At 36.2% G+C, this 52,805-nt stretch overlaps 2 protein-coding genes and 1 long non-coding RNA gene across 6 annotated transcripts; 2 read left to right on the top strand and 1 right to left on the bottom strand.

Moving 5' to 3' along the window:
• Positions 1 to 10,521: 10,521 nt before the first annotated feature.
• LOC100368468 (mitochondrial enolase superfamily member 1-like) lies at positions 10,522 to 31,185 on the top strand. Its single transcript, XM_002733516.4, has 14 exons — positions 10,522 to 10,619; positions 12,015 to 12,123; positions 14,187 to 14,302; positions 15,896 to 15,982; positions 16,722 to 16,748; positions 17,017 to 17,057; positions 18,291 to 18,361; positions 18,860 to 18,942; positions 19,684 to 19,806; positions 20,876 to 21,010; positions 24,724 to 24,895; positions 25,474 to 25,573; positions 25,891 to 25,972; positions 30,612 to 31,185. The coding sequence occupies exons 1-14, from the start codon at positions 10,530 to 10,532 to the stop codon at positions 30,720 to 30,722; spliced, it is 1,347 nt and encodes a 448-aa protein (XP_002733562.2). The 5' UTR covers positions 10,522 to 10,529; the 3' UTR covers positions 30,723 to 31,185.
• Positions 31,186 to 32,926: 1,741 nt separating this feature from the next.
• Positions 32,927 to 48,473, top strand: LOC100368623 (uncharacterized). 2 transcript variants are annotated; one of them, XM_002733517.3, is made up of 4 exons: positions 32,927 to 33,118; positions 45,011 to 45,243; positions 46,017 to 46,245; positions 46,800 to 48,473. In XM_002733517.3, exons 2-4 carry the CDS (start codon positions 45,105 to 45,107, stop codon positions 47,509 to 47,511), a joined length of 1,080 nt encoding a protein of 359 aa, XP_002733563.2. In that variant the 5' UTR covers positions 32,927 to 33,118; positions 45,011 to 45,104; the 3' UTR covers positions 47,512 to 48,473. The 2 variants fall into 2 exon arrangements, with proteins under 2 accessions (XP_002733563.2, XP_077864323.2); XM_078008197.2 differs by lacking the exon at positions 32,927 to 33,118 and adding an exon at positions 39,623 to 39,823.
• Positions 34,121 to 51,532, bottom strand: LOC144349684 (uncharacterized). Of its 3 annotated transcripts, XR_014926962.1 has the most exons (3): positions 51,285 to 51,532; positions 35,207 to 35,264; positions 34,121 to 34,356 (listed from the first exon to the last, which is right to left on the bottom strand). It is a non-coding gene; the product is annotated as an uncharacterized LOC144349684 (long non-coding RNA). The 3 variants fall into 3 exon arrangements; XR_013420049.2 differs by lacking the exons at positions 35,207 to 35,264; positions 51,285 to 51,532 and adding an exon at positions 34,976 to 35,089; XR_013420050.2 differs by lacking the exons at positions 35,207 to 35,264; positions 51,285 to 51,532 and adding an exon at positions 34,856 to 34,914.
• Positions 51,533 to 52,805: the final 1,273 nt, after the last annotated feature.

The raw sequence follows: 52,805 nt of genomic DNA, 5'->3' as shown, positions 1-52,805 counted from the left end.
TGCTTGAAATATTAGAGACATGCATAATTAATGAGATCTATGACCATATATGGTCAACGGATATGTTTGCCAATTCTCTTTTCTATTTCCTTCAATATAGTGTTTGTTCCATGTTTGTACATGGAATAGCGCTTGAGATATTCGAGACATGCATATTTAATGAGTTCTATGACCATATATGGTCAACGGATATGTTGGCCAATTTTCTTGTCCATTGCCTTCAATATATCATTGGTACCATGTTTATACTTGCAATGGTGCTTGAGACACTGGAGACATGCATATTTAATGAGTTCTATGACCATATATGGTCAACGAATATGTTGGTCAATTTTCTTGTCCATTGCCTTCGGTATACTGTTAGTTCCATGTTTGTACATGCAATAGTGCTTGAGATATTGGAGACATGCATATTTAATGAGTTATATGACCATATATGGTCATGAAACACGTTGACAATTTCTCTTGTCCAAAGCCTTCAATATAGCAATGGTTCCATGTCTGTATGTGCAATAGTGCCTGAGATATTATAGGTATGCATATTTAATGAGGTATATGACCTTATATGGTCAACGAATATGTTGGCTCATTCTCGTGACCATTTCCTTCAATATAGCGTCAGTTTCACGTTTGTACATGCAATAGTGCTTGAGATATAAGAGACATGCATATTTAATGAGTTCTATGACCATATATGGTCAACGAATATTTTGGCCAATTCTCTTGTCCGTTGCCTTTAATATACCGTTAGTTCCATGTTGGTACATGCAATAGTTTTTGAGATACAAAAGACATGCATATTTAATGAGTTCCAAGATGGCGGCCGAACCACGTGACTAATCGAAAATCGGTTTCAGTCACTTTTAATGGCATGACATGTAGAAGGTATATACAAAGTTTCAGGCAAAATGGTGCAGCCGTTTCAGAGAAGAAGTCGTTTGAAGTTGGCGGAATAATAATAATAATAAATATAGCTGCAGAGCAGCTATTAACGGCTTTCAAGAAAAGGGACCATGACACTATTAAATTTGGAAAAAAAAGTTTGAAGATTTGATTTGTGCAATGTATATACGTGTAGGTTACATGACGTTCTGGCCCAATGCCTTCATTATAGCGCTATTTCTATGTCTCTAACTTCAATAGTGCTCGAGATATTGTTTATATGCATATTGAATGAGTTCTATGACCATATATGGTCAACGGATATGTTGGCCAATTCTCTTTCCATTGCCTTCAACATAGCGTTGGTATCCTGTCTGTACATGCAATACTGCTTGAAATATTAGAGACATGCATATTTAATGAGATCTATGACCATATATGGTCAACGGATATGTTTGCCAATTCTCTTTTCTATTTCCTTCAATATAGTGTTTGTTCCATGTTTGTACATGGAATAGCGCTTGATATATTCGAGACATGCATATTTAATGAGTTCTATGACCATATATGGTCAACGGATATGTTTGCCAATTTTCTTGTCCATTGCCTTCAATATATCATTGGTACCATGTTTATACTTGCAATGGTGCTTGAGACACTGGAGACATGCATATTTAATGAGTTCTATGACCATATATGGTCAACAAATATGTTGGTCAATTTTCTTGTCCATTGCCTTCGGTATACTGTTAGTTCCATGTTTGTACATGCAATAGTGCTTGAGATATTGGAGACATGCATATTTAATGAGTTATATGACCATATATGGTCATGAAACACGTTGACAATTTCTCTTGTCCAAAGCCTTCAATATAGCAATGGTTCCATGTCTGTATGTGCAATAGTGCCTGAGATATTATAGGTATGCATATTTAATGAGGTATATGACCTTATATGGTCAACGAATATGTTGGCTCATTCTCATGACCATTTCCTTCAATATAGCGTCAGTTTCACGTTTGTACATGCAATAGCGCTTGAGATATAAGAGACATGCATATTTAATGAGTTCTATGACCATATATGGTCAACGAATATTTTGGCCAATTCTCTTGTCCGTTGCCTTCAATATACCGTTAGTTCCATGTTTGTACATGCAATAGTTTTTGAGATACAAGAGACATGCATATTTAATGAGTTTCAAGATGGCGGCCGAACCACGTGACTAATCGAAAATCTGTTTCAGTCACTTTTAATGGCATGACATGTAGAAGGTATATACAAATTTTCAGGCAAAACGGTCCAGCCGTTTCAGAGAAGAAGTCGTTTGAAGTTGGCGGAATAATAATAATAATAATAATAATAATAATAATAATAAACTTAACAAAAACAATAGGCTTTCAAGCCTGAAGGGACTTGAAAGCCTAATAATAATAATAAATATAGCTGCAGAGCAGCTATTAACGGCTTTCAAGAAAGAAGGGCCATAACACCATTAAATTTGAAAAAAAAAGTTTGAAGATTTGATTTGTGCAATGTATATACGTGTAGGTTACACGACGTTCTGGCCCAATGCCATCATTATAGCGCTATTTCCATGTATCTAACTTCAATAGAGCTCGAGATATTATATATATGCATATTTAATGAGTTCTATGACCATATATGGTCAACGGATATGTTGGCCAATTTTCTTTCCCAGTGCCTTCAATATAGCATTGGTACCGTGTCTATACTTGCAATAGTGCTTGAGATATTGAAGACATGCATATTTAATGAGTTCTATGACCATACATGGTCAACGAATATATTGGTCAATTTTCTTGTCCATTGCCTTCAGTATACCGTTAGTTCCATGTTTGTACATGTTATAGTGCTTGAGATATTGGAGACATGCATATTTAATGAGTTATATGACCGTATATGGTCATTGAAGATGTTGACAATTTCTCTTGTCCAAAGCCTTCAATATAGCAATGGTTCCATGTCTGTATGTGCAAGAGTGCCTGAGATATTATAGATATGCATATTTAATGAGTTCTATGACTATATATGGTCAACAGATATGTTGGCCAATTCTCTTTTCCATTGCCTTCAATATAGCGTTGGTACCCTGTCTGTACATGCAATACTGCTTGAAATATTAGAGACATGCATATTTAATGAGTTCTATGACCATATATGGTCAACGGATATGTTGGCCAATTCTCTTTTCTATTGCCTTCAATATAGTGTTTGTTCCATGTTTGTACATGGAATAGCGCTTGAGATATTAGAGACATGCATATTAAGTGAGTTCTATGACCATATATGGTCAACAGATATGTTGGCCAATTTTCTTGTCCATTGCCTTCAATATATCATTGGTACCATGTTTATACTTGCAATGGTGCTTGAGATATTGGATACATGCATATTTAATGAGTTCTATGACCATATATGGTCAACGAATATGTTGGTCAATTTTCTTGTCCATTGCCTTCGGTATACCGTTAGTTCCATGTTTGTACATGCAATAGTGCTTGAGATATTGGAGACATGCATATTTAATGAGTTATATGACCATATATGGTCATTGAAGATGTTGACAATTTCTCTTGTCCAAAGCCTTCAATATAGCAATGGTTCCATGTCTGTATGTGCAATAGTGCCTGAGATATTATAGGTATGCATATTTAATGAGGTATATGACCTTATATGGTCAACGAATATGTTGGCTCATTCTCTTGACCATTTCCTTCAATATTGCGTCAATTTCACGTTTGTACATGCAATAGTGCTTGAGATATATGAGACATGCATATTTAATGAGTTCTATGACCATATATGGTCAACGAATATTTTGGCCAATTCTCTTGTCCGTTGCCTTCAATATACCGTTAGTTCCATGTTTGTACATGCAATAGTTTTTGAGATACAAGAGACATGCATATTTAATGAGTTCCAAGATGGCGGCCGAACCACGTGACTAATCGAAAATCTGTTTCAGTCACTTTTAATGGCATGACATGTAGACGGTATATACAAATTTTCAGGCAAAACGGTCCAGCCGTTTCAGAGAAGAAGTCGTTTGAAGTTGGCGGAATAATAATAATAATAATAAATATAGCTGCAGAGCAGCTATTAACGGCTTTCAAGAAAGAAGGGCCATAACACCATTAAATTTGAAAAAAAAAGTTTGAAGATTTGATTTGTGCAATGTATATACGTGTAGGTTACACGACGTTCTGGCCCAATGCCATCATTATAGCGCTATTTCCATGTATCTAACTTCAATAGAGCTCGAGATATTATATATATGCATATTTAATGAGTTCTATGACCATATATGGTCAACGGATATGTTGGCCAATTTTCTTTCCCAGTGCCTTCAATATAGCATTGGTACCGTGTCTATACTTGCAATAGTGCTTGAGATATTGAAGACATGCATATTTAATGAGTTCTATGACCATACATGGTCAACGAATATATTGGTCAATTTTCTTGTCCATTGCCTTCAGTATACCGTTAGTTCCATGTTTGTACATGTTATAGTGCTTGAGATATTGGAGACATGCATATTTAATGAGTTATATGACCGTATATGGTCATTGAAGATGTTGACAATTTCTCTTGTCCAAAGCCTTCAATATAGCAATGGTTCCATGTCTGTATGTGCAAGAGTGCCTGAGATATTATAGATATGCATATTTAATGAGTTCTATGACTATATATGGTCAACAGATATGTTGGCCAATTCTCTTTTCCATTGCCTTCAATATAGCGTTGGTACCCTGTCTGTACATGCAATACTGCTTGAAATATTAGAGACATGCATATTTAATGAGTTCTATGACCATATATGGTCAACGGATATGTTGGCCAATTCTCTTTTCTATTGCCTTCAATATAGTGTTTGTTCCATGTTTGTACATGGAATAGCGCTTGAGATATTAGAGACATGCATATTAAGTGAGTTCTATGACCATATATGGTCAACAGATATGTTGGCCAATTTTCTTGTCCATTGCCTTCAATATATCATTGGTACCATGTTTATACTTGCAATGGTGCTTGAGATATTGGATACATGCATATTTAATGAGTTCTATGACCATATATGGTCAACGAATATGTTGGTCAATTTTCTTGTCCATTGCCTTCGGTATACCGTTAGTTCCATGTTTGTACATGCAATAGTGCTTGAGATATTGGAGACATGCATATTTAATGAGTTATATGACCATATATGGTCATTGAAGATGTTGACAATTTCTCTTGTCCAAAGCCTTCAATATAGCAATGGTTCCATGTCTGTATGTGCAATAGTGCCTGAGATATTATAGGTATGCATATTTAATGAGGTATATGACCTTATATGGTCAACGAATATGTTGGCTCATTCTCTTGACCATTTCCTTCAATATTGCGTCAATTTCACGTTTGTACATGCAATAGTGCTTGAGATATATGAGACATGCATATTTAATGAGTTCTATGACCATATATGGTCAACGAATATTTTGGCCAATTCTCTTGTCCGTTGCCTTCAATATACCGTTAGTTCCATGTTTGTACATGCAATAGTTTTTGAGATACAAGAGACATGCATATTTAATGAGTTCCAAGATGGCGGCCGAACCACGTGACTAATCGAAAATCTGTTTCAGTCACTTTTAATGGCATGACATGTAGACGGTATATACAAATTTTCAGGCAAAACGGTCCAGCCGTTTCAGAGAAGAAGTCGTTTGAAGTTGGCGGAATAATAATAATAATAATAATAATAATAAATATAGCTGCGTTGCAGCAATGTCGGGTTTCGAGCCCACTGACTTATTAGCAGCGTTCCAAAATCAGCATCATTGACAAGAATATATTAAAGGATTTGCATGACCTTCATACTAAACATGTTACATGTTCCTGTCTGTAACAGTGCTTAAGGTATTACAATCTTGCATATTTAATGATGTCACATGACCATATATGGTCATCGGATACGTTAGTCACAAATCTTATCACATAGCTTCGATATTGCACAGGTTGCATGTCCCTATCCGTAGCAGTGTTTGAGATATCACAATTATGCATATTTGATGAGGTCACATAACCATATATAGTCATCGGATACGTTAGTCACATGTCTTATCCCATAGCTTCGATATTGCACTGGTTGCATGTTGCTATCTGTAACAGAGCTTGAGTTATTACATTTATGCATATTTGATTAGGTCACATGACCATATATGGTCATCCGATGTGTGAGTCACCTCTCTTGTCCTATACTTTCAATATTGCACTGGGTGCATGTTCCTGTCTGTAACAGTGCTTGAGTTATTGCATTTATGCATATGTGATGAGGTCACATGACCATATATGGTCATCGGATATTTTAGTCACCTCTGTTGTGCAATAACTTCAATATTGCACTGGTTGCGTGTTCCTATCTGTAACAGTGCTTGAGTTATTGCATTTATGCATATTTGATAAGGTCACATGACCATATATGGTCATCACATTAGTTAGTCACATCTCTTGTCTCATAGCTTCGATATTGCACAGGTTGCATGTTCCCGTCTGTAACAGTGCTTGATATATTACATTTATGCATATTTAATGACGTCACATGACCATATATGGTCATCTTGTTTGTTAGTAAAATTTCTTGTACCATCACTTCAGTATTGCATTGGCTGCATGTTCCCGTCTGTAACAGTGCTTGAGTTATTACATTTATGCATATTTGATGAAGTCACATGACCATATATATTTTCATCACATTAGTTAGTCACATCTCGTGTCTCATAACTTCGATATTGCACAGGTTGCATGTCCCTATCTGTAACAGTGCTTGTGTTATTACATTAATGCATATTTAATGATGTCACATGATCATACATGGTCATCGGATATGTTAGTCACCTTTCTGGTGCAATACCTTCAATACTGCACTAGTTGCATGTTCCTGTCTGCAACAGTGCTTGAGTTATTACATTTATGCATATTTGATGAGGTCACATGACCATATATGGTCATCGGATATGTTCGTCACCTCTGTTGTGCAACAACTTCAATATTGGACTGGTTGCATGTTCCTATATGTAACAGTGCTAGAGATACAACATTTATGCATATTTGATGAAGTCACATGACCATATATGGTCATCACATTAGTTAGTCACATCTCGTGTCTTATAGCTTCGATATTGCACAGGTTGCATGTCCCTATCTGTAACAGTGCTTGATATATTACATTTATGCATATTTAATGAGATCACATGACCATATATGGTCATCTTTTTGTTAGTAGAATTTCATGTACCATCACTTCAATATTGCACTGGTTGCATGTTCCTATCTGTAACAGTGCTTGAGATATTGCAATTATGTCTATAAAATGAGGTCACGTGACCATATAAAAGAACAAAAAAATATGAAAAAACATTCTAAAATCTTCTTATAAAAAACGGCTTATCGCCTGGACTCAATATTTTGGAATTAAATACTATGTCATATGATCTTTCAAAGTTATTCAGGGTTAGTTAATTTGTCGAAAATTATGCAAATGAGATGTAAAACAAAATTTAAAAAAATTCTAAAAAAAAAAGTCACGTGACCGCTAAAGTTTTTTTTTATGAAATTTGTAGCCCTTGTCACACTGCTGCTATCATAAAAAAATTGGAGCACTCAGACCCTCAGAAAGGTGCGCAATTCGGCATTGAAAATTTCGCCTTTAATCCAAGATGGCGGCCTGGTCATGTGACCTATGTGTCTGAACTTAGGATATGCACCAGATCTCATATAGCTTTACCATTGTGGCAAGTATTGAATTGATCGGTCCAACGGCGTTGACATAAAGCGTGACCAAAAATTTAGGCGGAAGAATAATAATAATAATAATAATAATAATAATAATAAACGGAACAATTACAAAAGGGTTTCGACCAAATGGGCTCGAAACCCTAAATATAGCTGCATAGCAGCAATGACCGGTTTTCAAGACCATGGCTCATGGCCAAGTCATATGCAATGCATGACCATGTATAACTGTTTGCAATAGCCCTGAAAATTAACGTTGGTTTCATGTTTGTATATGTGATAGTGTCCGAGATATTATAGCCATGCATATTTAATGAGTTCCATGACCATATATAGTCATCAGGTATGTTTGTCAATTCTCTTGTTCAATGTCTTCAATGTAGCACTGGTTCCATGTTCCTACTTGCAACAGTGCCTAAGATATCAGAGACATGCATATTTAATACCATATATGGTCATCTACTATGTTGCTCAATTCTCTTGTCCAATGTCTTCAATATAGTGTTGGTTGCATATCTATACTTGCAATAGTGTCCGAGATTTTAGGGACAAGCATATTTAATGAGTTCTATGACCATATAAGGTCATTGATTGTGTTGGTCAATTCTCTTGTTCAATATCTACAATATAGTGTTGGTATTATGTTTGTACTTGCAATAGTGCATGAGATATTAGGACTTGCATATTTAATGAGTTCTATGACCATATATGGTCATTTTATATGTTGGTCAATTTTTTTGTCCAATGCCTTCAATATAGGTTTGGGTACATGTTTATATCTTTAAAAGTGATCTAGATATTATGGATATGCATATTTAATGAGTTCTATGACCATATATGGTTATCGAATATTTTGGTCAATTCTCTCGTCCTATGTCTTCAATATAGCGTTGGTTCCATGTTTGTACTTGCAATAATGCCTGAGATATTAGAGACACGCATATTAAATGAGTTCTATAACCATATATGGTCATCAACTATGTTGATCAATTCTTTTGTTCAATGTCTTCAATATAGCATTGGTTCCATGTTTGTACTTGCAATAGTGCCTGAGATATGAAAGACATGTATATTTAATGAGTTATATGACCATATATGGTCATCCAATGTTTTGGTACATTTTCTTGTCCAATGTCTTCAATACAACGTTAGTTCCATGTTTGTACTTGCAATAGTGCCTGAGATATTAGAGACATGCATATTTAATGAGTTGCATGACCATATATGGTCATCCAATATTTTGGTCAATTCTCTTGTCCAATGTCTTCAATATAGCGTTAGTTCCAAGTTTGTATATACAATAGTTCTCAATATATGTCAATTAAATGTGTATCATATATAGGCCCTCCCCCCTTTCCCATAATGCAACATTGCTTACTATTTTATATAAAATGTGAAAAATATTCATAAATCAACTGCTCCAAAACTACTGGTCGCACTTTCATGATTCTTTGATTAATCAGTAGTATGTATGATGTTCTTCAAAATTATGGCGTGGAATTTTGATACGATCAAAATTATGCAAATGAGATGCAAAACAATATTTCAGAAAATTCTAGAAAAAAAAGTCACATGACCGTTCAACTTTTTTTTCATGAAATACGTAGCTCTAGGGTCAATGCTTCTTTTAAGCGAAAGTTTGAGACTCCTAGACCCTCAGAAAGGTGTTTAAATGAGCATGCCATTTTTCGCCTTAAATTCAAAATGGCCGCCGTACCACGTGACCAATATGCGTCATCTTAGGATATGCACTAGATCTCATCAGACTTTACAAACATGTGCAAACATTTTCAAGATATGTGCAACGGTGTTCGAATGGCGCTTAGCGAAAAATCTGGCGGAATAATAATAATAAAAAACATAACAATTACAAAAGGTTTCCAAGACATGTGTCTTGAAAACCTAATAATAATAAACTTAACAAAAACAATAGGCTTTCAAGCCTGAAGGGACTTGAAAGCCTAATAATAATAATAATAATAAACTTAACAAAAACAATAGGCTTTCAAGCCTGAAGGGACTTGAAAGCCTAATAATAATAAACATAACAAAAACAATAGGCTTTCAAGCCTGAAGGGACTTGAAAGCCTAATAATAATAATAAACTTAACAAAAACAATAGGCTTTCAAGCCTGAAGGGACTTGAAAGCCTAATAAACATAGCAATTACAAAAGGGTTTCGCCCCATAGGGCTCGAAACCCTAATAATAATAAGAATAATAAACATAGCAATTACAAAAGGGTTTCGCCCCATAGGGCTCGAAACCCTAATAATAAACATAGCAATTACAAAAGGGTTTCGCCCCATAGGGCTCGAAACCCTAATAAACATAGCAATTACAAAAGGGTTTCGCCCCATAGGGCTCGAAACCCTAATTATAATTTCAGCCTCTAGTTGAGCACCTCGTCTTTATGTCAACTTGCAGTTATTCGTTGCCTACATCAGTGACTTCAAAATATATGTTTCAATCCCAGGAATTTCACTCGCTGTTAATTGCATGGGAGTGCCAGTTTTTAATGAATTTCTATTGTCATGTCAATTTCTTGCGATTACTCGAACATTAAGCTGTAACCACATACCGCCTAGGTGCTGTAACTAAATCCTGGTGTAAGCACCGGTTAGGCAGGCTTGAACTATGCATGTGAAGCCAGCTGTGGGGTATATTCAATCCTATAGATTTCTCATTGTTTGGTAACTATTTTCTGCAAATGCAACAAAAATCAATATAAAAAAATATTACCCACACAGCATTCTACAGGTTACTTGTTATACCATAGATCTCTTTCTGGGGTCTATGATTATACTAGTCTATTGTTTTACCCAAAATGCAATGCAACAAACAAAGATGGCGACCTCCGAAGCGGTGATCACGCGAATGGATGTGAAAGATGTACGTTTCCCAACATCCCTAGAAGCTCATGGCTCAGACGCAATGGTAAATAGTCCGTTGAAATTGGGTTGCGTTTTTATATAGCAGAGTACCTTCGACTTGCCAAGGTCAATTAAGTTACAATGCACTCTATTGCCGCGGGACTTCATGCCTGTACGTAGCCCTGCGCACTGTACGCAGGGTTAGCCTGTACGTTGAATATAGGGGGCGTGTCAACGATGGACCATGCTACAAAGTTGCTATACAATACAGTAATTTAAATGTAGCAGCTAAATTGAGTTCGTCTTCGTTTTAAGGGACGACGTCAAAAGATCGATGTCGGATAAAAAACTTATTTCCTTTAGTTTGGGGGTGGGGGGTTTTGACCTCAAAAAGTTTCCATCCTACAAAAACGATTTTTTTTTTTAATGAAGTCAAAAAAATCTTGGAGTAGTTCTATCCAATCATGGACAGAAATAACCGAAAAGGAAAAAAAACAGAAAAATGGTTTGGTTCGAGTGTAAATCTGTGCGTCAAATGAGGTGCATTTGTAAACTCTTTTTACACCCACCCGACAACCAACTGCTATGCAATACTACTGTCCGATTATCAATTTGTATTTAATGGTGAATGTAGTCTGACGCCATGACCAATATTTATCAATTAAGTTTCAGTGGGGGGGGTAGGGGGGTTTGGAAAAAAAATAAAGGAATTAAGTTTTTTATCCGACATCGATCTTTTGACGTCGTCCCTAACCACATTTTATAATAATTTATATCTATAATTCATACAATCGTACTAAATAAACAAAATAGAATAGTCTAATAAAATAAAAAAATAGAATAACCTTATGAAAGTCATAGTCTATAGATTGTTTATTACAGCCACTCCTCTATTTCGTCTACGACAGCTTTTGTTATCTATGACAAAAATGGGGTACTATTAATCTATGAGGTAACAACAACAACAACAACAACACCCCCCCCCCCCCCCCCCCCCCCCCGTAAAAAAAAATCAGGACCGCTTGTCAATAATACCCATTTCCCAGTCCGGCTGTACACCGATCATGTGTATATAATTGACAGACGAAGCAAAATAGCTTTCCGGACTAAAAACATCGCCGCATGTAAAATTTATTGTTTACATGAAATTCGAGGACGCGCTGCACGACTACCTTTAATTATCGATTAGCCAAAATTGTCGACAAATGACAGTAATATTCTACAAAAGCTATACAATTGTCTGTGACTCAGTCTGAAACTAAAGGACTGCAGTGAATGGTTGAAATGCTCAAAAAGTCACTATAACCTAGTCTCAATTAACACAGTGCCACATTCAAATGCTACAAATCTCTCTATTCCCCTTCTCACAAATATAACAAAATTTTATTTATTTGAAGCGGTTGACAATTTAAGCCAGGCAGCTTTTTTGTTTGTTTACATGATGATATAATGTTTTCAGCACACAGATCCTGACTATTCCTGTGCATATGTAATTATTCACACCGATGCTAATGACTCTTTAGCAGGGCACGGATTGACTTTCACCATAGGACGAGGCACTGAAATTGGTAATGAAATAAATGTGAATAAATACCGTATTTGCTTTATTAGACAAGCATCTCAAAAAACAATGCATTTATTTTATACTGGATCTTTAAAATTGGATTAATTGTATAAATGCACCTCTGTCATTTATTTTATTACATATGTGTTACTAATAGAGTAAATATGGTAATCTGTATAAATGTTATTGTATCCTACATAACACTGCTTACCATATTGTACGCCCCAATAATATATTAATTGTATACATATTCTGTACAAAAAGTATACTTGAAATTGCGTACATTATGTGTATACAAAATTCATACATACAAGAAAACAGCAGTACATTATTTGTATACACACTTTATACAAATTCCTTAATGTATATTTGTTGTATACTAGAAATGTACAGATTTTTTGCATAGGATTCAATGCCTAAATATTGTATAATTTACATATACATAAAATGTACAATATCATGACTAAGAAATAAAGAGTAACCACAACAATATATGTTAGAATCATGTCAGAATGAAGTATAATTTATGTATACATTAATTGTACAAATTATTGACTTGGATCTTGACAAATATTAGTACTATTTATGTATACATAGAATGTACAAAAATTGGACTTCGAATCTGAATAAACTTAACTACGCTCAATAATACAATATATGTATACATAAACTGTACGAAAATATGGAATTTAATATTCAATTAAATTCATAAGAGAGTAGAAAAACATTTTTAATAGATTAATTACAGGAATACTAAACTATATTTTTGGATATCAGTAAAATTATATTTTGTACACAAAAAGTACACAAAGGTAAGTACACAAAGGTAAGGGTGAGATTGGTGACTGTACAATATAGTGCCATGACTTACATCAGAGGAAGCCCTCCGTAACCATGGTATATTGTGGTGGAATAGGCATACTAGAAATAGAATATAATTTTTAACGAGCATGAAGACAGTGTACGATTTGATTCATGTACAATTTGCACATGATTCATGTGCAATTGATACTCCCATTGAAATAATTCACGCAAATGTTGTTATATAGGAATTTCAGCCACTATAACAATATTTTTGTGTGGAAAAAATAGGGATCAATTCAGTATTTTCTGTGGGAATCAAGGTTATAAATACTTTCATAGTGCGCATGTTCCTTGACGCGTCTGCGAATGCATGAAAAAAGGTCAAAGAGCAATATAAATAAAAACATCGCCAACGTCTTTGTTTCAAAGATTTGATTTGGTTTTTTTAGCTCTGAGTGGTGATAATTAGAGAGTATATATTTTTTACATATGATTCATGTTTTTTTAAACATATTTATGCGTTTCTCGTGTTTCTATAGCTATATTCACAGAGACTGGCTGTGAGCTATTTTATACTTGTTTGAACACACTTGACTTCCAATGTGTGCGAGACTTTTAGACCATTTATAACCTTGATTCTCTCTCTCCAAAAGAAATAGATTGTTTCCTATTTTTCCTACACAAAAAAAGGCTATATATAAACACTTGTGTATATTATAGGTATTCCAATCGTACGTGAATCAAACCGTACACTGTCTGTCTTTTTAGATTGTATGGCCATAAAACTGATTATATACCCATATTATATGTTCGGCCTTTGTTTTCACCGTGATGGTTGCCAGGCATTGAAAATGCCCGGATGTCCACCCATAAAGATACACTCATGATACACCGTGAATGTCACTTAATTTAACTTTGGCTCTTGCTCAGATTGACACAAACTTTGGGAGTGTAACAGCCGGTGGCTGGTGATATCAGTAAGAAAAAAGGTTGAGATGTATGTTATATTCTGTAGAATACTTTATTTTAGCTGGAATTAATTTTCGCTGAAAAGACATTTTGAATGTTTTGCATGGAATATATTTTCACTGATTTTTGACGAGTTGAATGTAAAATATAGGAAAAAAGGTATATTTGCTAGATTATATTTTCACTGAATCATTCCTCCAGCGAAAATTAGTTGCAAACGAAAATAAAGTATTTTACAGTAGATTACATTTCCAAAAAGTTGACATTTTCAAAATATAAACCTGTTCAATACAGTTGTTCTTGCCTGTAAAACACTATCCCGATTGGTTATTGGTCAGAAGTTGTCAGATATTTACAGTGATTTTGGTGGATATTGGAGAAAATTAACAAGTGAATCACAGCTTCGTTGGGTGAGTGCATGATGAGCAAAATTATTGAAGGTATAGTATTTAAATGCTTATTTAAATTTTCACCACCAGACTTTCTCGCACAACTTTTTCTGCCATTTTTTTCTAATATTCTTCAATATTTCTAGAAATGAACCCTAATTTTGTAGCAAACAGTCAAAATTTGAGTCAATTTTCAGTTTTTTATGAAAAAAAAATTGGCTATTTTTGTCGCAATCTTCTGAAGGAAATTGCAAACTATAAACAGGTCTATTTTGTAAATTTATAATGAAAAGAGGGAACTGGTGGTGAAAAGGTTAATGTATAATATATACATTCTTTAAAAGCACCACCCTATCATTGCTATGTGTTGTGTCACTGTCGTTGCAAGACCTTGCATTCAAAATAGAACTTTTGTGACATCGAACCCATGTGAAAGTTGCACTATGAAAGTATTCATTGAGCATTAAGTTTCTTATGTGAATAATTTGAAATTGTGGGAAAAACAACAAGAATTCATCAGGATTCTTCCTTGTTTCAAATTCTGCTTCTCTCAGTTAATCAGAACAGATGCAATTTTTGTTGAATCCACACACATTGAAACACCATTCAAAAACATAAGAAAAGGAAAATTCGAACACACTATCAAATAAGAATCAGAAACGAATGACATCATGTGAACCTTTACCTATTTCTCACAAGTTGCTTGCATTCAGACTTTCAAATATTTCAGATAATAGTCGCAAGACCTCAATAAAGCTACTTTAAGGGGTATTTGTTCCCACAAATATGAACACATCACATTTCGGGCTAGCAACAGTACAATTGCATGAACCATTTATAAGTTAAGTGATCATACACATTTTGCATTATTATTCTCTCAGAGAAGTTTCTTGAATGCCCATAAACTATGAAACTGAGAAAATAATAATCGCAAATGTGCATAATATTATGGGGTTATTACGAGGATACCTCAAAGTATGCACGAAAACAGTACAGCGGGAGTATCGACCGACGCATAGAGGAGGTCGATGCGACGCCGTACTGTCTGAGTGTATACTTTGAGGTATCCTCGTAATAACCTCTTTTCTTCCAAGAATACATCATGGGAATGCCAAAATCCAAAAAGTTTAGAACAGAATCAGCGAACTTCCTTGTGTGGAGTCCAGTCAAACCTTGGCAGCCATGTTTGTTTGTTTTTTTTATTAGAGGATGCTTACTGTATGTAAAAATTCCATATTTGGAATTCGCATTTCCTTATATGGTAGGATGAAAATACCCCGTAAAATACCACAAAATTACATAATGCTGTAACTTATGGTGTTACAGTGACAGATGTATAATAAAAGCTGTTATATCCCGAAATGTTCCAAATCACTTACTGCGAACATACCAAGAACATATTTCTCTTTTTAAAAAATTGTGAAATGTATAACAATATTTTCTGCAAATCTTTTTTAACACATTTTGATAATTGTTTAGAGTAGAAAATTGTGGCTTGTAGTGCATAGGAAATTGTGTATGTGTGTCATACGGCACTGATTTATTCATTAATATTACAAATATATTTATGACATTTAAAATTATAACGATCATTTTTATTTCACTTTTGTGTAGCTAGGTCCAGAGAAAGGGGTCATGCATCTGGCTACAGCTGCTGTTCTTAATGCATTGTGGGATCTGTATGCAAAACTAGAGAATAAGGTAAATTTGTGATTCTTGATCTGTTAGATATATGCAATATGCATTGTCGGCCGGGGGGGGGGGGAGCAGTTGATACATAGCTATGTAGGGAGGTGCTCCTGTGTGCTCAAAAGAGTGACCATTTTTATATCTGGATAGTGGCAAAATCTATACCCATATTTATACCAAAGTACCATTTCTGTCATCACTGTTTATTCCAAATAAGTTTCACTGAGGAATGTGCGCCCTCTTCTATTCCGTGTTAAATCTCTGTTTCAATGTTGATTGCCTTGTTTAATTTCCGGGTTGATGTATATATGGATATGAGACCAGGATCTGAGGTGGAGATATTCGTTCATATACAGACCCATAAGTATACCAAATCGGAAAAATATTACCGATATTTATACCTATCTTGACCAGAAATAAGACTGATACTTATACCTAAAATCCAAAAAACAAGACCCATTTCAGGGGCACATCCCCATTACGTAAGTTCTATGTATTGTTGCTATGGTGCAGATATTATGTCGTATTTCTAATTGTTGCCTGGTGACAGGGTGAAACAATTAAATATCACTAATTGGTTTGTTTATTTTGTCTGAATTATTTCAGAATGAATGAATGAATGAATGAATGAATGAATGAATGAATGAATGAATGAATGAATGAATGAATGAATGAATGAATGAATGAATGAATGATGTTGTGCATGCTAGGATGCTGTGCATAACTAAAATATTTTATTTTTTATTTCCAGCCCCTGTGGAAGCTGTTAGTGGATATGGTTAGTGAATGTAAATTATTTTGTCAAATATTTTTTTTAATGTATTTTTCTATAATTTCTATGTTAATTTAAGATAAAATTGATGAAAATTCTCATTATTTATAGATTTTATTTATAATGTGCTCACGGTAATTTTTAATTTAAGGTCATATAAGTCATGAATTCTTTTCAAATAGTCAAATGGTGGTGATCTTTTTACACACAATGTATATGTCACATGACACACTTCAAACTTCAGAATCATTCCTCTACATATTTACTTATACAGAGCCCTCAGGAGTTGGTATCCTGTATTGATTTTCGATACATGTAAGTCAGTCTCTCCTATTGTTTATCTTGCCTCACACCACTTCATGTTGTTTTTACTCACCATTACTATAAATTGCGCCCTCTACTGGTGAAGCACTTATGTGATGTCATAATGACAAATACAGGTGGAGGCAATGTCTTTCAATTCGACAACTAAGTGGTTGTGTAGTTGTCCATTGTCTAGAATATATATAGGAAATGTCTCAAAAACATAGTCTTTATTGATGGATAACTATGAGACAAATTGTTATTGATGCTTTAAATCATAAACCTTCGCATCATCTATTTACATCATAGAACTGATTTGTCACTTTGATTTTTTGGAAAGGTGTTTTGTTATAGATCCATCTGATTATGGTCACTGAACACGTAACTAGTTTTTAAAATTGTCGACATTTGGGTGAATAGAGTGTGAGTGAAGTTTATAAAATGGTTCTAATTAAGTTTCTAAAACCCAAGTATAAGGTAACAGATCATTTTCCATTCACTGTGAGATCATGTGTTATGTGTGAAAACGAATGTAAAACAAACAAAGGTCATTGCGTCATAGTGGCAACAAACATCGCATGGGATTTCACAAACGTGAAAGTATTTTGGGGGATATTTCCATGCTTAATAATGTGCTGTATGCATTTGATGATGGTCAATTCCAATGAAGTAAAATGTAAGGGTATTTAAACGCAATATTTCCCTGTCAAAGATTGGCCTTTCGATGTGAGCTATGAACTAAAGAAATTTGAGTTCAAAATCAAATCATTTGTTCAGTGCGCGTCTTTCACGCAACTTGCGAGATCCCGTAGTTGAATGGAAAATAACCTATTTAAAAATCATCAACATAGATAAACGTGCGTTTTCATTTGGCAAGTGGATTAGTATACAAATTCTGAATGAACATTTTCTGCACTCCTGACTAGTCCACAGATTCTACGATCTAAAAAAAAAGTAATCTGACTTGTTTCTATGGAAGCACGACTCCATGCACCAAAATGGCAGCCATTTTGTAAAAATGTTGTAGAGGCTTTTGTTTGTAATAATGTCAGCTTACCCATATTTAGAGATACATAGAGCATTTTGTTTCAGATTTTGTCAGAATTTTAGAATAAAAAAAAATAAAATCAATTTTCCCGAAAAAATAAAAATGAAACTATGATTTTTATAACAATTTTAAAATTCAAGTGAAAAAAATGGGAAACAAATTAATTGACCATTTGAATGTATGTATATTGATTGCAGAACAGATGCCCTAACTAAAGAAGATGCTCTTCAAATGCTGCAAGAAAATCTATCTACAAAACAAACAAGAGGTTTGAGTTTCTAAAATAAATTAAAATCACTTAGACTATGTTTTATTAATCAGTTAAACAGTTTAAAAAAAACATAATTACTGTAAAGGGGTTAATTATCAATGAGTTTTAATTTTGCTTATTTCGCTGACTGGAAAATATGCTAAATTAAAACCCAGTGAATGTGTAAAATTTAACATAGAACACATTATCTAAATGATAAAACCGTGAATTTAAAACGCATATATATGCCTGAAATGGTAAATCAGCAAATTTAAACCCAGTGAAAATTAGTCATTTTACAGTATTTATTATTTATAAAATAATACAAACATTCTTTAGCATTTCTTCATCTAAAGTTTACTTGAATCTGATAATCCACAGATAATATGTTATTCATTGCGACTTTTTTATGTAATATATTTAGTTGTAAGTTTTCTCTCATAAACAAATGGATCTATAACTTGGAATAGAGAATGTATATTTTTAATATTAATTTTAATTTTTCATCAACAATAGAATGTGAATTGCTAAATACTGGTTACCCTGCGTATACAACATCAGTTGCCTGGTTAGGTTACAGTGATGAGACACTTAGTAAGGTAGGATCGCATCAGATATCAGTACCCAAGGTCAAAGGTCAAATCCTTTCTGGGGTTGTACACCAAAAATGGCTGCCACAGGCAAGACTAATTTTTACTCACTGGCTGAAATTGATTCACTAACGGATGCACATTTTAGGGACCCTTAGGTTAAGGTCTGTAGGTGCTGGCCTTTAACTGGCCTGATTGATGCCATTTTAGTGCAAAATATAACAATGTGGAGGGTTAAATAGTACTTTACTCGGTTTCGGAAAAGTTCTGTTCATAATTATTATCAGAAGGGATAGCCTATTATTTACATGGTATTACAATATTCTCAAAACTATGAGTAGTATGTGCCATCATGATATAAGCCCAGCTCAATTAAATATAAAAAAAAAGAGAAAAATGCTGTTAATTACTACATTTGTAGTTTGGATATTTAGCGTAGTAAAAAAATCCCCACTTCCATTCCATTCCCAGATTAACACCAGTTGTTAATGACACATACAACATTAAATTCTCAACTTCGATGAAAAGACCGCGAAAGCCAATCATCGCGAAAGCCACTCATCGCGAAGCTACTAGTATAAATAATGTAAATTATCTGATTATGAGGAACTTAATGCTTTTTTCACCAATGTTTGACTCATGATCAGATAAATCAAGTTTTAAATATATTGTTTTAAAATTTGTTTTTCAAATTTGTAAATACTAATTAAAGCAACACTTGTATGCATTTATTTTCCTATCTGGTCATAGTTGTGTGAGAAGGCCCTCAAAGAAGGCTGGTCAAAGTTCAAGGTTAAGGTCGGAGCTGATCTAGCAGATGATAAAAGAAGATGTGCTCTTATTAGGAAACATATCGGCTGGGAAAGAAAAATGGTAGGTGAAAAATAACGCACCTAATAAATACAGAAGGATAAAGTGTCACAGATGTTGCACAGTGTACATTCAAATTTTGTGTAAACAAAAAGTTTTTTTTTACATGCATCATTATGTTGCATGGGACTCATATCAGTGCAGTGCAATGATTGGGGCTTTAAGATAGGGATAACAACATTTGTCATTTTGTTATCTTATTTAAAATCTTAATTTATCATATCTTTTTCGAAAGCATGGATGCACACTAGAACATACTAGGTAGGGATTTGTTGTCATATGACAAAAAGTTTCAGAACATTGATTGTCAAAATGACTTAATTGCACAAGGATGCTGCAGTATTTACTGAATACAATTATACATATATATGGATATGTGGAAGCCAAGTTTTAAAGAATTACAGGGAAATGTTTCCTGGTCAATTCAATCCTCGAGGTAGAGCTACATTACAAGACGTTCCACGTTGCTAAAACGTGCACCACTGTACCATGCATTTCTATGGGCTCTGCGCGAGCTGGTGTGGAATGCTGGTCGAGGAGCCGGTGAAAATAGCTAAATTCAAGAAAACAACACAAACTCAACTTTGAAGTAACCCTGAGCAACCAAATTTATATATGTTGCACACGCAGGGCAAATCTTGTTACACTTTTCAGAGAAGTATCAACAACCATCCCAAAGTACAGTTTTCTGAGAGTTTTCGGCCTTTGTTTTATCACCGCAATGGTTGCCAGGCGGTGAAAATGCCCGGATGTCTGCCACTGAGAATACTAGTTAATTAATATATTTGGTGGACTTTTATTCTATGAGAAAGTTTTGTTTTTTTCCAATCCCAGATGCATTTCTCCCTTTAATTATCTCATATGAGTGTATCAACTTTTGACTTTTATAGTTTTGGTGGATGATTAAATAATACACTTATAGATTTAAAAGTTTGGAGAAAAGTCTTGTTGTGTTAAAAAAAAAATAAGGAAAAATATGTATCTCCTTATGGAAATCATATCTTTTTGATAGCTTTTGTTTTTAAATAGTGCCCTCACTAGTCAATACAAGAATTTCTATTGTTTTCGTTAGATGATGGATGCCAATCAGAGATGGGATGTAAACGAGGCAATAGATTACATGAAAGAATTGGCAGAGTATAAACCATGGTGGATAGAGGAGCCAACATCACCTGATGACATACTAGGTCATGCTGCTATAGCCCAGGCAAGTTATACAAAAACCTAGGGGGTCAAAATAAGAATATACTGTAAAATACTTTATTTATGCTTGGAACTAATTTTCGCTATTTTCACTCTGAACGAATGTTTTACATTCAACTACTCAAAAATCAGTGAAAATAAATTCCATATGAAACACCAAAAATTTAATTTCAGCTAATATAAAGTATTTACAGTAGTCTTAACAGCTTAAGGAGCCAGAGGTGTACCTTAGCCAAGGCATATTATACATTATATTATACCAGTGTATCACTGCCATCAATACATCATTGTGATTGGTTGGGAGACTGTTTTAATTTATGCAAGCCATGGTTAAATAGAGCATAATGCACAGTTATGGTGTTCCACTAAGGCCCCAGAATATGAATACAAGTTCAATTCGTAAACAAATAAAGGGAAGGGCATTTAAATATTAGGGAAATTTTGGGGTAATATTGATAGCATGAAGATATTACATACATATTTTATTTTGGCAGTGGTTAAATAAAAAAATTGTACAACCTACAATTTTTGCAGGCTATTCTTTGTGACATGTTTTCGTTGTCTGCAACATAGACATGGCAGAGTATCATGTTCGGGAGCTGTCAGAGCAAGATTTTCTTGCAGAAACCGGAGAATTCGTCCAGACGGAGAGAAAGAAATGCTTTGCCAATTTTAATGAAATTTACCTTGACGATTTCGAAACACAGGCTAAAATGTATGCTACCGGCGGCGAAAATTGTCTCGTTGCAGCATTTCAAAATGTATTTGTCCAAATTGCAAAATCGTTGTTTCAGGGGCCCCGTGTAAATGTAACACCCACTGACACAGTCTGGTATTCGTGAAAATAAATTGGGATCTATGATGAAAGAGATTTCGATAGCAGCAAATTTGTTGACAATTCATACACATCATTATGTTAGGGCAACTGCGTGCACTGTGTTAGATTCGGCAGGAGTTGAAACCAGACACATTATGTATTTTACCGCACATAACAATGAAGCTAGTTTTCGGTCTTACACCAACAAACTCACAAATAATCAGAGTCAAGGAATGTCCAGTATCCTGTCTCACAGTTTTTGGTATAAAAACAAATCCTCTGATAGAGAAGTGACCGTAGCGATCGAAGCGGGTGTTTCCGACAACGTCATCCGTACCCCAGAAAACACCGGCATAGTAGCGTCTGGACCAACTCCCGCAGAATCTGGCACCGCTTCTATTTCTAATACCCACAATCAAAGTACACATGCAGCATCTACTTTGTTCCATAACTGCACCTTTAGTGGACCAATTAATGTCAGCATAACAAACACAAAATAGAAAATTCGCCAACGATAATAAGTCCACAGCAAATGTTTTAAAAAATGACGCACAGTGCGCGCTGTCGGTAATTTCTGCTGATGATAATTTATTCACAGCTATTCATATGTAAATTAAGCGTTGAGCTTGTTCAGTTTATTCAATTTCTAATTATTTGCTAGTTTCTTGCGTTGTAGAAATAAACTTCCTTTGATTGTGATGATATCTAAACTTGCTGTTCTGTGCGTTTCTGTGTACTGAGCGCGAGTGTGTGATAAGAGATTAAATACTGGTTCCAGGGCCCATTTCATCTGATCACCGTGTCGACCAGTCGACCAGCTCATTACACGTCGTTCGAAAACGACTCTTTCTTATTTTGTAAAAAGGCCGAGAGTGTCGAAAATGTTACAGGAATGAAGTTGGTATAATATAATAGCAATAAACCACCGCCGGAGTCGGGTATACCACTCGATATCGCACAATTCACTCCATATATGCACTCGCTACCGCTCGTGCATATATGTCGTGAATTGTGCAATTTCTCGTGGTATACCCGCCTCCGACGGTGGTTTATTGCTTAAATTGTTCAGGGATTCAAAGTAATGCATCTGGAGCCTACACAGCTTTTATTTTTGAGGGAGTCAGAATATATTTCAATAAAGCAAACTTTACAACTTGGAATTTTGTTATGCAACTGTTTAGGTTGTCATGGTAATACTGTTGAAACTAATTCTTCTATTGCCTCCAGGGCTTGTTTTGCAATGTTATGATAAGTGAAATCAGAGGTACATCACTTGGGGTTTGCAACTATGGTGACATAATAACAAGATCCCGTTTCATTCTCGCTCTTGCATAAGCGTTTCCAACTCATAACAATGCGAATACACATGCCCGAGATAACTAGGATACTGGGAGGTCTAGGTGGATTAAAATAGCTGCGCACGATATGACGGATTATGATAACTATAACTTTTCTGTACATTTTCGATGTATTACATTTTTTCACTATGATAGTGGTGAGGCATGTTTTATTGTTTTATTACAACCCGCCTATGTCATGTCAGAAGGTAGTAGCATCAGTCTCGCTATATAAGAGATGAGACTTGAATGGGATCTTGGCATGATTTCACCATACAGTACTATGCGCGTTGCAAACCCCAAGTAATGAATATTCTTGATGACTCACACTCATATGATATTTAGTGTACCCATGGTCCATTCTTGATGACTCACACTCATATGATATTTATTTAGTGTACCCATGGTCCATTCTTGATGACTCACACTCATATGATATTTAGTGTACCCATGGTCTATTCTTGATGACTCACACTCATATGATATTTAGTGTACCCATGGTCCATTCTTGATGACTCACACTCATATGATATTTAGTGTACCCATGGTCCATTCTTGATGACTCACACTCATATGATATTTAGTATACCCATGGTCCATTCTTGATGACTCACACTCATATGATATTTAGTGTACCCATGGTCCATTCTTGATGACTCACACTCATATGATATTTAGTGTACCCATGGTCCATTCTTGATGACTCACGCTCATATGATATTTATTTAGTGTACCCATGGTCCATTCTTGATGACTCACACTCATGTGATATTTAGTGTACCCATGGTCCATTCTTGATGACTCACACTCATATGATATTTAGTGTACCCATTGTCCATTATTGATGACTCACACTCATATGATATTTAGTGTACCCATGGTCCATTCTTGATGACTCACACTCATATGATATTTAGTGTACCCATGGTCTATTCTTGATGACTCACATTCATATGATATTTAGTGTACCCATGGTCCATTCTTGATGACTCACACTCATATGATATTTAGTGTACCCATGGTCCATTCTTGATGACTCACACTCATATGATATTTAGTATACCCATGGTCCATTCTTGATGACTCACACTCATATGATATTTAGTGTACCCATGGTCTATTCTTGATGACTCACATTCATATGATATTTAGTGTACCCATGGTCCATTCTTGATGACTCACACTCATATGATATTTAGTGTACCCATGGTTCATTCTTGATGACTCACACTCATATGATATTTAGTGTACCCATGGTCCATTCTTGATGACTCACACTCATATGATATTTAGTGTACCCATGGTCCATTTTTGATGACTCACACTCATATGATATTTAGTGTACCCATGGTCCATTCTTGATGACTCACACTCATATGATATTTAGTGTACCCATGGTCCATTTTTGATGACTCACACTCATATGATATTTAGTGTACCCATGGTCTATTCTTGATGACTCACACTCATATGATATTTAGTGTACCCATGATTCACTGCCAACAATAATCAACCATGTACATGTATACCTTGTTTACAAGATGATTATTATTGTTATTAAAGGCTCTGAGTCTGCTAGACATTGGCGTAGCAACAGGAGAACATGCACAGAATAGAGTTATATTCAAACAACTACTCCAAGCCAAAGCCGTCAAGTTCTGTCAGATTGATAGTTGTAGACTTGGTAGTGTCAATGAAAATCTAGCTGTCATTATGATGGCAAAGAAATTTGGGGGTAGGTTGTCATGGTTACAGTGTCTTGCATCATACTTTTTCTGTAATCTCACATAAGCCTATAATCCTACTTAAACCTAATCTCACATAGCCTTATAATCTTACATCACCTAATTCTCATATAAACATATAATCCTGCATAAGCCTATAATCTCACATAAGCCAAATCTCACTTGAGCTTATACTCTAACGTGCATATCCTACATCCTCTCTAATCCCACAACTTAATCCATGTCTTAACTTAATCCATCCCTTAACCTTAACTCCACATAAGCATACCTTACATAAGCTTATAATCCAAGTTGCATAAGCTTAAAACTCATATAAGCATAAGCCACATCATAAGCTGCATAAACTAAATCATAGGTATGCCTATAATCCTGCATATTCATTAAATCCCATATAAACATATAATTTTACATAATCCTGCATGAAGCTATAATTTAATATTAATAATAATAATTAATATTTACATACATTTTGTTATTCATTATTATAACAGCGTCATTTAATGTACTTTTAAGTCAACATCCTAATAAGAATACAATAACAATAAAGTTTTTATTATTACATGTGTAGTACCTGTATGCCCACATGCTGGAGGTGTTGGTCTGTGTGAACTGGTTCAGCATATTAGTTTATTTGACTATATATGTGTATCTGCTTCATTGGAAAACAGGTATGTGTGTTATAACTTCATAGATTTAACAGTTGGTTTGTGTATTATGAAAAACTTGAAACATCTTGGCCAAGTTCTGGTGGTGGGTATTAATAATTAACGAACGAAATGCGACTTAATTCATTGAAATGTACAGGCTACAGTGATATATGATAAATTGTTGATAATGAAATGTAATAAAACTATATCCTTGCTTTGACTATTTATTTTTAAACTGCAGTTTTTATCCAATCTGATCTAATCATGTGCCTTTCGTTCAGCAAGTACAGACAATCTTTCTCATTTTAATTAAATTACATTTCTTTTCTATTTTTAAGGGTTATTGAATATGTAGACCATTTACATGAGCATTTCAAGTATCCAGTGTGTATAAAGAATGCATGCTATATGCCCCCTCAGGTATGTAATCTTTAATATTTTAGCTTCTTCAATCACCTTGAGTAGTGAGTAATATTTATTTTAGGTTGTCTGGGTGGTAATTAAGTGTTAACACAATAGTTCCTTCAAATAGTCCCATTGCAGCATAAGTCTTTTGTCGAGGTGGAACAAAGAAATAGTACTTTCAGCCTAGGTGATACAATATAATAGTCTTTTCCAGTCAGCTTAGGTGATACAATATAATAGTCTTTTACAGTCAGCTTAGCTGGTACAACATAATAGTCTTTTCCAGTCAGACTAGGTGATACAATATAATAGTCTTTTCCAGTCAGACTAGGTGGTACAACATAATAGTCTTTTCCAGTCAGACTAGGTGGTACAACATAATAGTCTTTTCCAGTCAGCTTAGGTGATACAATATAATAGTCTTTTCCAGTCAGCCTAGGTGGTACAACATAATAGTCTTTTCCAGTCAGCTTAGGTGATACAATATAATAGTCTTTTCCAGTCAGCCTAGGTGGTACAACATAATAGTCTTTTCCAGTCAGCCAAGGTGGTACAACATAATAGTCTTTTCCAGTCAGACTAGGTGATACAATATAATAGTCTTTTCCAGTCAGCTTAGGTGGTACAACATAATAGTCTTTTCCAGTCAGACTATGTGATACAATATAATAGTCTTTTCCAGTCAGCTTAGGTGATACAATATAATAGTCTTTTCCAGTCAGCTTAGGTGATACAATATAATAGTCTTTTCCAGTCAGCTTAGGTGATACAATATAATAGTCTTTTCCAGTCAGCTTAGGTGATACAATATAATAGTCTTTTCCAGTCAGCTTAGGTGGTACAACATAATAGTCTTTTCCAGTCAGCTTAGGTGATACAATATAATAGTCTTTTCCAGTCAGCTTAGGTGGTACAACATAATAGTCTTTTCCAGTCAGCTTAGGTGATACAATATAATAGTCTTTTCCAGTCAGCTTAGGTGGTACAACATAATAGTCTTTTCCAGTCAGCCTAGGTGGTACAATATAATAGTCTTTTCCAGTCAGCCTAGGTGATACAATATAATAGTCTTTTCCAGTCAGCTTAGGTGATACAATATAATAGTATTTTCCAGTCAGCTTAGGTGGTACAACATAATAGTCTTTTCCAGTCAGACTAGGTGGTACAACACAATAGTCTTTTCCAGTCAGCCTAGGTGATACAACATAATAGTCTTTTCCAGTCAGACTAGGTGATACAACATAATAGTCTTTTCCAGTCAGCTTAGGTGATACAATATAATAGTCTTTTCCAGTCAGCTTAGGTGGTACAACATAATAGTCTTTTCCAGTCAGACTAGGTGGTACAACATAATAGTCTTTTCCAGTCAGCCTAGGTGATACAACATAATAGTTTTTTCCAGTCAGACTAGGCGATACAACATAATAGTCTTTTCCAGTCAGCTTAGGTGGTACAACATAATAGTCTTTTCCAGTCAGACTAGGTGATACAATATAATAGTCTTTTCCAGTCAGCTTAGGTGGTACAACATAATAGTCTTTTCCAGTCAGACTAGGTGGTACAACATAATAGTCTTTTCCAGTCAGACTAGGTGGTACAACATAATAGTCTTTTCCAGTCAGCCTAGGTGATACAACATAATAGTCTTTTCCAGTCAGACTAGGTGATACAACATAATAGTCGTTTCCAGTCAGCCTAGGTGATACAACATAATAGTCTTTTCCAGTCAGACTAGGTGGTACAACATAATAGTCTTTTCCAGTCAGCCTAGGTGGTACAACATAATAGTCTTTTCCAGTCAGCCTAGGTGGTACAACATAATAGTCTTTTCCAGTCAGCCTAGGTGATACAACATAATAGTCTTTTCCAGTCAGCCTAGGTGGTACAACATAATAGTCTTTTCCAGTCAGCCTAGGTGATACAACATAATAGTCTTTTCCAGTCAGACTAGGTGGTACAACATAATAGTCTTTTCCAGTCAGCCTAGGTGATACAACATAATAGTCTTTTCCAGTCAGCCTAGGTGGTATAACATAATAGTCTTTTCCAGTCAGCCTAGGTGGTACAACATAATAGTCTTTTCCAGTCAGACTAGGTGATACAACATAATAGTCTTTTCCAGTCAGCCTAGGTGATACAACATAATAGTCGTTTCCAGTCAGCCTAGGTGGTATAACATAATAGTCTTTTCCAGTCAGCCTAGGTGGTATAACATAATAGTCTTTTCCAGTCAGCCTAGGTGGTATAACATACTGTAGAATACTTTATTTTCGCTTGGAATTTATTTTCGCTATTTTCGCTGAAGAGATGATTCCGTGAAAATAAAATCCAGCGAATATACTTATTTTCCTATATTTCACATTAAACTCATCAAAAATCAGTGAAAATAAATTCCATACAAAACAGCCAAAAAGCCTTTTCAGCGAAAATTAATTCCAGCGAAAATAAAGTATTCCACAGTAATAGTCTTTTCCAGTCAGCCTAGGTGGTACAACATAATAGTCTTTTCCAGTCAGCCTAGGTGGTATAACATAATAGTCTTTTCCAGTCAGCCTAGGTGGTATAACATAATAGTTGTTTTCCAGTCAGCCTAGGTGGTATAACATAATAGTCTTTTCCAGTCAGCCTAGGTGATACAACATAATAGTCTTTTCCAGTCAGCTTAGGTGGTACAACATAATAGTCTTTTCCAGTCAGCCTAGGTGGTACAAAATAATAGTCTTTTCCAGTCAGCCTAAGTGGTACAACATAATAGTCTTTTCCAGTCAGCCTAGGTGGTATAACATAATAGTCTTTTCCAGTCAGACTAGGTGATTCAACATAATAGTCTTTTCCAGTCAGCCTAGGTGGTATAACATAATAGTCTTTTCCAGTCAGCCTAGGTGATACAACATAATAGTCTTTTCCAGTCAGCTTAGGTGGTACAACATAATAGTCTTTTCCAGTCAGCCTAGGTGGTATAACATAATAGTCATTTCCAGTCAGACTAGGTGATACAACATAATAGTTGTTTCCAGTCAGCCTAGGTGGTATAACATAATAGTCGTTTCCAGTCAGCCTAGGTGATACGACATAATAGTCTTTTCCAGTCAGACTAGGTGATACAACATATTAGTCTTTTCCAGTCAGCCTAGGTGGTACAACATAATAGTCTTTTTCAGTCAGCCTAGGTGGTATAACATAATAGTCTTTTCCAGTCAGCCTAGGTGGTATAACATAATAGTCTTTTCCAGTCAGCCTAGGTGGTACAACATAAGTCTTTTCCAGTCAGCCTAGGTGGTATAACATAATAGTCTTTTCCAGTCAGCCTAGGTGGTATAACATAATAGTTGTTTTCCAGTCAGCCTAGGTGGTATAACATAATAGTCTTTTCCAGTCAGCCTAGGTGATACAACATAATAGTCTTTTCCAGTCAGCTTAGGTGGTACAACATAATAGTCTTTTCCAGTCAGCCTAGGTGGTACAAAATAATAGTCTTTTCCAGTCAGCCTAAGTGGTACAACATAATAGTCTTTTCCAGTCAGCCTAGGTGGTATAACATAATAGTCTTTTCCAGTCAGACTAGGTGATTCAACATAATAGTCTTTTCCAGTCAGCCTAGGTGGTATAACATAATAGTCTTTTCCAGTCAGCCTAGGTGGTATAACATAATAGTCTTTTCCAGTCAGCTTAGGTGGTACAACATAATAGTCTTTTCCAGTCAGCCTAGGTGATACAACATAATAGTCTTTTCCAGTCAGCTTAGGTGGTACAACATAATAGTCTTTTCCAGTCAGCTTAGGTGGTACAACATAATAGTCTTTTCCAGTCAGCCTAGGTGGTACAACATAATAGTCTTTTCCAGTCATCCCAGGTGATACAAAGTAGTAGTCTTTCAGGCAGCCCAAGTCGAACAACACAAGTCTTTTTCGAGCAGCCTCGGTGTAACAAATTAATAATACTTTCAGGCAGCCTAGGTGGTACAACATAAGTCTTTTCAGGGAGCCTAGGTGGTACAACATAAGTCTTTTTAAGGTGGCTTGGGTCCTATGAAGTGATGGTCCTTTGAGGCAGCCTAGGTGATACAAAATAACAATATCTTTTAGGCTGCCTGGCTGGTACAATATAAAATCCCAGCTTAGGTAGTACAACAAAATAGTCTTTTTGAGACAAAGTAATAGTCATTTCAGGTAGCCTAAGAGGTACAACATAATAGTCATTTCAGGTAGCCTAGGTGGTACAAAGTAATCGTTAATTCAGGTAGCCTAGGTGGTACAAAGTACTAGTACTTTCAGGCAGTCTAGGTGGTACAACATAATATTCCTTTCAGGTAGCCTGATTGTTGCACACTTGAGTTGAAGCATACTTTTATAATAAATGAAAGTAATATCAATTTTTCAATAAAAATCAAAATATTTTAATGGTGATTAAAACAATTATAATGAAAAGGTGTGTAACTAATTGACCTGAAACTTTTCTGTTTTTAGGGTCTCTTGTATGAAAGTTATTTTCTAAAATGAATTAGAAAGGACATATTTTTCTTCAATTATTGAGAAATTAATTAGGCTGATATTTTATATCACTTTGTCTTCATGAAAACTTAATGCAGCCTATAATTATGTGTTCTCATTTATTTCACTTCCCCACATGACTTCTCATTATTTCCTATTTTTAGAATGCCGGCTACTCCACAGAGATGATTGCGAAATCCATTAGTGATTATGAATACCCAAAAGGGAGTGCCTGGCAACAGCTCATTATGGAAGGGAAATTCCAAACTCCTTAGAGTGCAGTTAACATCCGATGAGATATTCATTCCTTGGTTTGGTGGATTCATCCAACTTATGGCTTTAGAGAATCTCTTGAAGATGTGATAAAATGAATTTAATATATGATAACACTAATAGAAAGTTAAATTAAGACATGCATTACAACACCTTACGTTTGTACCAAAACTGAACTAGTACTAGCCCTATTAATTAAAGCCAAATTTTAGAGAAATTTTGCTGTCAAGAAATAACAAATTGAAGGCTGCCCTCTCTAGTCAGCAAACAGAAAGAAAGTTCTACAAGAAATTGTTAGGGTGTGAGGGGCAATCATTATTTTGTTGTGAGGGGGATAATTATAGGTGGAGATTGATTATTTATAATTTTCAAGATTTACTTAGATAACATTTTATGATGACATTTGTATAAAAAAGAGCGATATTTTCTGATAAATCATTAAAATTTATATCAAATTCACATTTACATGATTGTGTCTGTTGTATTTGAGAGTTAACAATTTTCTTTTAGAGTGGTAATTTTCTTGGAATATTCTTTTTGAACTGAGACACATGCTGACCAGAAATGTTTTTGACCTATTAGACAATTTATACTTTGTCAACAGATGTAAGTGAATCTATGTGAGAGAACATAGAAAATAACTAACCACTAAGCCCAATGGATTTACACTGTTATCAGTTTAATGTCAGATAGTTGCCCAGTATCAAGAAACAATAACTATAGCATACCCGGGTAAAACATATACTGTAGTCTATGCATTAAACACGTTGAGATAGCTGCGTGCCATTCTAGTAGCAAATTTGGCTTGGTGCCTGGAGAAAAATAATCTCAATTTAGTTATAAAGTGTGAACAATCTCATGATGAGAATGTATTTTATTTTGATTTAGCGACATCTTGAATTTGGGAAATTGTGCATTAGGTGAAATAACATGCTAGTTTAAAAGACATGTTTTACAGTAATTGATTCAGTTACAACTCAAGGTGGCGCTGTTTATGAGGGCTTACCACAATTACGTTTTCACAGTCCTGAAACTGTTTCCAACACAAATCATCAGGTGAGAATGAACAGCATAAAGCTGGCCCGACTTGTTTTGCTTAATATGAGTGTGAAGTTGTTTTTGTTGACTGGTGATTAAAAAGTGTGTGATGTACAGAAACTCTTTACAATGGTTACACTGAACATGAAAACTAAATATTGCAAAAGACAACTAGTATGCATGTGAACATTAGGTCATCTTGCGACGAAGCGTTCCTATGATATGAATTGGTGAGAGTGCCGTTTGCATCGATATCGTTTTGATCTATAGCAGTCAGTTCACAACAGGATGGCATTTTTGTGAGGGTAGATTTAGTATATTACAAATAAACAACGACTATACACTCCAAATACAGTTGTCTCTTTGAACGGCATTGCTTTCAAGAAAATGTGTTTATCATTGTGACGTCATTGTAGCGCGTTGTCGCTAGAGGGCGCGACGTATAGAAACAAGTTCAAGGTGATTTATAATACGTTTTCGTTTATTTGTTTGTTTCTACCAATTTTCTTAATTGGAATCACATTGCTTTTATTGGAGGCGAAAAGTGTATAAAAGTTGGGAAAGTATCTACTATAGTGTTTAATTTTACAAATGTCTCAGAACCATGGAGCTAAAGACATAGCTAAACCATGGAGGTAAAAAGAGACTTACCTCCATGGCTAAACAAAATGATGACAGGGCCCACTTTGGAATGGAAATGCGGTGGAAAAACACGCTTATCTCGAGGACGCGTCAGGCGGCATCCAACATCAAACCTTCCAACGTACAGTATAATGGAGAAAATAAGAACCAACTAAAATTCAATCTAGAATCCTGAAGTGGTTTAGAATGAAATAAGTAGTTGACATTCACTCAGTGTATCGTAAAGTCTCAGACCTGTGTGTGGCGTTCGGAAATAGTTCAAAGCCGCACAATGATTATCTTTGTTGCCGGGCAATCGCCACCGTTATTCGACCTTCACTTAATTGGAAATCATTTCACGTGCATGTGGAACATTTGTCAAGTTACCATGACCTCATTCGTCAATATATTAGTGCCCGTATCGTTAAGGTGGATTCGACTGGTCAGCGTGGTATGTCATTGTTTCCTATCTTTCTCCGTGTTTGTGTTGCATTGTTTCGCCGGTGTTGGTTTCCCGACGCTCAAAATCGACGCGTTCTTAACAACACACGTCATTGAACTGGTGACAATAAGCACACCAAACAGTGACCGTTATATGTACAAGGTATAATGACCGTAGTACGTGATTTGGGACTCTAAACCTGTCGCTTAATCCCCGTATATCCGACTTGGAACCCAACCAGTACAGATGTAAAATTCGAAGTAGGATCAACTCGAGTTGTTAAACTTGGTATTTACGGTAAGCGTCGTGCTATGCTATATCATACAGCAACGCAATGTTTATATGAGTGTTACTGTAATGTGTTTAACGACAAGAATCGGCTGGATCGGACTTCATGGTGTTAATGTGTTATTTGCCTTCTTTGATCTCGAACTGTATCATCCATTGGCTGGGGCAAAACTCGCCGCTACTCACACGTCCACGTCCGTTCTGAGGAACGTTATCAGTTATATGCGTGGTATGGCCATGTTTGACAGTTCTATCTGTGGTCAAATCGATCGTTTAAATTGTAAATAAGAAGTAAGCGCTGAACAATATAATTTGTACAGTTCTTGTATGTACATGGGTATGTCTTCATGTTTTGAAGAGTCTTACATAATGAGCACTAGCTATACCATAAACCAACTCACGCCCAGTATCATGCGCAATTTGTCCGTATACTTAAACATGTTTTTCAATGTTAAAAATACTATCGATATGTTTTACGGGTCGACAAATACATTGTTTCGTATACTTTCAAAATAATACCGGAAAGTTTCCCAAAAAATAGGTTGTTTTATCCTTAACCAGATTAGTTTGAAGACTCGGGATGCGAAATTGTTTTAATTGTTGCCAGGAGACGGTTGGGGTGCAGTTAAATGGCTCAAAAACCAGATCGATGGTGTCATGACCCAATACTATCAGACGGCGTTATTTATCTAATCGCAGTCTTCGCGACATCCTGTACGTTTACGTGCCACATATGTTATTACATGTACCTGTTGAATTGATTTTCCCTACAAAAGTTTCTAAAAGTTGTTGACGCCGAACTGAACGCCGCGTGTAAGCTGATACACTAGTTCGATCGCGTTGCGTAATAAAGTCCGAAATCTGAATCTCTACAATTAGTGTTATTGAGAACTATTCTTTGCGGACTATCAATATGGGGAAATGAACCCCAGTCATATCACTCGTTGTTTATACATGCACTGATCGTGTTGCTCCAAAAACCCGACTTGAAATAGTAATTTGATTCTACAGTTTACCCAGAAACTAAAAAATAAGTTTATTTACTGTTTACAGTTACAATTGGCGATTACATTGGTTGTACGTAGTGGCGGTGGTAACCATTTTCTGAATTTTAGTTCTGTTCCAAAAACTAGTTTCAGGTGGTTGTAAACACGCTTTGTTCCATTTAGTTGATTCGAACTGGCTTGCTCGTCTTGGTTTCAACGATTCCAACAATCTGTCATCGTCCGAAACCATTGAAAGAAATCCTACCGGAAAATGAAAAAAAATGAACATGCTTAAAAAAGAAAATATGGATATTCAGTTTTTGAATATTGTTAATAATATTTTTGGTCGGCCCCGAATGTTGATGATCGCATTTGTTCACAATTTATCGTAAATTAGAAAGAAAAACATTGTTTTTCATAATTAAACACAATATCAGTTTGCTGAGGAATGAATTGTGTTTGTCAAGGTGCGCATGAGTAATGATTTACTGGTGCGTACTAATAACGCAAAGAGCATGCTTACATCCATCGAATGAATACTAGAATGTATGTTGCAAAAAAACAACGTCTACAATTTACAATACGCATATGAACACGTTACATTAAATAATTTGTTTTGAGTCAGTCTAATTATTTAAGTTGTCATATCACAATTCCGCCGTGATATAAATAACATATTTTATTGAGGCACGCCGAGTAGAGCTCTACTAAAAATAATTCGAATGCTAACACCACATAGTTATTTATTACTAGTACCGACCTGACCTAGAACAAATACACCTGAGTGTTTGCACAGTCTGTTATTCCGCTGGCAGTCCGATTTTTATCTTTTCTACATCGCTCCCAGATCAATAAATCGATCGATAGTGTACATTAGTACCTTGTTCCATTGTTCACGCACTCAATTACCGACTTGAAATGCTTCGCTCTTGGTGACTCTACTATATGAAATATATGACTACGGGGATAGAAAATCTACGTTTGTTTCACTTCTGAATCGTGTATGTATAATATACATGTCTGTATTTATATTCAATATACAATCTCGCAACATTGTTGTTCTCGCGTGATTTCTACGTACAGATAGCATTTAATTCAATCAGATAGTTACCTTGGAGTACAAATCTTGATTTCGATAATAATTTTTCATTCATAGTCAATCATTATTTCTGAAATATAAAACAGCTCAGTTTATGAATTTGATAAAGTAGCCCATCGCAAACCTCGTTTTAAAACCGGATCTCGGCATAGGTGTATGCATTACATGATAGTGTCAGTCGATGTACAACGCCACAGTCGTCTGTACATGTCGCAAGGAACACGTATCCGAAGCAACTACCACCGTTCTTTAAATATCAAGTTAGACACATCAAACGTGTATAAAACGTGGTCGAAAATATACAGAAGACGTATGCGAGTTTTAATACAGTGGAGTATTTGAAATATGACGGTAACGTTACGACCGGCTAGTTTCGTAAATCGTAACAAAATGCAATGAAATGGCGTATTTTGCTCTTGACACCTGTTACGTGCACACATATAACAAATAACTAAGACATCAACGTTGGAAGCAGGCATACATTGCTTGGCACTAAGCCATTACATTACGTAGGCTAAGCCAGGCCATACATCACAGTATAAATCTGCATATCTCGCTGAATTACAGAAATAAAAATTAGTCGCAATACGCAGTAATGTACAAAGGTCGAATTGGCTCTGGGTCCCACTTCAACAGCGACAATATATTTCAAAGGAACAGCTGACTTTAAAAGAAACGCAATAACATTACTAATTTAATCAAAGTAGTTTCCAGTTTAATTGAACGCAGTGTGCGCACCACCGTACTGCCATTAGCTGCTTAGCAACCGATGGTGTATCGTGGTCGTCAGGAAAGCGAGTCAATCGGTCACGTGATAAATGTGGCAACTAATTGAATAAATATTAGATCGCGTCGTGATTTCAGAGCAGTCAGTCTTTTCCGAGATGGTCGCGATATTCTTCTAAATAAGGTGGGAATTTCGTAATTTTGTCACACAGTTTTCAACTTATTATTTTCCTATATAAGCTCGCACAAGGTTGGGATATATATTTTAAAATCGGAGCGTGTAGTATTCAATGTAGCGTGTGACCTTTGACTAATACGGCAGGTGACCGCCATCATGTGTATATAATTATCAATTTCAGTAACGACGTGGTGCCTACATTTATCCGTTACGCGTATAGCAGTCACCTTAACACTGTTCCAGGTACAGCTCGTGATTTTAACAGCGTATCGATGCTACATATAGCCCCACCTCCTTAGACCGGGTTCATATCATGGCCCGGGGGTGGTGCTTCCGTAATTTAAGCACAGTCCCTCCAACTCGGGATAGAAGGACTGTGGTTTAAGTATACTGTATATATATATATATATATATATATATATATATATATATATATATATATATATATATATATATATATATATATATATATATATATATATATATATATATATATATATATATATATATATATATATATATATATATATATATATATATATATATATATATATATATATATATATGCAACGCTGTTCTGACCCCCCCCCCCATTTCCGCGATCGAGCCGGCTTTTTGGGCCCCAATTTCAGCAAAAATTGGCGACAAGCGCCAATTTTTGCGCCAAAATACGCCCTAAAAACTACACCTCCCACCCTGAATACGGCACTGTATTTACTGCGTTGTAATGGAATTCCTGTTAGGTATTGAGCTTAGGCTGCAATGTAATCGGTAAGTATTCAATTGAGCCGCGAGTAATGGATGTTACGTCACAATTACGTGCAGTAGTCACGTAAGACATGTAATAACCAATGACATCACCAGTCAGTGTCCTGCCTGAAAAATAAACAAATTCGTGGAAATTATCAAGTAGCCAAGTTTATACACAATTCAGTGAGGTGTATCATAAACGGCATACCAGGCATCAAAACCGGCCTACGCGCGCAGGTGTGAACCCACCTTTTCACCGAACTAGCTGAACCACTCCCTAAGTTATGAAGAATTAATTGCACTGCGGTTGTCACGATGATAGTCATAACAATTGTTTCTCAAATAGCCAAAGTACGTGCGTGCAACCCGACATTCAGTTTCCGACGATTCATGAGTACAGCACTTAAACACGATTTTCTTCTCGCATCGAAATAATGCCACTTATCGTGATCATAGACGTGCCTGGTGAATCACTTTCTGCCATTACAGTTTGGATGATTAATGCATGCTTAAATTAATTTAATGATCCATGGGCTGCGTTTTAATTTGTTGATTCATGAAATACTGAACCCAAATGAACTTTGTAGTACTATATATATATATATATACAGGATGACACGGTAAGATATATGAAAAACACCAATACATCTTCTTTCAAGCTATACTAATGCCATAAATATATGCCATATCACGTGACACATGTCACCACGTGACTTTTTAAACATTAAAGACCACAAATGATAATCATAGATAAAAAAATGACAAAAACGTAAATATTCAAAAAAATACTACTCTAAGTAACAAAAATGGCATCATATTTCCAACGAATAGAGCTTGACAGTCCATGTCACGAATACAAGTAGTATTCCAGCGAGTGTTTGTTTGTTTGCAATCCTATACAGAATAAGTACTGCAATTATAGTCATTGAGAATTGTAGGGGAAATTTAAAGCTGGAAGGGGCTTAAAAGTCACAGAGAAAAACTCTATTTTGATTCAAACCACGAATTCTTGTCTACTGCTAGTGTCCTAACACACTACGTAATCTGTCCCGAACATCCACGGATCCGTGACCTTTGGCCTTGCAAACCTGTAGGCGGTGCCATGACAGTGTGAGAAGACTATATTACTTATTTTTATCCCCAGACTTTTACGAAGTAAGTCAATATATAACTTTACATCGAGACTTGTAGTCCATGGAAAATTAAATCAGTTGCTCCAAAATTAAATCTGATATTATAATAAATACAATTTTACAGCATAAAATAGTGTACCATTTTATGGTAGGAATACTATTGCAAATTGCAACAAACATTTTCATAATGTGACTAAAATATATTTTAAATGTCCATTGAAAAAAAAAATGCATGTCACGTATGAACTTGTACTAACATTTAATAGTTTTAATCGGCGACAGGTAATGTCGAAACTGCATTCCAAATGATAATACAAAATAATTTATACAAAATTATTCTATTAAAATGCAGTAGTTTGCTGAATAAACTGAATAATGTTATAAATAATGTTATCCAATGATAACAACGCGTTAACTTTGTCGGCTTTCACATAAATTACTACTTTTAGTATACAAACAAAAATGTCGATCACAATTTAAAATATGTGATTACGTACTATGTAATATCACAGTTTAGTTTACATCGAATCTATTGACAGAGGCATTTGCACCAAATGCAGATTATTTCCCCCTGTGTTTGACACCCCGGGGTTAAAGGGGATATGAAGAAAAGGGTGTAACTGACCTCAACACATATCACAATACATATGACAACAAAGGCACTAATCACAAAAATAAACTTCGTACCTACAGACAGCTGAAAACTGATTATGCACTTGAAAAATACCTTGAAATTATTAAAAACCCCACCCACAGATCATCTATGACTAAACTGAGGATAAGTGCCCACATACTTCAGATTGCAGTTGGGCGATATCACAACATAGATGTCTTAAATAGAACATGCCCTGTCTGTGACTCCAATGAAATTGAAGATGAAGAACACTTCCTCTTCAATTGTAACCTGTACAAATTTGAAAGAGATGCTTTGTTTGAAAACATAAACTTATCCGGTAATCTGAAAGCACTTCTCAATAACAAAAATTCTGAAACCGTCCAAGCAATTGCCAAGTTTATCAGCGACTGTTTCACTAAAAGAGAGAATTTCATGAAAAGCAATTTACCAGCTGCCTCAAAATAACACCAAAAAATATTTATATAATAATATTTTCACAGTATTACTATTTATTTCTTTTTTATTATTATTATTACTTATGTATTTTATTGTTCCTTATATCCTTATTGTATTCTAATCTAGATCCCAGAAGGGATACGATATCAATAAAGGTTGTTATACATATACATATCCATTAAAACTGTATGTTAGAATGAAATCGATGGTCACCAGATTTTGCTGATTTAGTGAGATGACGTCATATGCCAGTGTGGTGTCGATGTAACAATTATGTAACGTTCACTATTGCGATCCGATTAGTAGCGGTATAGCGGTACGGGGGGGGGGCAGTCGTGTAAATAAATCGCCATAAAAATAACAAGCTGGTAATAAAAACGGATTTTGTTTAGTTCTCGTACTACGAACAAATGTGGAATTAAAACCGCGATGAAAAAGAAATCCCACGTGTGTTAACAGTTTGAGTTTTAAGAGGACACACGAACCCTGTCTATTGTTATGCAGAGAAGGTTCCCAAACAGATCGAATTGTCGACGGGTCGACTGAACACAAAGACATCCACAGTTACCGCTCAGTCAACAGAGGGAAGTATTTGTAAGACAATTGAGCTGTCCTGTAATCGGACTACTGTAATTGTACGTCGTATACTTTTATAGGATTACATACCAATTAATTATGCTCATTTTAAAGATTGGCCTCCACTTTGATAATTCGGAATCGCAGCGAGCACGGCGCCATTAGTGCGGACCGTGGTATGATTTTCAGTCGAGGTAAGCGTGTTACTATAATATCAGATATACAATACAACCAGGTATAACTATAATGTTGATGGGGTTGTATATTTTATCTTCGCTGTTACGGTGCTCAAGCCAAGATGGTTTCGTTGTGACTACCGAAACTTTGGTAACTGTGTTAAACCATAGATACTGTCTATGGTTAAACTTATATACGAGCCGTTTATGTACACAGTGCAACGCCGTATATCGGTGAAAACACGCCACAGTCCGCCTATAAAACTGCGATACGAGTTTAAACCCACAGGCCCAAATTAATATTTAATTTGTTTGAATCGTCGTCCTGTTTGTTAACATAGTTGACAGCGTTCTATGTGTCGACTCACAGAGCGTTCGTGCCGAGACCCTATACCCAAGACACTGGCATAGATACCATGTAAACAAATGCGGGGACGGTGAACCCGAGCATTTCAATACTCCTATTTACAACGCTATTCATTACACGCCGGTTAATTTTACCACTTCAGTGCCCCCGTAGAAAAGAATTGTCAGAGATATTTGGGGGGGGGGGTGTTATATAAGAGTTAACGGTGAGGGTGCGCGTATACAGCTCGCTGTCACGGGCTGAAGGCGAGGATTTGTCGATTGGGTATTAAAACGAGCGTCTCAATGGACAGTGTAAAGTGTACGGAATATCAAAGTATAACCCCCCAGGCATGGCAATATGGCAGCGGTTCGTCGCATACAGTACCACGCAATTCAGAATATGCTAGCACAGTTCGCTGGGGTTTTAACTACCCCCAACGTGTGGCAGTTCTCAGTAATTAGCATGTAATTATAGGAAGTCACCTTGGTTTCACCTTATCAAAATATAGTCACATGGCCAAATATGGTCGCTTCATGGCCAAATATGATAGATCCAGGGCTAAATACGGACACTCCATGGCCAAAAATGGTTGTTTCTCGGCCAAATATGATGATATCCAATTATGGTCGCCGTGAATTGAACATGATCGCTTGATTGCGCAATGTGGTTTCATCAGTATGGCATGCCCGAATATGACAACTACATATTATAGTCGCTTCATTGCCAAACATGGCGATAACCAAATATGTTCGCCGCATAGTTAAGTATGGTCACTGCATGACCAAATATAGTGAGTTGCTTGGCCAAATATCCTGAGTTACTTCATTGGATACTCATATATGTGTCACGGTGTATTCTATTGATTTTTAGGTTGGTCGTAATACGGTGTTTGGCCGTCTAACGAAAACAAATGTAGTATTCATTATTTTCTCACAGGTTAACACCAACAATGTGTGTTAATGTTTCACTTTTAAGGACGGCTAGACATTTTGTAATTCCGTAAAACCAATCAGTCGACGTAGAATGCCCCGAGCGCTAAGGTTGCCAATCACACAATCATCATGATGCAATGGCTAATACAAAGCGCTATGTTCAAACACTTACATCACCTACGGGAGGGTTTTAAAGGTTCGAAGAAAATTTAACGATAACGAATAACGATACACATAAATAAAATATAAATTCAATAACCTGTAATATGCATATGCATCCTTGATTAGAATAAATATTTCACAAAATGAGCAAGTTACCGATATTTACCGATATTTCATGCGTATCTATTGTAATGTGCTGCAAACAGTTTTGTTTTCTATATAGAAATTGTAATCCAATATAAACCCGCTTCCAGACAATTCCTATAAAAGATATCCCTCCATTCAAACAAGGTTTACAAGAGAAATAGAATTAGAGTAGCCACATTGTCCGTTAGCGGTTTAAGTTATGTTGTGTAAAACTTGGCAAGCAATGTTTTGATGAATTCGTCTACCCAGAATGACGAGAAGGTCATTGTAAAGTGAAATTCATGATACGCCGGAGACAGGGACATACTAGTACATTGTATTTACTATTTGTTATGTTAGATGTTGTTCATTTCATTTTGCAAAACTGTCCTTGCATGGTCGGGTACTACTGCTAGTGGGGATGAAGAGTCGTGGAAAACCACCTGATGATTTTACAATTCTTAAAGCCGCTGTATACTAGGATATATCTGAAATCCAGATTATAAAGTTGTCAGCATCGGAAAAATAGTTATATTCACTTCTTGTAGGATCCTACAATGTAAAACAAACAAGTGTTTGTTTTGTATCAGGGGTTTATATTTGTAATCTTTCCCGGGAAAATATTAATTATATTTAAAAGATATTCGGCTTAATACCAGAAAAAATATAAAGCATTACATAGACAAATTTTATTGTTTAATTAACTTGAAGACAATTTGGGCTTTTAGGGTACGAGGCGAGCGGTCCGGGATGGGGGTCTCGTGACGGCGGATAATTGACAACGACGGCTAGACGAAGATAAAGACGAAGGAAACATTTCCCTTTAAACCAGTATTGTTTCCACAATATCATTATAGCGCAATATTGTAGAGTAGATGGCATTCAAACATTTATATATCTAAGGTTTGCTAGTTTTTATTTTGAAATTATTGATATCAATTCACGTACATAGTCGCCCAGGTCACAGGGGTGTTAGTGTTGAGAATTGTGTTTTGGTGTGTACACCACCAGCATCGATATCACTCTTGTGTCGCCCACATCATCATTCAAACTCACTCGATCGCAAAATACACATCTGTATTGAAGCAAGGCGGCAGGTCAGCAGGTGACTGGCGATGAAGTTCTTGCCGGCGAGCATATCATCACGCGAGATGAACAATTGCAACCAGCTATTTGAAAAAATTTAATACGAATTACTAACGCCTAACGGCCTTTTTATAAAAGTGATGACTGTTTCTAGATAGTGGTAATTTTAAGTTTGTAGAGCGAGCACTTTATTAAATGTTATTTCTACACGAGTGAGAAATAAAATCTAATGACCGCGTATACAGGTTATTGGATGTTATTTCGTAATTATAAAGATTTGTTGGCTGGTTAAACTTGAGTGGAGAGTTTCGATTTATTGACTTGTCATTGAATTGGTGTTTTAACCTTGCACCTCGTATATAGTTATATCCGAGTAACTTTTGACGGGACACTGTCAACTTAAACGAAGGGTGGGCAGGTCATTTCGATTCAGCCCCGTGGCTGGGCGAGCCTGGTATAAGTTTGACATTCCCGTCTAACATAACAGGCGCTTCTATAGAAACAATGCTTATTGCAAATCGTCTTCAAGGATAATACTTCTTTGTTCTAGCTGTGATTTATGATTGACCCGCAAACAACACTCATTTTACAAGCAGTATCATTGGATTCTCTGTATAGTAATCTCGTATGTCCTGCGACATGTACCTAATTCTAAAGACACGCCGTGACGTGCAACATACTACAAAGAGATACAAAGGTGATGTTTTCAAATAAGATATTACACCGGTAAATGGGCTTACAAAATGGTGGGTTTGGATTGTCAGCGCAACTTTTGTGCAGGAATAATGTAGACACGCTCGTTCTTGAAAACACTGCTTGTTCAGTTGTTTGTTTCAGTTAGAGCGCTCATGTCTGAGGATATAGCTGCGTTGTCGTGTTCGTGTTTAATTTTTTTTCAAAATTAATCCATTATATGTACAATCGAAGCCTGACTATTTTGGCATATTAGAATGTTTACCGATATTGTTAAAACTAGCCATATTATTCATACACTTACGTGTACAAATGGGTTAAAGGGCGGTAGTCGTCGCGCAGCGCGTGTTCGAATTTCATGTAAACAAACAATGCATTTTACACGCGTTGTATACGTCGCTATGAGTCCCATATCAACCAGGACGCGGCGCGACGACTACAGTCCTTTAAATAATAGACCTATTCTGGGTTCTATGCTAGAAAACATATGATATTTAGATGAAATCTTCTTAAAATATAACTAAACGAAAACCTAAATCGTGTTACGTCATCATCCTAATTTCCCGTCCGATTTCAAGTGGCCTACCCGTAAATTAGCGCGGTTTTAAGCGTATTACAACAAACTAGCCGCTACCCCGTATTCACCAATAGTACCACGGCCGTAACTGTTCGCAGGTGTAACACATCGCGTGAAAATGTTTGTTCTACTATTGGTGACAGATTCTGTTCACCCACGAATAATTCTATAGACTGCCCTCTGTCGACCGTAACTCGTCATCAAATACTCTAATCCCACCACTTTGTACTATGTCACGTGACGACCTGGACTTATTGACTAAATATTATGTTTCTCTCTATTCGAGATAGAAATTATAATTACGCTGCTCGTGATTTTGATTCAGTTTGAGTGATTTCGATTATTTGCATTTGTACAGTATAACAAGTAGAAGGTCGTCACGTGGACAGTGAGTGTGTGGTTACATATCCAGTTCCGTAGACGTGAAACATATACATTACTCCCTACATTACTTCTGCTGTAACCCACTAAAATGGGTAATTTTGTTGTAACCTTGAAATGCTAGGTTGCCCTCACATGGTTTATCCGGACCTGACTGTTGTAAGAATTGCACAGATTTGATATTTGGTACTAATGTTCACAAACAAATTTTCTACAACTTGGCCATGGCCGCATATTTCTACTGCATTTGTGAGGAAAGTTGTGCCCTGACACAGTTGGTACTTTATTTTTTTTTAAATCACTTTTTTTATTTGGAAAGTTCTCTATGTTTTCTTGTACTAAGTCATGTACATTTTATATGTACATGTAGCTCACATTCTCTTCTTTAAAACTAGGTTACTTGTTATTTAGCGGGAAAAACCGATAAAACTCGCAGTGCGTTGGCGGTGGTTGCAAACGCTGTTATGCCGGCGTCATTTCACTACAGTTTTCACTGCTATGTACATACATTTTAAAGAAACATCAACCTCAGCATATTTTGCATGAAAGTATTACATTTTCAGAGGTTCGTGCTTGAAAGGAGTGCTCTAGTACAGACATTTCAATGAAGACCCTCAAGAGATGTGATAGAAAGAGGTCAAATCAACGTGTTGAAGGAGTTGTTTCATTCGCCCTCAACGACGTTCATCGTATCTACGCGGAGTACGCACTCAACACTCAATTTCTACTCACTCGACACCACCTAAAATTCAGTATTATCATCCCATAAAACTACACGTACTAAAGAACGAACACCCCATAAAACAACAATTGCTTAAGAACGAACATCCTTATAAAAACAAGTTACTAACGAGCACTAACATTCTTTGCATGTAATATTATTTATATATATTTTACAGAATGTGAGCAGACATCAACAAAGGGAAAGTTAACACGAACATAGCAACGACAGATTGTACTTTTGGCTGACGGTGTTATCGGCAATCTTCGGAAATGACGGAGTTGCACGAAGCCGCGTCAATGGGTGACAGTGACCTGTTAGAAGAACTGATTGACAGCGGGAAATACGACATTAATGGGAAAGACCATGAATGGCATAACAGAACGCCACTACACTGGGCTGCTATAAAAGGTAGTAATATTTATATGAAATTTAATTAAATTTAATCTTTTCACCACCAGAATTTCTCGCCCAAATTTATCTGAACTTTATTTCTTATATTCTTCAATATTTCTGGAAATAAACCCTAATTTTGGAGCCAATTAAAACAATTTGAGTCAATTTTCAGTTTTTACTAAAAAAAATGTTTTCCAATCTTCTGAAAATGTGGACTATGGAGGAGACTATTTCGTGAATTTGTGATGAAAAGAGGGAAATGGTGGTGAAAAGGTTAACTAGGGTTGATGCAGGGCGCGATAAAGTCACTACGACTGACGATCAGCACATGCTTGGACACTTGTATCGGATTTAATATTGAGATCGAAAACGCATTTTTCTTAAATTGTGCAAGCAATTTATCTGCACGATCTTGAAACCAACGGATTTTTTTTTATAAATAAGGATATGGGTGGTATTTTTGGAGGGACATTACTATGTTTTAAAACATTCATCTAAAAGCAATCCAAACGAATGGGGTTTTACATATAGAATCTCAGAAGTAGGAATTATGGAGACAGAATCGATCGGGGAAGGCAAAATTTCTATGGTGGGCACATCTGGGAATTTCGTGCTCGAAAGAATAGGAACGAGGGTGAAAAGCTATTATTTTTTTCTCCCGAACTTTAAATTATTCCAGCGTGTTTAGCAAAATACATCATGCGCCTCCGCATAAATATAACGTTACACTACAAGCCCCTATCCTGGCGATGAAATGACTCTTTTCATTATCAATATTATATTCCCAGGTCACGTGGAAAGCATCCGAATTCTGATTGACAGTGGTGCTAAAACTGGTTCACGAACTGATGTCGGTTGGACGGCGCCACATTTCTCCGCAGAGGGCGGTAAACTGGGTGCCTTGAGGGTGATGCATAAAATGAATTCACCGATGGATAGAGAAGACAAATACGGTGATACGCCAAAGAAAATAGCGGACATATACGGTCATAAGGAATGTGTCAAGTTTTTGGAAATGTAAGATAAAAAATAAATAAATCTGAATTACCATGAGTAGGTTGAAAAATGCTGCGGGTTCACTGGTTGAAAAATTTTGCAATTAATACGTATTTGTTTTTTGAGAACACGAAAGGAACGTACTTGTAGTATTGATGTGTTTCACATTCATTTTTCGATCTCGCGTTGGTCGCGTTATTACGTACGTATTTGGATGATTCCAATTTTGATACACCATGTAGTAGGCTATACTTAGCTTATTCCTGGGAAATGGTTACCTTATTAGTTTTAATTCTGCTCTCTTCGACAAACATTTTTTTTTATATGTCACGCCCTCTAGCGGTGACGCACTAATGTGACGTAAAATACTCGCGACGTAAAAGAATGTGTAGTCGTCGGTCATTCACAGATCGGACTAATACCAATGTCGTGAATGGCTTTCTATCATCCCGTTACGTCACAGAATCACTTCGTCGTTAGAGGGCGCGACGTATTGGCTGCCGTCAGCCCCGGCACATCGGAATGTCATTTAATTCTCTAGTGCGCATGTCATGATTATTTTCTGTTACTTTCAGTGCGGAAGCTGAATATCGAGAAAGAAAACAGAGGGCGCTGGAACTGAATGTGCCGATCGAAGACGAAGACTCCGACTGGGAGCGAGAACTCAACGGGGAAACTGACGATTACGAGAGTCGACCGGCTTCTGTGAAAGACTCTAAAAAACATAGAAAAACAGGAGTACACTCGAGATCGGACAATCATTTGAAGCCAGATAGACCAGGATCAGCAAAAAGCTCCAAATCCACGAAAAGCGACACTTCTATGGTGTCATCTAAAGATAGTGGTTCGGACAAAAGTACAAGCACGAAAACGTCGAAAGGCTCGTCCAAGAACGAGAAATTGGAAATGGAATTGGGGAAAAATAAAAACGCCGAGGACGAAGCGGACGGAAAGTCAAAGAAAAAGAAAAAGGAAAAAGAAAGCAAAAAGTTCACAGATGTATCACGGGAAAAGGAACAAGAGAGTGAAAAGCCAAAAGACGATAAAGCGGAGAAGAAAAAGAAACGGGAAAAGGGAAAGGACAAAGACAATGAGACTAAAAATGCAAAAGTTGAAGAGAACGGAGCCAAGAAAAAGGAAAGGGAAAAGAATGGCAAAAAAGAAAAAGCAGAGAAAGTCAAAACTGAGAAGGACGAACTAGAACTAAAACCTGGCAAGGGGACTATATCCCATAAGCATACTGGACCAAGCGTCATCAAGAAATCTTCCAATAAAAAGAGATCATGATGATGACGATATGCCTGTTTTGCATATGGCCCGGGCATGTGTATAGGATACAGTTTTCAGAATCGGAGTGGAATGGTGCCTCTCATCCTCAGTACTTCTCTAATTTGCATAAGTTCAAAAGACATCAATCAGAGTGTGCGCATGGCTGTTTTTTCTGTTCTGCATGAGCTAACTACGAGCTTCATAACCAATGCGAAAGACGTGTGGACACGCTATGGCTGATTTGACTTCTTGACTATTTCACTTGCTGTGAGACTCGCATGACGCATGCGCAGTGTTTCTTCACAACGGGCCCAGCTTGGCTTTGTCCTCGCTTGAACTGTGCTACTGTCAGAATGTATTCTTGTTTTCGTGTGCAGAGTTTCCAAACACTTTTCTAAACTGACTCAAAAACTCTGCTTACTATCCGGTGGACCTTGAATTTGCACAAATTAGCAAATAACTGGGGTCGAGATGCATCATTACCATTGAATTTAGTTCGTTTTCATTTACTAATCGTTTGTCAGTGTCAGATTATGGCCGCGATGGAAATGAATAATTAATGACCATATTTACATAATTTCGACTTTTTCTCAAACAACCGTTTTAAATTGCTATGACAATAATAGTTTTTTTGGTGACGCCGCAGTGAAGTGTAGGTAGTAATAATATTTTTTCAAGATATTTTATTATGTAGAATGAACACCGTCGCAGACGCCTTCGTAATTAGTAGACAGTGGAAGTATCATTCTATTTGCTAAATCATAATCATGACAACACTAATTTACATATTTAATATTATTATTTGAGATAATGCTATGGATTGATTTTATTGTACACTGTTTAGTACTGTGGTTTAGTCCTTTGAATGCATTTCTTGTCACGGTGTCGATACTGACAGGACAGTAGGACTCCCTTGTATGCAAGAATTCTCGTATTGCTATTCATTGTTTTTACAATAATAACAAAATCACCAATCTCAAGTGATAGAGTTCTTTTCTTGCGACAGTGTTCGTGTGTTCGTGTGTTCGAGATTGGCAATGGAACGCCTGAGCTTGACAGAACAGGTAAGGTATACTAGTATCTTGGTAATGTGGTTGGTAATTATGCGTATGTTCAACGAGTTGGGACGGACGTTCTGAATTTTTAAAGTTATACAAATATATTGGGTGTCTAATACAACCATGGCATTATAAATACTCTATTGTTATATCTCACTTGAATAAAGAACGTAGTCCGCCACATATGCAATAATGCATTGTCCCGCGAGTCGCGCTCCCGTCTCATCACTCACACTACGCCCACAAATTTTAACGATTTGTCTTTTACTGGACTCGGGATTATGGGCTCAAAAATAACTCATCGCGTCGAAATTCGTTACTGCGCCCTCGGCGGCAGGATTTAATTATGAGTTCTTTTGAAGCCCATCGGCGAGGGCACACTCGGAGGAGGTACACAACATTCAGCGACAATCCCCACTATCATTTGTAGTATACAGTTGAACGCTGTGATATCAGCATTGAACAATAACATATTTTTGGCACTTTCGTGGCCACTAAAACAATTAAACGCAGCCAGGTTACTGTACCAGGCTACTTCGTAAACGCGCTTACTGTAAAAACAAATATGGGAGTATTTATTGACACACTGCCCGCACTTTTACATTAATACCGAAAGTAGAGTTTTTTATATCGCCATTTGTTGCGCTAATCGAAGAGTTCGGATCCTTTTGAAAACTCTTCGCTCTAATGAAAAATACGTTAAAATGGACAGCTGGATTAGGAAATTCAGGCTCTAGCGACGTTCTTTTTTTTACAATTTTAACGCTAATAATTATAGCAAATAAATGACGCTATAAGTCACAATAAAAACGGGTCGATTTTCCAAATTCGGGACAGTTAATGGACACCGTAACAGGGGATGGCAAACATTTAATATAAAACTGTAAAACGTAACCCTGTTAATACTTTTCAGTACAATCTAATTAAGGCAGAAGCCTACTCATGAATGTAAATAACAAGTTGAAGAATTTATTCATTTTCCAATAAATTGTACTTTCGGGCATTAGGAGGATATTGACTTTGGAGTCACCAGTTTAATTTTAGAGAAAATGATGGTTGTATTTTAGTGGATAGTGGCCATTTTGACAGTATTATAACGCTTTTACCACAGGTTCCTATGGCAGATATTATGACATACTTCAAATTGTAGGCTGGTAACATAGGCTGAAAAAATATATTGTGAATGATGAGGCACTTATTGTTGTCCTAAATTATTTCAAAAATCTGGGTTTTAAAAAAAGTCAAAAAAGCAACATTGTGCTCTATGGAATTGTTCTAAAAATAGCGATTTTTTTAAATATGAGGACAAGTTTTTCATAATATGTCACTGCAAGGCACAAAGGAAAGCTATAGCTCTGTCATTTTACATAATAGACCAACGCGCTTTATGACCAACATTTTCAAAAGTTATGATTAGGCTTCTACCTTATAGCGAGATGTATTGTACGAGCGTTTTAAGTTTTGCCAGCTACCCAATACATACATCTGTCCAGAACCTATAGAAGATCTCATTCGCGCGATCGCTTCAGAGTAAATCACTCAACTAATCAGTGAACGCCACGTTTCACTTCTAAACTGTATCGGTGTCATTCCCGCATATGCAGCCCCACCGTTTGATGTTTGAAGCTAGCATACTGAGAGGACCTTCGAAAGTGCGATATTTAAACAAGACCCTCTATGAAAGTTGGTCAGATATGCGCAACTTTTCAAAATGACAAACACAGCACAGTAAATGTAAGCAACTTGAAACAAAGAACATTATATTCAAATGTCACACCACAAGATCTTATTTTAGTTAGATTGTATTCAGTCTGGGCACTAGCCGAAAATGGCGACTACTCTTTTCCAGAATCGAAAGTTGGTACTAAGATCATTTGCGGGTTTGTGGTACGCGTTATATTCTGACCGAATATATCATATAATTATCGTCACTTGTACACAAACAAATAACCCAAACGAATGTATTTTTTCAGAATTTCGCTGCATTTCAGATTAAAGTTGTGTTTGCTATGCCATGGCAGTAGCGTGATTGATGGATATTTGGAATCCGATTTTAGTGATCATTTTACCGAAATGTTTTTATACGGACGAGGCAACAGAGTTTAAGACGTACTCGGACACTGAAATCCACAAGTCATCCATTCCGCGGTTGTTTGGTTATTACGATAAGTTGATGTGAGAGGGATTTTTTTTTAATTTTCAGGCGAATGCCTAGCTTATAATTGGTTTGACTTATTTCTCAGTTATACCGGGTTGTTGTCAAACTCGCTTTGTTGGTCTATAAATAATGAATGGAGGCTTGTAGTTGGCATATACACTGGAATTTCCGAACATTGGAATATTTGTTAATGAATACGTATATATTCTCAGTAAGGTTTCAATTTTCCCCAGGATGATAGAAACGTGTCACCATCCTTGTTTTACAGGGTATTTTTGAGCTCTGGTGTCAATTTGGAATTTAAACGAGCATTAGTCTCAAATCAAAGTCAATTTTTTTTTAGTAGTAGTAAAAACTTTACAGGCCTCATTGAGATTAACATTCAGGGGTCTTACTTGAAGTGCGATACTCAACAGCTTTGGGGTCTTACCTATTAGGGTAGTCAACTTAATTCGTGAATTGGCCCTCTTCATGTTTTTCTTCAAACTACTAAGCCATCTAGCGAGATATCCATTCACCATCTCTGTTCATTTCAGCAAATACACTCTAAATATACACATTGGTGTCGTACTTACTAAATTGTCTAATCTTGAGAAATCCAGTCGGTGTGGTAAGCTTTGCTGTAGAGCGAACAGGCATAGACGGTGATATCAAATTAACAAGTCTGGTTCTGGCTTCATTAACAGCTCCACGCTGCGTTCACATCGCCACAGGTCATACATATTTTTCAACGCCGTGCACGACAGGAATATTGCGCATAGGAAAGGTTACCGACCGGTTTTCAACTATAGCCGTGAGCCCACCATCACAATTTAACTAGCTCACAGGAGTGCGTTTTACCAAAGAAAAGTCAGCTTTATTTCGTCAACTCAACACATCCCCAGGTAACCATGGCAACAGCAGGCAAACATGCATTGAATCGTCGGGCATCGACTTGTTGCATTCTTCATAAAAAGCTGTGTTTAGTGGAACGCCTTTTGGTGCACACCAGGCGGAACATGACAAATCCCATGTCAAACACGAATGAAAAGAAACCACACGAGTCTACTTTGTTTGGTATTTGTTAAACTTTACACAGAGATTACATTCTTATGTCGTTTCTCTTCAGAGATATTTGATCAGAAAAATCTTCCACTTTTACTGAAACACATACAATCCTAGGGAAGGAATTAGACATAGCTAGAATGACAAATCTACAATTTACAACACATGCGATGCAGTACAGTGCGTTTATACAAAACATGCTATGAGACAAACTTGAATACAATATTTATCTCAATTCTCAAATTTCCCCGTATAAACGTGACTAATATACGTTTTATAATGTATCTGTTGAATTATAATTCGTTCAATGCATTGAAAGTTAGAATATGACAAATCAGGCAGTTTCTATGGTAATCATTTTTCTATTTGCTGGTTAGATTTTTCAGTGCATGCGTATTTTAAGTAAAAACTCGCGACACACAGACATACTGTGACGGTTACTTCCACCCTGCCACACCCAATATTAGAGAGGAACTCTTATTTTGGAACAAGACACGATGAAACTTGTAATAATGTATATTTATCTGGACTTTACGGAGAAGAACGGCTTGGAATGTAATCATTGTACGTGGATATATTAAAGCGCGGTAGTCGTCGCGCTGCGCATGTTCGACATTTGTGTTGATAAACCTTGATTTTCCCACAATTCAATGCGCTCTTCAAATAGAAATCACAAGTGTGAGGTTTGACCTGGGCGCGACTTGCACTGATTACCGCCGGTGACTCCTTCGATACCTTCCAATCACATGAAAATTACCTAATCGAAGCTTGGAAACGTGTCAGTTCGTACTCGTTGATCTGCGTAGCAGTTAAAGTCTCCATCTTTGTTTACATGAGACCCATATATCTCGCACATGCGCAGTGCGACGACTATCGCGCTTTAAAGCGGGAGGGTCGTCACCTGCGCACGCGCGGGAATTGTGTCCCAAGCGCGAACTCCGCACAGTTCGATACGCGTTACTTATCATCACTGCACAAAGCAGCTTAGCATAGAAGAAATAGCGTTCTTACGTTCCTATGTTCTACCTGTACGTTATCACACTTGCTTCTAT

Source organism: Saccoglossus kowalevskii, chromosome 18 (assembly GCF_978046115.1).
Source record: "Saccoglossus kowalevskii chromosome 18, keSacKowa6.1, whole genome shotgun sequence".
NCBI classification, from domain to species: domain Eukaryota; kingdom Metazoa; phylum Hemichordata; class Enteropneusta; family Harrimaniidae; genus Saccoglossus; species Saccoglossus kowalevskii.
The sequence above is the reverse complement of the archived record's forward strand: the minus strand, read 5'-3'. Positions and strand labels throughout refer to the sequence as shown.

Bases quoted from the DNA above. Each gene is read 5' to 3' on its own strand.
- LOC100368468 (XM_002733516.4), top strand. From the start codon at position 10,530: ATGGCGACCTCCGAAGCGGTGATCACGCGAATGGATGTGAAAGATGTA. The intron at 17,058-18,290 runs GTAAGTCAGTCT...TATTGATTGCAG, and splicing joins TGTATTGATTTTCGATACAT to AACAGATGCCCTAACTAAAG. The intron at 18,362-18,859 runs GTTTGAGTTTCT...CATCAACAATAG, and splicing joins ATCTACAAAACAAACAAGAG to AATGTGAATTGCTAAATACT.
- LOC100368623 (XM_002733517.3), top strand. From the start codon at position 45,105: ATGACGGAGTTGCACGAAGCCGCGTCAATGGGTGACAGTGACCTGTTA. The intron at 45,244-46,016 runs GTAGTAATATTT...TTATATTCCCAG, and splicing joins ACACTGGGCTGCTATAAAAG to GTCACGTGGAAAGCATCCGA. The intron at 46,246-46,799 runs GTAAGATAAAAA...TGTTACTTTCAG, and splicing joins TGTGTCAAGTTTTTGGAAAT to TGCGGAAGCTGAATATCGAG.